A 72,089-nucleotide genomic window follows, 5' to 3' on the forward strand; every position below is an offset into this window, starting at 1 on the left:
GGGTTGAGGAGCTTTTGGATGGATCTCTAAGGCTTCTCGACATTTGTGGGACATCTAGGGATGTCTTGCTACAATCAAAGGAAAGAATCCAAGACATGCAATCAACACTACGCAGAAGGAGCAGTGGTGAATTGGATATTTCCAATGAAATTGTCAAATACTTGAACACCAGAAAGACTGCTAAGAAAACGATCATGAAGTGCTTAAAACATATCAAAGTAGCTGACAAGAATGCCCATTCCAATGCCATTGAGTGTATTTTGAAGGATGTAGAAGAGATAACAGTCATCATATTTAAGTCATTGTTGTCCCATATTGCTGGTGTAAAGTTGCAATCACAGAAAAATAGTTGGTCTGTAATTGCCCAATTACTTCACCATAGTGCTGATAAGGAAGGAGCATCAAGTAGCAGCATATTTGATACTGTTGATGCTACTTTGGTCTCACTAATCTGCCAGAAAAAGAAAAACAGTGCCAATGTGTCACAATTAGAAGAAGTCAGGAGACAGATGTCGAGATTGGAGTCTGAAATTCAAGATCTTGATGAAGTTCTAGAGTGCTTGTTTAAACGTCTATTGAAGACTAGATCAGCTCTTCTCAACATCTTTAGCAGCTAGAAAAATTTTGTAGAAAACTCCAATGCATAAATGAATAAATAGCAATTTTTCCCAACTCGTGTGTTCCTGTCTATATTCATGCACAAGTTCGTACATTTAAGAACCAACACTTAGGCAGACACTTGACTATAGGAAGAAACAACAGACATGATGAAGAAAGTACTCCTTGTTATGGTAGTTCATCTGTGTATGAACTTTTTGCAGTCACTATAATTATCCTGAGTACTGACAGAACCAAGCAGCAAAAGGGTCAGTCCACTTAGTCAGTCATTTGTCAACCTCTTGTTTTACCTACAGCATAAATCATTCTAGCAAAAGGGTTTTTTTCTATCATATAATATGTACAAGATTCTCTGAATATAAATTATTACTAATTTTTCCAAATTGATTTCAGTCTGAAAAGAGTTTTAATAGGTACCAATCAGCTGATCAAACACACGAGTGCAAGGTGTGGCTGGACAAAAGGTGAAAATTGAAATGAGTGAATGTGAAGATAGGTAACGAATTCTATGTTGTACACAGAGCCATCATCAGCCTGTCAAGAATTCAAGATTCCATTTGTCTACTAGCACTTCAGAGAACTCACTAGAAGCAAATGGCGTGATATGAGAATATTAGATGCCCTCCTACTGTGAAGCAACTGACTAGAACTTGGATAATGTATACAAGAATCTGTTGCCTATTGACGTTACAGAACAGCAGTAATTTCCCAAAGAAAAAATCACTCCAAACAAGAAAGTATTGATGATTATGGAAATTTTAACATCACTCGTGTGCATGTATATTATTATATATGTTATCGTAAAGCAAGAATTAGTTTTTCTGGTAAGTTATGGAAGACAATGAGTCACTGCACATTCATACATGGCACATATGTAGGATCATGTGGGAAATTTAATGCAGCACATAACATTAACATTAACATTAACATCAGGCTACTATAACATAATTGGTAATTAGCTGGGATGATGGGTAGAAAGAAGACATACCACAAACATAGCCGTAGAAATCTCCAATATAAAATTGCAACCATTTCAAGTCTCAATGAATACAAGATTCCTTCTGTTACCACTTCAATAAAAAATGATCAGGTAGAAGAGGAAACTCAACAAATCAAAAAGAGAATTACAAGTCTTCACCTACTTTATAAAAGGAACCAGGATGGAAGCTTCTCCTTTAGTTTCCAAAGCTTCTTATCATTCTCACTTGATCAATTTATCATCCAAACCTCACTGAACTACTGATCAGTTTGATGAGCAGCTAAGCAGATTGAGGTCTTCCGAAGGTGCCTCCACTTCTTCATCCTCATCAACAAGCAATAAGTTTAACATCCTTAAGGATATGTATAATTATCAATGAGATGCTTCATTTACCCATTAATCAATAGACCATAGCCCAAGGTTGTCATTCAAATGGCTTGAAGATATGTTCGATGGATCAGTAAAATTATAATATATATCTGTGGCACTGCCAAGGATGCATTGCTAAAGACAAGGGAAGCATACAAGAAATTGAGTCAGTTATAGGACGAAGATACAGTGGTGAATTGAGCATGGACAGTACAAAAGATGAAAACTTAAATTCCAGAAGAAAAGCCAGGAAGTCAGTTAAAACCTGCTTGAGCGCAATCACAAAAGTAATAATAATGATGAAACAAGTTCTGTGGTCAGAATGTTGAGAGATACCCAAGCAATAACCAGTGATATCTTCAGGTCCTTGCTGATCCAAATAGCTGGTCAAAGATGCAACCAAAAAAAAGCAGTTGGTCTCTGATGACAAAGTTAGTCCAGAAGAGGGGTGACAAAGAGAAAGTAACATCCAACAGTGCATTTGAATGATACCAGTTTGACCTCTCTCATGTCCTTACAGAAGAAAACCAGCATTAATATGATGCAGGTAGACAGCATGAGAAGCCAGATGGTGAAATTGGAGTCTGAGATTTAATATCTTGATAAATAAATCATTAGAAACCCTATCTAGGTATTTGGTAAAGACCGAGCAATTAATCCTTTTACCACTGCTCCACCAAATTACTCCTTTTACCTCTGAACCAACAAACCATAGACAATTATAACTCTGCAAGATGGGTTGATAACTTGATATTATGCCGGACATATTGCTAAGACTCCTTGATGCGTCCAGTGCAACCAGGGATGCATCGCTACAGACAAGGAATGTGTTCAAGGAATTGAATCAGTCTTGCATAGAATATGTGGCAACGAATTGACTATTACCTAAGAGGTGGCTCAATATATGAAATATAAGAAAACGGTTAAGAAATCAGTCCAGAAGTCCTTAAAAAATCTTAAGAGCCTACTAAGTGAATCTACCTCTGGACTTGAGAAAAGTCAAGGAGTTGCATGCATCGCCATTGCAGTAAAAGAAGTGGAAGAGGTAACATCCAGCATCCTTGAGTCATGCAATTATACATAGCTGGCACTAAGGCTCAAGCATAGGAAAGCAGATGGTCAGCAATTATACCACGTGGATTGTTGTTGCCTATAGCTGTATACCACCACTCTTTCTTTTTCTTTTCTTTTTTTACTTTTTTACTGCCTTTACTAACTCACATTAATAGATACTATTCCCTTTTGACTTTTCAACTCTTTTGACTTTTCAACTTCTAATATATTTTATCCTTTTTTCAAATCAAAGACCAAGTAAACACATTATAAATTATAATACTAGTTCTTTTCTATATAATTTTCTAAATATATTAGTATTGATTTTATTTTAGTATTGATTTTATTTTTATTAAAATAAAGTGTCGGAAATTTTTTCTGACACTTTCAATCATTGACGTGTCTAGAATATTGGTCAAGACACTCTATTGACCGTGTCGGAGTATCGGCCGAATTTTCGGAATAGGGTGTCGGATCCTCCGATCCCTACTTGGATACGACACCCGTATCCGTGTCGGAGTAACATAGCCCTGTGGATCCAAAATGTAACCCCCCAAGCCAACAGGGGTATATGAACTTCCAATGGCAGCGTCCGTATAGACCGTGAAAGTATGAGGACCATGGGTGTGTGTTGGGTTAAAGGATGACTGAATTTGAGTTTGGTTGTTAATGGAGGGTAAGGTATGATGAATGTGTGATGTATTTAGGTTATGGGCCTTGGTGAAAGCCCAAGCATTCTTCCTTGCTACGGAAATGAGACTTTCGGGGGAGGTGCTTTTGTTCTCAAAAATTCCTACATTCCTAGCTTTCCAGAGCTCAAAACATACTAAAGGAAACAGTATATTCCATGGAAGACCCTGAACTAGAATTGTGGAGCTGATGTTATCTTCTAACCAAGATTGGGTATTTCCAAACGACAAACATGGGTCCGGGTTAAGGTTATTCCATACTTCAGTAGGAAGAGTACAATCTCTCAGGATATGCAAGGTATCTTCTCTCTCTACAGAGCAACTAGGACATAAAGGAGAATGAGTAATTTTCCGAGTGAAAAGTAGGTTTTTATGCGGTAGACGGTCCCTCCACGCAAGCCAAAGAAAAAATCTCACCTTAGGGAGGGTCGGGGATTTCCAAATTTTAGAAAGTTTTGTGTGTGATGGAACCTTATTTTCCAAGCTAGGGCACAGGCTCTCATGATACGCTAGGGCTATAGAGAAGCCCTTGTGGGAGACAAATGTGGACACTGGCTTGTCATTTCTAGTAAGGTCAATCGGGGGCGAGATAGTCCTTATTCGGTCGTGGACTTCCTGAGGCAAAGGAATAGAAATATTCTCGAGATCCCACTCCTTCTCTCCCATGACATCACAAAGTCTAAGGTTGCCCTCATTTCTAGCTAAAGGTCCTGATATAAGTCTCCTTATAGGTCCCCCACCCATCCAGTTATCATCCCAAAAATTAATATTCTCCCCATTTCCAATCATCCATAAACTATTTCTCGCCAGTAGGTCCCAACCTTTCCCTATACTTTTCCATACCGGAGAACCATATTTGAACTTGGTGACATGGTGAGCATGGACATATTTGGAAAAGATGCATCGTTGAGCTAGACTATGTCCTCCATGGCACATTTTCCATCCAAGTTTCGCCATCGATGCAACATTAAAGGTGTGTTGGTGACGGATACCCAATCCCCCTTTCTCTTTGGGGAGGAAAGTGGTTTGCCTATCAACTAGGTGAAGTCTCTTTCTTTCATCCGTGTCCCCCCACAAGAAGTCATTACAAATTTTATCTATGGCATTGAGAGTGGCGTTTGGCAGATAGGTCGCCTGCATATAATACGCGGGGATTGTGGAGAGGGTAGACTGGATAAGGCAGAGTCTGCCTGCTTTAGATAAAAAATTTACCTTCCATTTAGCGAGCTTATTCATAACTTTATCAACCACAAACTGTACTTGGGCGCGGGTTGGTCTCTTATGGGATAACGGTAAACCTAGGTATAGGCCAAGGTCCAAGGATTGGGTAATGTTCAAGGTTTCCTGGAATAGGGTTCGATCATCCTCCTTAGTGTTATGCGAAAAGATTAGACGACTCTTATCTTCATTTATTTTTTGCCCCGAGATTTTGCAGAAGTCACTCAGAATCTCCCTAACTGTAAAAGCAGTTGATTCATCTACCCTTCCAAAAAGTAGTAGGTCATCTGCAAACATTAGGTGAGAGACAGGCACTTTCTTGCGACCGACCCAAAAAGGGGTCCACTTGTCCCCTATGCATGCCTCATTGATCTTGTGGGACAAGGATTCTAAGCATAAATTGAAAAGGTACGGGGACATAGGGTCTCCCTGACGAAGCCCTCTGGAGTGTTTGAAGCTCTCCCCTTTCCTCCCATTTACAAGAACGGAGGAGGAAGACTTAGTGATACAGTCCATTATTAGGGCAATGGAGGTCCTATCTATTCCATGGAGGTGTAAGCACTCTTTTATAAAACTCCATTCCAAACGGTCATAAGCTTTCTCTAAGTCAATTTTCAGTGCAAACCACCCTGTGTTCCCCTTCTTTTTGGACATTGAATGCAAGATTTCCGATGCTACAACAAGGTTAACATCGGGCCCTCGTCCCTTGGTAAAACTATTCTGATTCTGAGAGATGAGACTAGGCATATATGGTTTCAGGCGGTTCACTAGGACTTTTGTTAGGACCTTATACAGAGTATTGCACAGGCTTATTGGACGAAGGTGTCGGACTGTTTCGGGAGGGTATTGTTTAGGAACTGCCAGTTTAGTCACACAAGATAAGATTTAAGAATAAAAGCACCAATAGCTTTCAATACACTGTTGTGATGAATAATAAGACCATCAGTTCTGATGAAGACCACTCAAATGTGTTTTTACATAATTCCTTTGTCTTATTTTCCACAGCTAATCCTCCTGCAAAGATATCTTCTCCTTCTTTAAACATAATGTCCACTAGATTCTCAACGACACAAAGTTCTTGGATACAACAAAAAAAAAATTGAATGAATTGCATAAAGCAAAGTCGATAACATCAAGAGGCTTTGCTGACTCCTGGAATAAAAAAGGCATGAAAGACAACACACACACACACACACACACTATAACACATAAAGCCCCTATATGGCGATGCATACATGTAGAATGCATGTGAATATCGTGTAACTACTTTTCTTAATACTCATAGGTTTTGAGTTCCAGGCTTCATCAGCAGGTTCTACACTCTCAAGCAGTCTTGTTCACTCTCTAGTTTCTAGCTGAAAATACATCAGCATACAACTTGGGCAAATGGTAATCTATTTGGTATTACTCTAACATAAGACAGTAAGGGACCTAAAAGGAAGCCAGTATTATATGGCCATTGGTCATTAAATTGACAGCTAATGTCATATTAGTTTGAAGAAGAAATCCGAAGGATGATACTTTTATACTTGTACTTCAATCATTTTGCATCCCTAATAACAAGTGACACAATATAAAACAATGCTATTCTCGGTCTTCACCTACAAGTAGCTATATTAAGCCAGATAAATCTTCCTCTTATGTCTTTGAATTATACAAACCCTCTCAAAACAAACACTCACTTCTACTCTCATTAAATAGTGTTCACTCAAGAGTCACACATTTATTCAGGCTACCAGGTAGCAAATATCCCTCTAAGGGATAGATCAGTGTAATCTTGAGTTACCCAACCCGGCAAACAGCACAATTTTTGCTTGGTGATCTGTTCTTGTTATCATCATATATTAGCACATAAAGCCTAGAATCTTCTTGGTATCATCCTATGTCCATTTGAGAAACATTTTCTAAAAAGATGGAGGTTTACAAATTCAAAGGGAACCTTCCGAAATTTTGTCCATAACACAGAAGAAAATAGAGGAACTGACACCTCCCTGATTAACTCTAATTTTTTAGTATTTGATATGAATGAATACCTTAATATATAACCTTGTCTATTAAAACAACTGCAGGCAGAATTGATGCTGTAGACAAGGCTGACTTAATGTAAGAAGGAATTCATGCCTGACAAGCTACACTTTAATAAGTCAATATATAAATCTAACTAATGCCAAAAAAAAAACATAGAAAGGCAGAAAGCATGCACCTAGACTTTAAACTAATAGAAATCAAGATCAACTGACCTATTAATCTATTATGATGAACACAGCTAGTATATTTTATAAGGTTGCTGGGCATGTAATCCTTTGACGTTGTAAGATGCAGCTGGCATGTCCGCACGAAAAGTTTTTGTCTGTCAAGATTCAAGAACCAATAGCATTTTCATGATATTATGAAACTGTATTATAATATTTAAGATATTGCTTCGTATGTACTGGATAAGCAATAAAATATAGCAATACTGGATCATCTTAAATTTGTTGGCATCCACAGAAAGCAAAATCTAGTAAACTACTCTTAGCATTCTTGAATCATTAATTACTAATTCTTGATGCATTGGAACCATTCATAAACTGAACGCTCACCTTTTCGACAACATAAATAAGGATATCTGTATTAGTAAGACAATATGCCTCTGTAACAAAAAGATTCTGTAGATAGAAAAATTGTTGAAGCTATGATGTATAGCGCACACCACATGTGAGTGTCCCACATTGATTAAATAAGAGAGATGGGTTCACTTTATAATGCAAAGGGGTTACTCCCCTTATAGTCATATGGTTTTAAGGTGGAACCTCCTTTGTGTTGTGAAGTGGACTCTCTCTCCTTGTGATGGGTGCGGCCCAGACCCATATTTAACATGGTATCAGAGCCAGGCCCACGACTGGGATCGTTAATTACTCTGGGCCAATTGATTAAATAAGAGAGATGGGTTCACTTTACAACACAAAGGTTACTCTGGGCCAATTGAAAAAGGGAACTTACATGTGAGGGGGAGTGTTGAAGCTATGATGTATAGCGCACACCACATGTGAGTGTCCCACATTGATTAAATAAGAGAGATGGGTTCACTTTATAATGCAAAGGGGTTACTCCCCTTATAGCCATATGGTTTTAAGGTGGAACCTCCTTTGTGTTGTGAAGTGGACTCTCTCTCCTTGTGATGCATGGGTGCGGCCCAGGCCCATATTTAACAAAAATATTCATGGTGATGGTACAAAAAAACAATTGAACCCTTTTAGCAGAAAGCTAAGGATTATAGAAGTCTCTGACAACTGCAGCAAGAAGCCAAATTGTACTATCACAAAAAAAGTAAGATATGGAAGAAGAAAATTAATAGACCTTATCTCATTCATGCAAAAAAATTTGTATACAGGAAAAAGATATGTACTTGGGCACATAAGGTTGTTAGAGATATATTTTCCGATACTGATTATATCTCGTATCTCTAAGAGGTGCATATTTAGTGGTTGAGCATATTAAGAAGAATCACTCTGGATTTTATCAATAGCCTACACAAACACTCTATTGACCTTTCAAGATCTATGACTAATGACTCAAGATCTTCTAAATGTTCTCTCAACTTGTCAATTTCCGCATTGTTGATACATGCGACTGTCTTGTGCCTGATCAGCATGTGAAGGGCAGCATCAACAACTGCAAATCTATTTTTGTTCAAGCAATCGTCTTCTTCGGATGGCTCTTGTCTGGAAGGGACCAATTTGGAAATCAAAGACCATTTGCTTGCCTCTGATAATGTCCTTGAACCAGAAACATAGGAGAACAAGGACTTGAACACATCAACAGAGATTGATTGTGACTTTTCCAGAATATGTAGAAAGGAAATAACCTCCTGGTTTTCATTCATGGAATCTATGTTAAATTTCTTTCCTAAGCTATCTGCAGCCCTTAATAACTTTACGGTTACTTTCTTGATCATTTTCCTTGATTTGAAGTACGAACTAACCTCCCTGGCAACTTCGTGTTTGTCGAGCTTTCTACGCAGAACTGATAGAAGTCTTTGTGTTCCTTCACTTGTCTGCAACAATACATCCCTGATGTTCCCACATACATCTATCAACCATAGAGATCCGTCTAACAAGAATTCAACCAAGTTCTCATTCTGTTCTGTTGGAAAATCTTGCTGAATGCAAGTCATTTGATTACTAAGCAGATGTAAGAGGCTATCAAGTTTGTAACTAATTAATTGCTGCGAAGTCGAGGCACATTCAGAAGACTGTAGTCTGTACAGATGATCATTGGATTGTAATAGGAAAGGGGTTGGTTGGATTGGTGAGCTTTTCGAGCGAGAATGGTGGACAGTTTTAGTGTTAACAGCCATCTGGTTTCCTTTTGGCTAAAGAGATTTCTGGGGGTAAGTTCAAATGACCCTCAAAAGTTTGTCTAAATCTTCTCTACCTGATCTGATTATATATACTGGCTAATAAGGCATGTTTCTAAATAACCAAAAAGTCCAACTTGATTGGAAACTTCTAAATATCTCCTCAATGTTCATGTAATGCTTCCACCCACCAGCATGTCCAGCTCATATTAAGTCAATCATTTTGTAGTTCATGCATCATATTGATAAAATATAACTGCCGTAGTTTCTATCCATGCAGATAACAATGTCCAGCGCTACCAACTCTATCAGAAAATACCAGCAACGCCAACCTTTTTTGCTTTAAAAAATGTATTACTACATCTAAAAGCATCTTGCCTATAATGTATAGAATATATGCTGCATTAGACGATTTGGTGTGCTGAAGTTTCCAGTAAGTTTAGCGTCTTATAAACAATAGTATATAATCAATATGACTGCGTATATAAACGACTAAATCTAAGTGCCACGCAGAGAAAACCTTACAAAGACATGCATAAAGATTGTGTACACTGTACCTGTGCTGCTGTACGTACTGCATACTCTTGTTTTCTTATAGACCTGGGACAAGTAAAGTATATAAAAAAATTTAGTTCTGGATTTAATCTTTCAACAAACTGTGTGCCTGATTTCTTATAATGATGATTACCGAAGTCCTCCAACTCAGTTGTATTATTTTAGTATGGTGTCACAATTTAGGAGGAACAAGAAAGGCTGGATTGCAGGGGGGGAGAAGGGTCAATATTCTTCTGTTTCTCGAGATAACTACCTCTATCCACTAGATTGATCTAATAGATAATTAAATATTATTATTGTTGTTCAGTTGGACTCGCTATCAACTAAAATTTATTAGAGGTGGGTTATCCACTTAGGTTATGTTCGGTTCAACTTCTTTTAACTTATTTAAGATCTTATATTATAAAATAAGATAAGATAAGATAAGATGTTCTCTTAACTTCACTCATTTCAAAAAAAATAAGATAAGATAGAATAAGATCAGATTAGATAAGAGAGGACAAAATAAGTTGAATCAAACGGACCCTTCATGGATAGATCAAGTTTTTACCCACTGAAAGTATTGATAAAAAATTAATCATAATAATAGATAGAGCTTTATTGACAGATAAAAGGACATTTGCTTTTAAGACAATTCAGTAGCCCTCCATCCAAGTAAAACAAAAAGAAATGGTGCACCAAATTAGGCAAATAAGGCAATCACCAATCAGATAGAGTGAATTAGTCAATCATACCAATCAGAGACCAAAGGCATGCTCAATGCCTCCTTCCCATAAAGAGACTCAATGAGAAGTTCGATTGTGGGAAATCCAATCATTCCTCTTCAATCACAACACCCACAATATGACATACAAGCAGAATCCCAAAGATTTTCCTTCCTCTATGCCAACAAGATCTAACATACAAAACCTACAAAAATACCAAGATAAAAGCTTAATAAAACCACCAAAGATACATAGTTTGTTATATAAATCAAGCCCCTTAGTAACACAAATACTGACAGCTTGCCATCTTTACACTCTCATAATGCCAAGTGTAGAGTGACATCTAGCCATGATATTGAGAAACTGTGAACTACATTTCTCAAAACTGCCTCCATCTAAAATTCATGCAATCTTGGATGTAACTATCGGCACTTTTAAGAGGAAAGATCATCTTTTATAAACGAAAAATACTTTGACTTTCTCTATCATCAGAAGTCAGAACAGACATTTACAAGATTCTAGAAGTTAGTAAATCAACAATACGCCTTGTGTTGCCTCCTTTTAAGGCTAAATCCTCGTCTCTTGAGCAAGAAATTACCATCTCCTTCGAGCCTAAAATCTGTAGTTAACAAGTATTAAGATGGTTTAAAAATCCATGAGCCTAACAGTTTTGGAGCATGCCATATGGCAATATGGCATCAGTGATCAGACACGTTGAGCTGCCACAGTCCTCACATGATCCTAGTCCTCTTCGCATTTAGAGCTCGTAGCTAGCAGCGATTAGGCATCTAAAGCATTTCAGGCACACGATTGTGCATATAAGTGAGGTTGCTAGCACAAAATCACCTCCAAAGATCCTATACAGCTGATCTATACAAAAATTCATTGTATCAACAGGCAAATCAATTTTGATAGGATTGTGAGGCCACAAGAACTGTTTATGGGCAAGAGCAAAACCACATTCAGGGTCCACGAAATAGCTTTCCTTAAGTAAGAGTCTCCTCTTGGGCGTAAACATGTGGGCTAGAGCATGATATCATTGGTTATTATTTATGTTTCAAGCAACAACCCCAAGAATTCTAGCCAGATTCACTTAAAACTCAGAATTCAGAATGCACTTTTCGATTAAGCAATATAAGAAAATAAAATTATGGCATTGTCCTTTATAGCTTACTAAGAAATTAAGTTTTTAAAAAAAAAATAGTCTGGTTGGGGGTCAAAAGGTAAAGTATGGGGCTATAAGTTCAGATAATTTAGGTAATTACTACTCGGCTCATCTTACAACTTGAGATAATTTCAGGTAAGTTCAGAATTCAGATAATGGCCAACAAGTTCAGGTAAAGTTCACATAGGATTAGGGGTAAAAACGTGCAGGTCGAGATATGGCTTCCTGAGTAAACTAAACAAAGCCATTGTCATCGTACACTAAGCCAAACTCTTATCGAATGAACTACAACGCACAAGCTTACATTTGCAAGTAGAATGCACAACCTCATCTCATGAGTAACATGATCATAAATACTAGGGAGACAATATCCTAGCATTCATTGTCAAAAATTCATATCAATACAAGTATATACCAGTAGCAGCCAAAACAGGTGAAACTCGCTAACAAAAACTTAATACATAATTGCTTGGAACATGATGCTGAAGTAGAGCATAAATGTTACTGAAGTCTGGATATAACATGTACCACCATAAATGAATTTAATTCGATGAAAAATGCAATAACATATGCATACAGTCAGATCAGATTGGCAATATACCTAATATCCATATCTGGCTCAACATAACAACAGTGGACAAGTACTTTTATCAGCAAAAACAGACAAGATTTGCATTGACAATAATAATCAAATTAATCGAATCACTAAACTCGACAGATTTTCTTAAATTTTATCAATCACAACAATGTAAGTTGCGTTACAATCATAAATTCATCATACACAAATCATTACTTCTTCTATTAGAAGTTCTCTTAGACCAACAATCGAACACATGGTGAGTATTGTTATTGACTCTGACATTAACACATTACTTCGTAATGCTACTTTCTTGCTCTGGTTGAGAATTAGGGCAAAATTATCAGAGAATATCCTTGAAATACGTGATACGTCGAAAGAGTTGGTGGAATGAGGTTTATACTTACATCTTACTAACTCCATGAAAAAGGGAAGAATTATTCTAGGATTACCATCATACACTCCCGGCAATATTGCTCAATATGATATTCACTCTTGAAAGAAAATTTGTTTATAAAAAAAAAAATTGGTGGGGGATATCCGGTATTTTGTGGGGAACAAAAAAAATCATCGAAAGTCAAATTTTCAGCCTTTGACTTGGTAGAAACTCACTATCTTGCCAAAATTCCTAATCTTCCTTTGGCAAATTTGTCACAACCACGGCGGTGGACCAGTCCAAAACTGGACCATAATCAAAATCACAGACTTTTTCGGACTCGGATTGTCCGGCTTGGTCCCGATCCGGTTCAGTTTTAGGGTGAATTATGTGATTTTATTTTTTGCAATTTTTTCGTTTTTTTTTTTCCTTCTCCATATATAATCTTATTTCTTCCTCTTCACATTAATTCATGAACTATTTTAACCTCCTTTCATGTACTTTACTATTAATAATAATCTCATAATTGTAATATAACTTTGGGTGAAAATTTAATGAAACTTTTGTATAAAAATAATAATAAATATTTTTTCAAAGTAACCGATTTTTTCATTTCGGACCAAAAAAAACCAATTTCAGACTGGACCGAAAAATTGGATTCCAAAATTTTGAGGAACGGGAAACCGGACCGACAGCTACCGGCTCGGTTCCATTTCCAATTTTTTTGTCAATCCAGGTCCGAAGCTGCACACCCCTCGTCGCAACAGTCTGTGAGTAAGCAATACCCTCTGCAAAAGGCAAATAAATCATCCTTACCAACCTTTGTGATCTTTGCAATAATCAACCGCAAACTTTAGACTATCTTTTTCTAAATTGCCCTATTTATGGGATCTTAACTGTAACCTGTTTACAAGCTACTGTAACAACACTACCGAATTCAGAGCTCCTGGAGAGTATCAGAATAAAAATGCTACATCAAAGTATATATTTTTTATTTAGAGTCTTTTGAACAAAAAAAATCAATTTTTCTCAACCATGAAAGTTAGAACACCCACAATATTCTCCACATACCTCGGTTTGCTATCATGAACAGCGCACATGCTGACGTGCATTTTGAAATTGTTTTTTTTTATCAAAATTTTGGATCCCTCTTCTAGGGAGTCACGATAGGTTTGTTAGAGATTCTTTTGCCGCAACAAGAATTATTATTTGCAATCATTTTAATTTCCTCATCAGTGATCGCACTTTCAATCTTGGTTCATTGATCGTTGAAACCTTTGTTCTACCTCAATGTTTACTACTAGCCATCCAGTATAACATTAAATATATCTTCATCGAATATGATAACCTTGTGGTCATCAACACGATAGAGGTATTTGGGCTCCTCCATGACAAACATATCAAGCTTCTACAAGATAAGTTTGATAGTTGGCAACTCACCGTATCTTCCGAGAAGCAGATCAAGTGGCCGATTGAATTGCTAATATTGGTGATCTAGTTACTTCATCTTTTATAATCATTCCTTATCGGAGTTCCCATCGAGCGAAATTTCTCTTGGATTTTGCTAAATGACGCCCTAATTTTTCTACTAATGCCCTTTATTTTTGTATAAAAATACGAGAGTATTTACTTCTCTTTCCCCTCCATTCCCCATTCCCTCATTCATTCCCCTTCCATCCCCCTCCATTCCTCTGCACCTTTTTCATTACCTTTCATCTTTCACTTTCTCCCATTCCTTCCATCTTCTTCCGTTTCCTCCATTGAAGGACTACAAGATTTCAAAAAAAACTCGAGAAGCTCACAATTTCCAACAACTTCAATTTTTTTTAATATCTCGTTACATCGCGGGGAAATGCTAATGTAATTAAAAAATTCGAATAAAACTGATAGAATGTCTTGAACCTTGCGCTTCAAAAAACTTAGCATGGGGGTCCAAGGTGAAGCGCCCTGGTTTGGGAGCCCATGGTGGCCCCCGAAACTTACGATACATGGGGTTTAGTGTAATTATTTATATTGCAATTCCTATTTTGGCCAATTTTATTTAGCTTAATTAGAACATCTCATAGTAGAGTAAATTTTGCCAGAAATTGACTTGAAAATGTCAAAAAAGCGCTCAGGCGCCTAAAATAGGCGCCCGAACTTGTAGTCAGGCGCCTAGAATAGGCGCCAAACCATAGGTATAGGTAGGGCTGGCGATCAAGCCGAGTGGGGTCAATTTCAGGTTGACCTGGTTTTTATTTCGGGTCACTTGCCCAGAATCCAAACCCGTCCTGATTATAATTTAAGTTCAAAAACAATAACCAAAACCCGACCTTATCGATTTCGGGTTGAGCAGAAACCAACCCATAATGACCTCAAAATAAATTTAACTATACACGCTAAGTTATGAAATTTTGGGATAATAACTTGAAATGAAATTCGATGATCCAAAAAATAGGCTTGGTCCATTACAAATATAAATAACGAAGATAGGTTGTTTAAGTTATAAAAGGTTGGGTTAATTTCAGACCGACCTGACCTGAAAATAACCCGACTTCTAAATTAGGTTATTCGGGTTATTTTCAGGTTCAAAAGGTCAACTTAAACCTAACCCATTATATTTTCATGATGTTGGGTCGATCTATTTTTTATTTCAGGTCGAAAATCTCTACCCAAATCTGAAATTTTCAAGCCAGTTTTGGGTCGAGTTATCAGGTTGGGTAAAATTTTGCCAGCCCTAGGTATAGGCGCCCAACCACAGGTACAAGCACCTATACTTGTGGTTGGGCACCTATTTTAGGCGCTGGACGATAGGTTCGGACGCCTATTTTAGGCTTCTAGACGCTTTTTCGGCATCTTCAAGTTATTGTAGTCCAAAATTTTTGATTAAATGAATTATAAAAGTTCTTTAATATTAACAATGCAGTAATGTAGCTGGAAAAGTTTCACTTAATGTGACCGGAAAGGTTGCCGGAGAAGAGGCGGTGTGATGATGTCATTCACCCTTCTTCAATGTGTGATGAGAGAGAGTGACGGAAAAATTGGTCGGAGAAGTGGTCGGGGAAGTTTTTGGATAATGAGAGTGTGAGGAAGTATGAGAGGTGTTCGGATCTTTCCAGTAAGTTAAATAACTAGAGAGTCCAGTGCTTGAATAAGATGAGGACACATGGCAGTAAATAAAATGAAAGGCTTGGATTTTTTTGGCTCTAATTTGTACTTGTTTTGGCACAAACCTCAATTGTTTTTTACTTTGTTTTGGCGCACTTTTTCCCTCTCTCTTTCTCATGTTCCTACAATTAATTACATATTGTATATGCCTTTTTAGCATTCCACGACCAACTTTTAACTTCTTATTCTTTTTCGTCTACTGTTGCTTTCAAAGTAGGGAAGTATAAGCAAATCAAGAATAAATCAATCATCATGTATTCAAATTTATACATTACTTTACTTTTTTATATTCATCACCACTCTACAATAAAATTATTCAAAATACGTCTTTATGCATCACCAATTACATAATTTAATCAGTATAATCAAATTTCATAAGGCAGTGCTTCACTTGCTCTTCACCAACATTCTTTAATGGTCACCTATAAAAAGAAATTAACAGACTTATTAATATCATTATAAACAAACATAGAAAAAATTTAGTTTCAAACCTATAATAACTCCATATATATTAAAGTCTGATAGTAAGAATATCTCAAAGTGATTAATTTTGTTTACATCTCAGGCAATGAATGACTTATCATTACTACAAGAGGATTCACATCAATGAATAGGTAACATCGACGAGCAAGTACTAAGACATAGGCAGCAGAATACCGTCAATTTTATGCCAATATTAGGGATAATGTTTGAAACCGAAGAAATTGCATATGCCTTTTACAACGAATATGTTAGAAGAAATGGATTTGGTGTGCGCAGAGAATACATAGATGTGAGTAAAAAAGATAGAGTTTTGACTTCATGAATGTTTACATGCCATAAAGAGGGAGAACGTGGTATTGATAAGCAAGACTACTTAACAAAAGAAGCCAGGGCAGAGACAAGAACACAATATAAGGTACATATATATGCTTATCTCCCTTAATCGAAAAGTGGGTAAGCCAATGGATGCTAAGTTTTAATGTCAAAGGGAAGTGAGAAAACTACAGAAAAAACTATAAGAGAAGAAATTCAGAATGTAGAAGTAGCTCAGAATGCATAAAAGGCTCAAAATGCAGAAGATGTAATTGATTACCATGGGACAAAGGGCATAACGAAGAAACATTACCCCTATAAACATAAACGACGTCCAAAAACTTGGCTTGAGAAAGCTAAAAAGAGAAATAAAGTACCCGAAGAACAAAAATCATACACAAAAAGTAGAAAGTGCCAACAATCCAACACAGAAGATAACAAAGGCCAAAACCCCAAATCAAAAAATTTCTATCATTTATCAATTACATACTTCAAAAGTATCTATCACACTTCCTCTTTATTATCATGCTTGATATGTGTCTAATTACATTGTAGGAAGCACCGACATACTAACTCAACAACGTTGATGAGCCGAACAAGTTTGATGCCACAATGTGTTACACGTTTACAGAATTGCTTAACTTAGGTATTGGTTCATTTCATTAATAAATTTAGGTATTGATTCTTTAACATGTTTTTTACTATTTAGGTGCCATAGGATGAGGGTGCATTTGAACTAACACTAAGCTAGCAAGAACACGATGAAGTAAGTTCCACAGGTTTTTGATATGATCATAAATAATTTATTGTATGCTCAATTGCCCACATACACATTTTTTACAATTAATGTTTACCTCTGAAAGTGATAAGTAGTTATATAGAGAAAAAGAAGTTAAAATATCTTGTCCCTTCATTCTTTTAGTAGCCACGTGTTTTCATCTAATTCAAGCACTGGACTCTCCAGTTATTTAACTTATTGGAGAAGATCCGTACACATATGAGAGTGGAGAGTGAACGAAAGTGATGATGTATGAGAGTAGGAGAGTGAGAGAGAGTGAGGGAATAGGTATGAGTATAAACACGAACACGAAGTATGCATACAAGACGTTAGTAGGAAATAATAGGGCGAGATTTAACAATCAGTTACCAAGCAAGACTTGACTTAATGGTAAAGTTTTGGACTCATGACTCCAAGATCATGGAATCAAATACAATTAGGGGCTCTTTGAGGTGAGGTTTGCTTACTATCCTGAATCTAGACCTGGGCATGGGCCGGGTCGGGCCTGTTCACGAGCTCGGCTCGCCGGATTGAGGAAATGGCGGGTCGTGCTTGAATATTTCAAATTTTTTATGTTGTTTTTTTTTACAGTTTTAGGCTAAAAAACAAAAGAAAGTAGCGTTCGGTCCGCGGGTCGACCCACGCGGGCTCGTGCAGGTACGGGCCTGAAATAAAATTTCTTTACCATGACAGGCCCGCGGCCCACGTAACGGACAACAGGCCTCAATTGGGCTCGTGCCGAGCCGGGCCGCCCCGCGTGCTGGCCCGGCCCATGCCCACCTCTACCTGAATCCTCCATTCCCTTCCCTCGGAACAATTCAATTTTTTTTTTTACTCTTATTAAAAAATGACGTCTAAATATACTTTTTCGACAAAGTTAATTTTGTTTTTCGATAGGATTTTTTAATCTATATATATATATAAAACAAGGTTCATTTTGCTTACGTGTCAAGCCAGCATTATTCAATGTTCACTTTGCCTACGTGTCACGCTACTACTACATCTGCCACGTGTCATCGCCAAATTCGACACTCTATTATATAATTCACAAAATTCTGATGTCACATGGCGTGATAATTTCCTTCCAAAAAAAACTACCTTGAAATCAAACAATGATATTAGTGTGGGAAGTTTTAAACAACTGCCTAATTATAGCTAGCCACAAATATAATTAAATGTTTTTTATTTAAAATTCAAAATTCACCCACCAAGAATTGTTATTATAGTTGCGGAAAATAAAGGTAAAAAATGTTATTATATAAGATGTTCATGTAATCACACCCTAATATAAACTGATTGTCCAGAAAATTAAAATGTGCATTAATCCTAATTTCAATCTCAATTCTAAATTCCTAAATGACAGTATATACTATAAATTAAATTAATTTTCACTAACTGTTAAAACTTAGAATCTTGATTTTTTCAATATATTTCTCACTCACTAACTGTAATAAATTAGAATATTTTCTATAGATTGGCATATTCACTATTTCATTTCAACCTCATGTTATTGTTTCAAATAATTTGAATCTTGATTCTTCTCACTCACTGTTATCAATTTTAGGAATATTTTAGGAATCATATGACTCATTTTAGTATTATAATTATAAGATATATCTATATTGCTAAAAACTACATGCAAACATACAATCATGGAAATTTCATCATAATTAGTCGAATATCAACTTATTTTAAATAAACTTACCAAATATTTCCAACCTATTGACCCATTAGAAAATTTCTTCGAACTCCATTAATCCAACTCCTTCAAGATTTGGATTTTGCATGCGGTCTTTAAATCTCTTCACTTTGTAGATCGAATGATGTACACCTTGGTTGCATTAAGGGATTATAGTAACCATGCTTCAAATGCAAAAAACATAAAGATAATCAAAGGCTTAATTTCTTCACAAAACCCACATGCGTGAGTTTTATAATTGTTGTTGTTGCAAAAATCGATGACTTGAGAAGATAACAATTCAAGATGTTGGAGTATAATTTTGATCGATAATTTGTGGCTTTAAAGTATAAAAATGTAGCTACTTATAAATGAGAGATTGTAATTTGATTTGCTTGAAGTCTCTAGATTTTAGAAGATGAGTAGGCGTATTTTTTGGACTTAATTTTTGGAGGGTTTTGATGGAAAATCGAAGAGGAAGAAGAATGGCGGTTGGTAATGGATAATTGTTCATAAAGAAGTTTAATATACGGTACATAAATATAAGGAAGATGAAGAAAGAATCTATCTCATTTAAGTTCCCTGAATAATCTGAATACAAACCATAGTATAAGTTTGCTATAAAGTGTAACAACTTATAAAGTATTGTATATAAAGCTTGATATAAAGAGTTGAAAATAAAGTCTGATATCTTATTGTATAAGTTGATATTAAGGTTATATAAAAAAAATACAATTTTTAAACATATTACATGGTTTTATTTTTTATGTATACATAACTAATTATCAGGTTAAAAAATTGGTTTTTCTTTTTTATGCATAATGTACGTACTTGATATATGATGTATGCTTTTATATAGTTGAAGAATATTTTGTGGACTGTGCACATAACAATAAGAAAAAAAATTATATGTTAACTCATAAGAGCCCTTTATTGGATATATCTAACAGTACGACCAATCATAATTTCAGTACTAAAAATATACAAGAGTTATTGACTTGGTGCTCGAAATCTAGATCTCAATTTCATAAGGAGCGTCTTAATGAAAGATATAAAAATGAAATATATTGTCTATTTGATAAATTAACTCACATGTTTTTTTTTATAAATGATGAAAAACGTAATCACTCTTTACTTTGATTAAATAATATTTAATACATAGGCTTAATTATAATATTTCGGTAAATATTTATGAACTTTACAACATATTTTTGGCGAAACTATCATAAAATCTTAATTTATCATTCCCATGTAATTTGCAGGGGTCAAAAACCTATACTAAAAATTTTCGATCAAATTTATTAGTAGCATAAATTATGTCCACTCACACATGAGAACCATGGTATTAGGGGGGCTATACTTTGTTTTTGTGTGTAAAGAAATTGATATAGACATTTAAAATTGACTATAAGGAACAATGGCATAAAATTACGTGAGTTTAAAGTATCTATGAGACAAGTTTTACCGCTAAAAAGTTAGTTAAAGTTAAATAAATGACCCTCAGCAGATCCATTTTTTATAAGGCCCATTCTAATAAATAAGAACAATCATACTACTAATTATAGATAATTCACAAGTCATAATCTTCAGCACAAGGGTCGTAAGCCAGTTTTAAACTATTCTCATTACAAGTTTCTAAATTTTTAATCACAAGGCCATAATAAATATTTCAACCTAAAATTACGAGATACACCTCATTCACGAGTATGTTGGAATGTAAATATAGAAGTTTGAAATTGTTCTACAATACAATTCTAAAAATCGAAAAGAATATGGAAAAGAACAGGTCATATGGTGATTAAGAAATAAAAGGCAAATCAAGAAAAATATGCCATATTTGTATAATTTTTTGAGTGATTTTCTTTTAAATTAATTTTTTCACTTAGAAATTTAGAGATAACCCCATTCATTTGATGAAAATCATGCTATATAAACTTTGAGATTGTTTTTTAATACAATTTGGATAATCATATCATTAAAAAAATAAATTTGTAATAAGATAGTTTAATAAGAGAGAGAGTTGAGGGAAATGCAGAAAGCAAGGAGTTGAAAGTTGTTGCATGATTGAGTGACAGTAGTGCTCACATTGTGTTTTTATATGAGCCTTGTATAAAACGATAGGCAGAACAAAACTTCTTCATTCTTTTTTGTTTTAAGAAGTTTTTTTGCTAAGCAAGTAATTATATTAATTAGAGCAACAGTTACAACCTAAAACCAACTAAGAGAAAGAAACCTTTGCTAAGCAAAAAAAAAAAGTTGGTGGTCACATGTTTTATATGACATTAGCTACATCAATCACTGAACATACGGGTCAATCGTTAAATTTATTTTTAATACACGATATGATTATGAAAACTTGAAATCAACAGCTACTATTCAAATCATGATTTTAGGAGAAACATCCTAAAATCTTAAATTTATAAACAAAGTATTCCCCCACATTTTAATGTGTTTTTTTTGTTCATTTACGTAATTATAAATGTATATATCACGATTACAATATTTTTAAAGTTTAAAATATTATAACAAAGGATTTTTATATATATTAAATATAATTTTACTTTTATATTTTTTAATCTTAAATACATGGATTCTAATAATCACGGATTCAATATATTTCGAATAAAACAACTACTTAATATACAAAATGATGTTGTCGCACATTATACACGGCTCCAAACCATTTCTACATAAAACCTCCCGTGCATTTTTGCACGGGTGGAAAGCTAGTTAGAATAATACAAACTTTTGCAAAAGTTTGTATTATTGTAGTTAAAGAGTCCTTTTCGATATAGAAAAAAAAGAAACAGTTTGTAACCCTAACTTCCCATCTTCCAATCCGTAGAATTTGGTGCGATCACAAGGGAAATTCCATCGCTTTCTATGGAGTACAGATTTTATACCAGTTCTTTTCCTATCTAAATAGTTCAATTTATTTTTGATGTCGTATTTGCAGCATCAATTCAAGTTACGTTTTGGTGGAAAGAAATTGAAGGAAAACTTCAACTATTCCAAAAATTCGAAGGTTTGTTTAGGACTAGTTCTACTATATTATTTAAGTTTTAAGATTCTTTGTAGTTTAACATTAAATATTCGTTTAATAATTTTCAATTTTATTGACTAGTATGCAATGCTCGCTCAAATAAAAAATTTGGGTATTTTCGTAGTTGGAGGTAAATTCGTAGCTAGTGAATCCATATTTGCTTATATATTATAGTAATTTACATTTCGGGGTATAATAAGATGTTTTTGAGAACCATTTTAAATTTAAAATTGGTTCTCTTTAATTCCGCATTTCATGTAATAACCAATCATGCAGTTTATCTGTGTTATATGAAGTATATATTTGTTTAAGATATATCTGTTCAATTATGTGGATTAAGCTCATTGTAATAAGTACTAGTAATATACACTACAGTGATAGTTGGTGCTAAGATAATGGGGCTAACGCTGAATTGAGGAAAGTGAGGCGTCGGCGAGGAATAAGGATTCATACTCTCGCTTTTTTAATACAATCAAGTCATAGAAATGCTATGTTATGGCTTATTATTTAAGTAGTATTACTATTCTTTTAGCATGATCCTCTTGAACTGTTACAATTACAGTCTTAGACCCTGTAATTCAGCGGCTTTGATTCGTTTTGCTCTAGAGAGACCTGTTTTGGTTATTAAAAGTCTTCTAGCTATGAGACACACGTTATGGTTATGATTCAGTGTTTTAATGTTGTGGAAGAAACGAACAGTTACCATGGATGCAATGTGTTTTCTGATTGTAGAATGATCTGGTCTTGTTTTCCAATTAGTAAAGAGCTTAATCTGAGACAATTGAATTATCTTTTATAATAATTGCGACTGTTTCATGATCCCCTGATAGCTGATAGTCAGAATAGTCAGCATTTTTAAGTGAAACAAGAATTAGATGCAGATGTTCTATTTTTTAACTTTCATATTTGCGGATTGCAAATTTTCTGACTCTTGAGTTTGGTTTAAGACTTGAATGTACCAAGGAATTGGTGACACAGAGAGGCTATTCTGAGTGGCATTGTTGCCATACTTGTAGTTCAAAATCATTATAGCATGTTCTGCAATAGAAATTTTGACATTTTTTCTTATTTTGTAAGATATGGGGTTCAAGAGAGAACATATTCGTGTCAATTTGACAGACTCATTTATCTAATTTCTGCTGAAAAAGGTTGCCTTTTCCTGTTGTTAAATCTGGTCGACATCTGGAATGATTACTGGAGTTTAGCCATGGCAAGAAATCCTGTGGGCTCTCAGTTTTGAATCTTGTTCTTATATTTTTCACCAATACTTATGGCAACAAGTCATTTCCTTTCTGGTTTCATCCACCCTTTGGATGTGAAACTTTTATTATATTGCACATGTGATTTTCATTCAAACATGTTTGGCTTATACATTATCCCTTGATCGAGTTTAGATTATGTCAAGTATGCTTTTGCAGGACTACTCAACAGGAAGTGGACGTGCCGGAGTGGTTATCGGGCATGACTAGAAATCATGTGGGCTTTGCCCGCGCAGGTTCGAATCCTGCCGTCCACGTATCTGCTGGTCAGTTTTAATTTTTAATCTTCAGTACCCAAAATAGCAATCAGTTGAGATGGTGCTTGCTCTTTAAACATAGTTCATTTTGAAACAGATTTTGAGCACATTCACATAGCAACAGCATGTTCTGTAACTCCCGTATTTTAAGTTTGATCAATTGGTGTTTTGGGGCTTGAGTACCATAAATGAGAATTCATTTGGCAGGATAAAAACATATTGGCAAGTTAACTTGTAATCTCAAGTATTACCAAAATTCTATTATTGGCGATTCTTGAAAGAAATGTGCATTTATTGGCATTATGTCATCTTTGGTTTTACTTCCAGCCACACAAAATCAGACAAATAAGATAGAGGAAGAACTGTTCTCCTGCCAGTTTCCCCATCCAGGCATCTATTGTGATCAACTTTTTATATTGTAGCATTGGGTTGACTAGAATTCTAACATTCCTGAATTCTAATATGATATTACGTTTAAGTTGCAAGTAATTTATTATCTAACTCTGGACCGTATTATTCTTTCTATGAAGGTTTCTAACAGGAAGTGGACGTGCCGGAGTGGTTATCGGGCATGACTAGAAATCATGTGGGCTTTGCCCGCGCAGGTTCGAATCCTGCCGTCCACGTATCTGCTGGCCAGTTTTAATTTTATAATCTTCAGTACTCAAAAGTATGTAATCAGTTGAGATGGTGCTTGCTCTTTAAACATAGTTCATTTTGAAACAGATTTTGAGCACATTCACATAGCAACAGCATGTCATGTAACTCCCGTATTTTGAGTTTGATCAATTGGTGGTTTGGGGCTTGGGTACCATAAATTAGAATTCATTTGGCAGGATAAAAACATATTGGCAAGTTAACTTGTAATCTCAAGTGTTACTAAAATTCTATTATTGGCGATTCTTGAAAGAAATGTACATTAATAACATTCCTGAATTCTAATATGATATTATGTTTAAAGTGCAAGTAATTTATTATCTAACTCTGGACTGTATTATTCTTTCTATGAAGGTTTCTAACAGGAAGTGGACGTGCCGGAGTGGTTATCGGGCATGACTAGAAATCATGTGGGCTTTGCCCGCGCAGGTTCGAATCCTGCCGTCCACGTATCTGCTGGTTAGTTTCAATTTTGTTTCTTTCAGTACTCAAAAGTATGCAATCAGTTGAGATGGTGCTTGCTCTTTAAACATAGTTCATTTTTTGAAACAGATTTTGAGCACATTCACATAGCAACAGCATGTCATGTAACTCCCGTATTTTGAGTTTGATCAATTGGTGGTTTAGGGCTTGGGTACCTATGAGAATTCATTTGGCAGGATAAAAACATATTGGCAAGTTAACTTGTAATCTCAAGTGTAACCAAAATTCTATTTTTGGCGATTCTTGAAAGAAATGTGCATTTATTGGCATTATGTCATCTTTGGTTTTACTTCCAGCCACACAAAATCAGACAAATAAGATAGCGGAAGTACGGTTCTGCTTCCAGTTTCCCCATCTAGGCATCTAATGTGATCAACTTTCTATATTGTAGCATTGGGTTGACTAGAATTCTAACATTCCTGAATTCTAATATGATATTACGTTTAAGTTGTAAGTAATTTATTATCTAACTCTGGACTGTATTATTCTTTCTGTGAAGTTTTCTAACAGGAAGTGGACGTGCCGGAGTGGTTATCGGCATGACTAGAAATCATGTGGGCTTTGCCCGCGCAGGTTCGAATCCTGCCGTCCACGTATCTGCTGGTCAGTTTTAATTTTGTAATCTTCAGTACTCAAAAGTATGTAATCAGTTGAGATGGTGCTTGCTCTTTAAACATAGTTCATTTTGAAACAGATTTTGAGCACATTCACATAGCAACAGCATGTCATGTAACTCCCGTATTTTGACTTTGATCAATTGGTGGTTTGGGGCTTGGGTACCATAAATTAGAATTCATTTGGCAGGATAAAAAAATATTGGCAAGTTAACTTGTAATCTCAAGTATAACCAAAATTCTATTTTTGGCGATTCTTGAAAGAAATGTGCATTTATTGGCATTATGTCATCTTTGGTTTTACTTCCAGCCACACAAAATCAGACAAATAAGATAGCGGAAGTACGGTCCCGCTGCCAGTTTCCCCATCTAGGCATCTATTGTGATCAACTTTCTACATTGTAGCATTGGGTTGACTAGAATTCTAAGATTCCTGAATTCTAATATGATATTACGTTTAAGTTGTAAGTAATTTATTATCTAACTCTGGACTGTATTATTCTTTCTGTGAAGTTTTCTAACAGGAAGTGGACGTGCCGGAGTGGTTATCGGGCATGACTAGAAATCATGTGGGCTTTGCCCGCGCAGGTTCGAATCCTGCCGTCCACGTATCTGCTGGTCAGTTTTAATTTTGTAATCTTCAGTACTCAAAAGTATGCAATCAGTTGAGATGCTGCTTGCTATTTAAACATAGTTCATTTTGAAACAGATTTTGAGCACATTCACATAGCAACAGCATGTCATGTAACTCCCGTATTTTGAGATTGATCAATTGGTGGTTTGGGGCTTGGGTACCATAAATGAAAATTCATTTGGCAGGATAAAAACATATTGGCAAGTTAGCTTGTAATTTCAAGTGTTACTAAAATTCTATTATTGGCGATTCTTGAAAGAAAGTTGCATTAATAACATTCCTGAATTCTAATATGATATTATGTTTAAGGTGCAAGCAATTTTTTTATCTAACTCTGGACTGTATTATTCTTTCTATGAAGGTTTCTAACAGGAAGTGGACGTGCCGGAGTGGTTATCGGGCATGACTAGAAATCATGTGGGCTTTGCCCGCGCAGGTTCGAATCCTGCCGTCCACGTATCTGCTGGTCAGTTTCAATTTTGTATTCTTCAGTACTCAAAAGTATGCAATCAGTTGAGATGGTGCTTGCTCTTTAAACATAGTTCATTTTGAAACAGATTTTGAGCACATTCACATAGCAACAAGATGTCATGTAACTCCCGTATTTTGAGTTTGATCAATTTGTGGTTTAGGGCTTGGGTACCAATGAGAATTCATTTGGCAGGATAAAAACATATTGGCAAGTTAACTTGTAATCTCAAGTGTAACCAAAATTCTATTTTTGGCGATTCTTGAAAGAAATGTGCATTTATTGGCATTATGTCATCTTTGGTTTTACTTCCAGCCACACAAAATCAGACAAATAATGGCCCGTTCGTTATCGTTTTTTGTTTTCAGTTTTCTGTTTTTTTGAAAACTAAAAACCAAAAACAGGAAACCAGAAAAAGTGGCTTTCACTTTTTAGTTGTTAGTTTTCAAAATCATCATGTTCCCAATAAGTTTGACTAATTTTTTATTCATTATAGGACCTATATCATATTACTTTGAAAATCAAAAAACCAAAAAACAGAAAACCACAGTGATACCGAACGGGCCCTAAGATAGAAGAAGTACGGTTCTGCTGCCAGTTTCCCCATCTAAGGCATCTATTGTGATCAACTTTCTATATTGTAGCATTGGGTTGACTAGAATTCTAACATTCCTGAATTCTAATATGATATTACGTTTAAGTTGTAAGTAATTTATTGTCTAACTCTGGACTGTATTATTCTTTCTGTGAAGTTTTCTAACAGGAAGTGGACGTGCCGGAGTGGTTATCGGGCATGACTAGAAATCATGTGGGCTTTGCCCGCGCAGGTTCGAATCCTGCCGTCCACGTATCTGCTGGTCAGTTTTAATTTTGTAATCTTCAGTACTCAAAAGTATGTAATCAGTTGAGATGGTGCTTGCTCTTTAAACATAGTTCATTTTGAAACAGATTTTGAGCACATTCACATAGCAACAGCATGTCATGTAACTCCCGTATTTTGAGTTTGATCAATTGGTGGTTTGGGGCTTGGGTACCATAAATTAGAATTCATTTGGCAGGATAAAAAAATATTGGCAAGTTAACCTGTAATCTCAAGTATAACCAAAATTCTATTTTTTGGCGATTCTTGAAAGAAATGTGCATTTATTGGCATTATGTCATCTTTGGTTTTACTTCCAGCCACACAAAATCAGACAAATAAGATAGAGGAAGTACTGTTCTGCTGCCAGTTTCCCTATCCAGGCATCTATTGTGATCAACTTTCTATATTGTAGCATTGGGTTGACTAGAATTCTAACATTCCTGAATTCTAATATGATATTACGTTTAAGTTGTAAGTAATTTATTATCTAACTCTGGACTGTATTATTCTTTCTGTGAAGTTTTCTAACAGGAAGTGGACGTGCCGGAGTGGTTATCGGGCATGACTAGAAATCATGTGGGCTTTGCCCGCGCAGGTTCGAATCCTGCCGTCCACGTATCTGCTGGTTAGTTTCAATTTTGTTTTTTTCAGTACTCAAAAGTATGCAATCAGTTGAGATGGTGCTTGCTCTTTAAACAAAGTTCATTTTGTCACAGATTTGGAGAACATTGACATGGCAACAGCATGTCCAGTAAGGCTGTAACTCCCGTATTTTGAGCATGATCAATCGGTGGTTTGGGGCTTGGGTACCATAAATGAGAATCAATTTGGCAGGAGAACAACATATTGGCAAGTAAACTTGTAATCTGTAGTGTTGCCAAAATTCTAGTTTTTGGCAATTCTTGAAGCCAGCCAGAAATGTGCAGTTATTTGCATTATGTCGTCCTTGGTTTTACTTCCAGCCAGACTATCAGACGAATAAGATAGAGCCAGTTCTGTTCTGCTGCCTTTTCTCCATCCTGGCATCTACTATCGACTTTCTAAATTGTAGCATTGGGATTGACTAGAAATCAACATCCTGAATTCTAATATGATATTACATTTAAGTTGTGAGTAATTTATTATCTAACTCTGGACAGTATTCTTTCTATGAAGTTTTCTAAGAAATAGTGGACGTGCCGGAGTGGTTATCGGGCATGACTAGAAATCATGTGGGCTTTGCCCGCGCAGGTTCGAATCCTGCCGTCCACGTATCTGCTGGTCAATTTTAATTTTTTAATCTTCACTACTCAAAAGTATATAATCAGTTGAGATGGTGCTTGCTCTTTAACAAAGTTCATTTTGTCACAGATTTGGAGAACAGACATGGCAACTGCATGTCCTGTAACACCTGTATTTTGAGCTGGATCAAGTAGTGGTTTGTGGCTTGTGGCTTGGGTATCCATTAATGAGAATCATTTGGCAGGAGAATAACATATTGGCAAGTAAACTTGTAATCTGTAATGTTGCCAAAATTCTAGTTATGGCGATTGTTTAAACCGTCCTAGAAATGTGAATTTATTGACATTACGTTATTTGCTTTTACTTCCACCCAGACAAAATCAGACGAATAAGATAGAGGCAGTGCTGTTCTGCTGCCTTTTTTCCCCTATCCAGGCATCTACTGTCATCAACTTTCTAAATTGTAGCATTGGGTTGACTAGAAATCTTACATTCCTGAATCCTAATATGATATTACGTTTAAGTTGTGAGTAATTTATTATCTAACTCTGGACAGTATTGTTTCTATGAAGTTTTCTAACAGGAAGTGGACGTGCCGGAGTGGTTATCGGGCATGACTAGAAATCATGTGGGCTTTGCCCGCGCAGGTTCGAATCCTGCCGTCCACGTATCTGCTGGTCAGTTTTAATTTTTTTTCTTTACTGCTCAAAAGTATATATTCAGTTAGGATGGTGCTTGCTCTTTTACAAAGTTCATTTTGTCACAGATTTTGAGCACATTGACATGGCAAGAGCATGTCCTGTAGCTCCGTATTTTGTGCTGGATCAATTGCTGGTTTGTGGCTTCGGTACCATTAATGAGAATTCATTTGGCAGGAGAACAACGTATTGGCAAGTAAACTTGTAATCTGTAGCGTTACCAAAATTCTAGTTATTGGCAATTCTTGAAACCTAACCTGAAATGTGCATTTATTGGCATTATGTCATCCTTGCTTTTACTTCCAGCCAGAGATAATCAGATGAATGTGATAGAGACAGTACTGTTCTGTTGTCGTTTTTTCCCCATCCAGGTATCTACTATCAAGAACTTCCTATGTTTTAGCATTGAGTTTACTAGAAGTCTGAAATCTCTGTATTTTAATTATTACATTTGGGTTCTGAGTAATTTATTATCTGTGGACAGTAGTATTCTGCCTGTGAGGTTTTCTAACAGGAAGTGGACGTGCCGGAGTGGTTATCGGGCATGACTAGAAATCATGTGGGCTTTGCCCGCGCAGGTTCGAATCCTGCCGTCCACGTTTTTAAATTTTCAACACTTCCTGTGCATCATTATTTCTCTTTGCATAATTGATAGTGTAGTACACCAAATCTAATTTAGGGAATTTGTATGTGTAATGTGTGGCACACTATTATGTTTCTAAGATGCTCCCTTTGTTCTTTTTACATGTTTTACTTTGACTATTAATATCTCTTATTATCTATTAGTAAAAGATACAAAAAATTGATATTTTGAAAATTTATGTTTGAGACAAATTCAATAATATCCTTTTTGAACATAGTTATATTCCAACCCGGAATAGCTCCAAAGGCTTCCACTTCTTACCTTTGACGCTAGGATATGCTCATAAATTATCTCTTACGACCCTAAGATGCATCCCTTGAGAAGTTGAGAATTGAGATAGTCTTCTTGGGTTCCGAAAAGGTCCCAGAAGTGTGTATTGTATAGCTTCAAAGCTAGTGAATATGAACTTCTTCAGACCCTGATATCTTTTCCTCATCAAGGAGCTTCCCCAGGGTTCTAGGATATCTTGGGATGACTCTCGGGTGGTTGGGAGCCTCTGCATTGACTTCATTTAAGATCTCTACCATCCAACCAGAATTACCTCCAGAGGCCACCCCGCACCACCTTATGATTCCAGGATGCTATCAAATGGTCTCCCTTGACCCCAAGATGCATCTCATGAAGTCTGATGCTCGGGCTCCTAAAACGTACCAAAATAATAGTCTTTGGGATTACTTCAGGTCTCAGGACTATTCCAAAGCCAATGATGTTTTTTTTATCCAAGACATTTTCAAATTTCAAGGGCCTAGCGACGACTTGGTAATTGGGACGATTCAGGGTGGTTGGGACCGTCTACGTTTACTTTTAATGCCATTGTATAGCTTTAATTTGATTTCAAACTGGCACCAAAGGCTGCCATATATCGGTCCTTAGAAATGAAAATGATTTCAAATGGTCTCATATACGATGCATCCCGTGAGTTATGTACTTATGTTGCTTGGGTCCTACTCATATCCGGAAGCATGAATTATAGCCTTCAAAGTCGGCTTAAAATATCTGAAAGCATGACTGCATGACTTCTCCAGACTTGGAGAGGTTTTTTTAACCAGAGCTATCTCGAGGGCCTCGAGATTCCTTAGGATGACTCTCAGCTTGCTTGCGACCCTTTAAAATGTTTTCTACAACTTATTTTATTTATTTCCAGTTCAATCCCGAATGAGCTCCATAAGCCACTATTCTATGGAACTGCACTAGATGTTCGTAAACAAGTTTTCAATGTTTTAGATCTGGAGAACACTGCCAGAATGACATTGCCAATTTTAGTCCTAGTTAATATGTTGGTTTTGAGGGCTTGAATTGTGCAAGTGAGATATGCATGCTGTAGAATAGCAACATACTGGAAACTAGTACAGTGATGGATGTTCAGACCAAACTTTGTGTTCCAATATGTTGAGTTGCATTGCTGAAAAAGAACCAGAATACATTTAATTTATTTGGCATCTTATGTTTGATGGAATATGGTGCTTTACTTTGTCCTCTTTCAAATAAAGGTCCACCCTTTTCTGGGATTTTCTCTGGACTGACGAACTCTAAGAGACGCCAGATAGAATACTTATTTGCATAAATTTGCATCTATAGCAAGCTATTCAATATATAATGAAAAGTTGAGTCTTTGACCCCCTTGCTTGGGTCATTAACTCATTATCAGGTTATGGATTTCATTTTGTTCATTTGAATTTCTAATTATGAATTATGATTATGGCAATATGACAGGAAGTGGACGTGCTAGAGTGGTTATCGGGCATGACTAGAAACCTTGTGGGCTTTGCTCTTGGAGGTTTGATCCTGCTGTTTACGTTTCTGTTGCTTGGTCCAATATTTTTACTTGAATGGATGGAGTTTGTCAAGATTATGGAGGAGCTACACTTTTTGATGAAAGGACCACTCATGCACCTTTTCTTGTTTGTTACCTATTTGGTTTCATCTTCTTGATTCCTTCCTAGCAGTATCCATCATAAAATAATGAACTTAAAATTCACTACTGTGTAAAATTCTGTCATTATTTATTTCTGGCTGAGGTTGTCGCTGTGATAGAGCTGTAGGTGGAGTGAAAAAGCACAAATGTCATTTAACATTTAAAAAAGGAAAATTGCAAATAGCTTGGATTAATAACTTGTTTGATAATATCATTGTTCACGTACCTTCTTACTAAACCATGAACAACCTAAGGGTTTTTGCTTTCTTTCACCAGATAAGTGAAGTTACCATGAGTCGAACTCCAAGAGACCTGAGAATCATGATTCTATATCTTTTTAATTTCTAGTACACAAGACATAAGAATAAGATTCTTACTTTTCTATGCAATCACTGATGATTGATGAATAACATTATCATTATATTAGCAGCAGGCAGCATCATCCAAAAATCATGTTGCAGTAAGAGGACCTATCTCTATGTAGCTGTTTGGTGATGGAACCATTAGTGCATCTCTCTCTCTCCATTACTATTTTGTTCATAAATTTTGTGTATCAGGCCTTTGGCAGGCAGACATAAGAACACTCTTGCTTAAGTGCGCAATGAATTGGGATATAAGAGGATCTTTAAAGGACTGTAAACTTCAAATGGGTAAAATTATCAAGCGAGGCTGGGTCACAATGAAGTTTTGGATTAGTTGCAACATACCTTATCTACCACGTGGTTTCTGAAGTGCTAGTTTGAGTTCTGTCGTGTACGTTGCTGCTTGTTTGAAGTTGTAATCTGAAGTGCACGAGGTCTGTTAGATTGATTACAGCCTTACAGGGGAGCTGTTTCTGATATACAAGCAGAAGAGTTAACTTACTTTCTTGCTCTCTGTTTGGTTTAATCTTGTTGACTTACATGCACTAAAATAAGGCAATTTTCTGCAATCATATCATGATTTAATCACAATGTAGAGTTGAAGGGTATCAGCTGAAGTCCTGGAGACTTGCTGACGGGGTTGTTTGTATTGATGACTGTACCTCCAGCATTACTTGAATGATATGCACTCTTCCATATGAAGTGGACGTGCCGGAGTGGTTATCGGGCATGACTAGAAATCATGTGGGCTTTGCCCGCGCAGGTTCGAATCCTGCCGTCCACGTTGTTTTAGCTGTTGTAAGTTCCGATATATTTTGATACTGATAGAAATCTGACTTTTTAAATGAAGAGATATGCTTCATGTTAAGCATATTTAGTATATGAATTTTTCCTCTTGCTTTGACCAGAAGCCCGTTTGCTGTTAAATAATACATGAAAGCTGATATAATTGTCAGTCTACCTTCTGTCATTTTCTCTTGTCCTCAATTAAGACTGAAAAACTTTGTAGTTTTGTACTACAGTACTAGTTTCGATTGGAGAAAGAAGAAACAAAAGATAAAAAGTACGTAGGAACGAATTGATGCATGTGCAACGGATTCTGAATATATGCGTACACAATAAGATAATACAACATCCTGATAAACTATATGGTTGTTTATTCAGTTATACATATTTGTATTGCTTGGCTGAGGAATAAGGATGTCGTGCGTAGTGGTGCAAGAGTGGGAGACAGATGAAGCACATTATAGAAGATAACTAGATTCCTCACAATTTCTGTAAATTATCAGCATCAACTATCAGGGTTCCCTTTCTTTCTCTGAATAGAAACATTTCTATTGTTCCTCTTATAGTCGAATGCACCCAATCGCTAGTTGGTGGACCGAGTATCTAATCCCAGTATCCCACAACCTGGTTCAATCCGACCCACCCTAACCCAACCTGAGGATGGCTTTAAAATCTTCTCAAATTGCTCTCGTACTAAAAAAATTGATCAACTTAAAAAAAGACTGTTGGTTTCAAAGATGAATTATTTTGAAAAGTATTACAGCAAAATTGGTCATTCCATTACTAAGTGAAACCTTAACTTAAATTTCTTTGTGTTGGACTGTATTTGACAGAAGTTACAGAACTTGTGCAGATAATGATATAGGGCTTTTGTATAAAATGACTTGTATGTAGGATTACTTTGGAAACTGCATCCTACAAACACGAACTTGCAGCAAGACAGGCTTAAGCTTATTATCTTGGAGAATGATGAGAAGTTCTATAAAAGCATCACTTTTTTGGTAACTTGTGTTTCACTTGTGCATTAACTTGGACAAAAGTTTACATAGCTGTAGAACTCCGCGTAGAAAATTGAGAATGAACATCTGATGTTTAAAATACTGGTTTCTGGTTCATTGGCTTGTACTATGTATGTATGGGGGTTGACTAAGTTCCATACCGGTCTATCCAGACCGACAAGTATCGCCATGGTCAAACACGCCTACTACAGAATCGTTGACTTCGTCATACCGGTTCCATTGAGATGCCTTGACGGCATCCTTCTCCAGGCCTTTCATCAAGGGCCTGGGCTTGATCCAACTTCCATCTACAATTGCCTACGGGCCTAAAGATAGAAGTTCAGCATAGGATAAAAGAATATTACAAAAGGGATATCCCTATGAATATTCCAATAGAAGCAGAGTCCTACTTGGATACGGGCTTTGACGGGCCCCTTATAAATACTCCGTTGATCTGAGTCATGAGGTACGTTGACTAACACAATCATACTCCACTTGAGAGCTACCGGTTTACCCATTACTGATCGGAGGCCGGAGGGGCGTTCCTCGGATCAACCCCCGAGGCTAGTTTACGTTTTCTCTCTTGCAGGAACTAGAACCGGCTCATTAATCAAGGACTTACCGGTACGATGTAGTTGACTATCCTCTGATGATTGATCATGTAACTGCTTCTTAGCATGCTCTGCAGGAAGTGAACGTGCCGGAGTGGTTATCGGGCATGACTAGAAATCATGTGGGCTCTGCCCGCGCAGGTTCGAATCCTGCCGTTCACGCCTACATTTGCAAATACTTTTTTGTTTTGGTGCCTTTGGGTTTTAGTGTTAGGTAGACTCGGATACTCGTGTCGGACATACATTTCCAGCTGTTAAACTAATTGTTATTTACTAATATCTATGTCGGAGTGTCGAGAACCTGATACATACGGAGTTTGGACGGAAGGAAGAAATAGAGTAAGCTAAGACTTAATAAGTAAAGCTATGAAAATTGAAGAAGGAATCAGGCTATGTTCAGTTCACCTTATTTTTGCTTATTTCAGATCTAATCAGATCAGATCAGATCAGAAAAAATAAGTTCAGATCAGTTCAGATCATGCTTATATTTAAAAATCACTATATCTTTCATTACATATTAGTAAAAATTATAATAATTGAATATTAATAAAGTACTCAATGAGACGAATCAAACAAGACCCCACATGACTATATTTTTTCTTATATTTTGAGAAAAATCTAAAAGATAAGATCTTGTTATCAGATCAGTTCAGATCAGATCAGATCAGAAAAAATAAGTTCAGATCAGATCAGATAAGTTCAGATCAGAAAATTTCAGGTGAACTAAACATAGTCTCAGTCTATCAGTGAATAGGGATAATATTACCAAATACCAATCCTGGTTTTTTTTTTTTTGTTATTTAAAAGCTGAGAAAGAAGGTAAAGGGTATAACTATTCTTCAATTTGCATCAGATATATGCACCAGTAGGCTGTGAAGTTTTTTTTACTGGATCAAAAGTAACGCTAGCAATTTCAATATTATACAATGATGCGGATCTATGAAATTATTCAACAGAAGTGGACGTGCCGGAGTGGTTATCGGGCATGACTAGAAATCATGTGGGCTTTGCCCGCGCAGGTTCGAATCCTGCCGTCCACGATCTTTTTGTTTTTCTTGTAGATTTAGTTTCAGTGCAAGAAATTTGTCAAAAGGGTCGGCATTTTCAAAGTAATTGTATGATGGAAAAATAAAGTTGGTATAAAACTATAAATAACATACATTGATATTTTTACATATCTATTCTTTTTTTAGAAAAAATATAGACTTATAATAGGATACAACCATATACCTTAAATCACTATACTTCTTCTTGGGTTATAATAATGAACTACTAGTCTTTTATTCATGCGATCCGTGCATCGATTGTTTGGGACGATTCCTAATTAATTTCATCATAATATAATTATAGAAATATGATTTATAATTATTGCTATACAAACTATTGTAATCTATAAAGTTTTTAAAAATTGACATAAACATTTAGATGTAAAGTTTTGTAGTCAAATTAAATTTGTAATTTTTTTTATTGAGTAACCATTTTTCTCATTATGTTAAGTTACTTTGTTAATCTTATTTAGTTTATTATTGGAATTTTTGACCCATCTTTAACTTAGGAAATGATATAATTGTACAAAATTTGAATATCCAATTAAGTATATATATTTAGTTAAGGATAAATTTCATTAGGGACACCATAGCTCCCCTTGGCTTGTATAATAGAGATATATAAGCTCCACGATGTTTTTGTTTTTCTTTTAGATTTAGTTATTGAAATTTGTCAGATGGTTGGCATTTTCAAAGTAATTGTATGATGGAAAATGAAAGAAAGTTGGTACAAAACTATAAATAACATACATTGATATTTTTACATATCTATTTTCTTTTTAGAAAAAATATCGACTTATAATAGTATACAACCATACACCTTAAATCACTATACTTTTTCTTGGATTATAATAATGAGCTATATAAAAGGTCAAAAGAACATGATTCCATGTCCAACCTTAAAGCAATGTCAATGCTCACCAAACCCATCACCAAAATCAGAAAATTTGGATTGAACAAAAAAAAACTTGGATCCCATTGGTGACATAAAACCCATCACCAAATGACAAAATACGTCATTGTTCACATGGTGAACAAACTCATCACTGTGTAATTGAAGAAAAAGGGGTATTGTACTATTGTTATACACAGCCAGCCAGTGGCAAGCTACCACGTGGCTGCTGCTATGTGTTTTTGGGAAATTTCGTAGAAATTTCCATGGAATTTCCCAGAAAATCCCTATTCCAAAAAAAAAATACCAAAATTCATATTTTTTCCCCTCTATAAAATGATATCCATATTGATATATTTCAGAACAAAAAAAACACTTATAGGAGAGAGAAATAATAATTTTTCTGTATTTAATACGCGATAATAAAATTACATTATCGTAGGTAATTATTATTTTACCCATCATGCGATAATAATAATTATTTTTTTGTAATTAATTATTATTTTACTAATTACTCAATAATGATAATTAATTTTGGGTAATTAATTATTATAAATTTAAGTAATCATAAGATGATTCATATTTATTTTTAATATGTAAATCTATACTAATATATTAAAAGGCGTGCGCAAACCAGGAACGGTGCCACGTGGCGCTCTCCCTAGGGAGTTTTAGTTCATGTAATCCATGTACAATAAAAAAAATTAGAAATTACATGGTATAGGTTTTGATCCGTGACCTCAAGTTCATGTACTAAAGTTTTAACCACTAGACCAAGTTGTAATTAGTGATATCATATCAAAGTACAATATTAATTAATGAAATTTTTCTTACCCGGAGCATAGCCCGGGCCTAATAACTAGTTATATTATTAATTGAAGTAGGAAAGAGAAATAGGAGAGAGAAAGTTGAGGTGGGGTAGTGAAAAGTAGGAGAGATAAAGTGGAATTTGATGATTTTTTTGTTCATGAGTGGAGTGGATGTGATACATTTGTTCATGAAATGATCAAAACATGAGTAAGTAGGGAAATTTGGTGATCAAACTCATCACCATTGACATTGCTCTTAGTATCACCCGCACATAACTTTATATTACCACCTAAACTTGCTAACGGTCGCACTTTTTAAAAGTTGTTCAGCCTATTTGCAAAGACTTTTGAAGCTTCTCATATCCCCTGATTTTCCTAGTTGTCATTTGATGTTTCTTTTTGCTTCTATAGAATAATTTGTAGTGAAAAGATAATGAGCTTATTAATTTGACTCCGTTTTTGGAGAGATGGTCTCACGTTGATGTTAACATGAGACCGCTAATGTCATGCTGACATCACGCGCGTATATCAAACCAATAGTAGAATTAGTTAAGCGCTTGCACCTATTAGTTATATATGCTAGCCTTAAATTGCTTCCTGGTGAAATAGTTAAGCGTTGAAGTATATTAGTTAAATGCTGAAGTATATTAGTTAAATGCTGAAGTATATTAGTTAAACGCTAAAGTATATTAGTTAAGCGTTGATGTATATATTAGTATGTTATATCATTAAAATCATAATATAATACATTTTATTGGCTACAATTTCGATATCACGCGTAAATAATTCTCTCTTTCTTGAATAACTATCGAATTTTTTGCATTAGTTATGCCAACCTCAAATAACCAATGCAAAAACAATATTTACTAATGCATACAATAAATAAAACTAATGACCTTAAAATGATAACTATTGACCACCTATACTATCAACCCTCAAATTAAAGTACACTTGTTAACCAAATATCAAAACTATAACCATAAAATCATGCATCACTGTTACTCATGAAATTAATAAATAATTACTCATAAGTTATAATTATAATCTCAGTTATTTTCTAGACTAAAACTATTAGCCATAAAAACGGAACTTAAAAACAAAAGGTCATAACTACTGTAAAAAACAATAATAACTAATACCCAAATATCATAACTATTTATCAGAAAACAATAACTAATAGCCAAAAGCACAACTATCAACCATAAAACCACAATTATTAACCATAATTAATAACTTATAACCTAAAAATCATAACTATATAATCAAATTTCATAACTATTAAGCAAAAGCTAATTATGAATCAGAAAACCATAATATTAACTATTATTAAAATTCCGTAACTAATTGGAAAATTATAACTATAACTTGAAAATGACAAAATCTTCCCCTTTGAGAAATATGTAACTAATTATTAAAATTCCTTAACTAAATTCAATCCCCTTTGAGAAATGTTTAACACCCAATTTCTTCTCTCACCAGTCCCCATCTCTTTTGCTATCGTCCACCACCTATAATACCGGAAGAACAGTCCCACCCACCAATAGGAACGTCCACATGATCAGCTATAACAACGCGAACCCCGCATCAAATCACCAATATTTCAAAAACCACATATCTTAGCCACCTACGATTCTGGAATCAACTACAAATGCTATCTACCAAGTTACCAACGCCCCACCACCAATTCACCATTGCAAACCATAGCCATGTTCCCCCTCAAATCAGGTGTCGTTGAGAAGACGTGCAACATTTTGACGTCCAACATTTTGTAACCACATGATCATCATCTCAAACGCCATTGCATTCTCAATTTTCTCACTCACACAAACAAAAAATCATGGCGATTTCTGTAAACGCATCACTTCAGCTTCTTCTTCTTTTTGCGGAGATTTTGGTCTCTTCTCTCCACTTCACTCTTTTGCTCTTTTCCTGTGTCTGGTTTAGTTCTTTATTCTAACACCATAATTTTTTCCGTCTCTTATTTTCTTCTTCAAATTTTGATGTCATGCTAATTTATTCTGCAGTAGAATTAATGATTCATGAAATTATTACGCAATTTTGATGATTTTTCGAGAAAACAGTCGGTTCTTTTCGCAAGTTCTATTTCGTCTTCAATCTTCTCTTTCCTCCGATTCCGCCATTGTTGGTTTCAAGTGACTCCGTTTCTTCTATATCTCTCTCTCAAGTTTCTTCAATGGCGGCCTCGATGAAACGAATAATTGACGAAATTCTAGAAATACTAATCGTTGTTATTGTTGTTATTCAACAGAGACTGTTAGAGAGAGAAAGCTTCCATAATTTGAGAGGGTGGCGGAGGACTTGAAGGCGGAGGCTGGGGATTGGAGGAAAAAGGGACTCGTCTCACGTTAGTGTTAACGTGAGACGGTCTTTTATAAGACTTTGCGTATTAATTAGCTTTTGATGACATATTTAGTATATCAAATCAAGCATGAATCTCTATTATGGATGGCATCGGGTCAGATTTGGACCGGATTATGCATAATTCGACTCCCACCCTACAAGAAGTCGAATTTTAAAATCTTAGACCGACTTCGAAAATCCGACTCTGACTCTGACTTAAAATACGGACATTCGACTCCGAACCCGACCCGACTTAAAATCCGAACACCCGACTCAGAATCTGATCCAAGTTATTTTTTGCCCATTTTTTTATAATAGAATATTTCTATAATACAATAATCTAATCACTACAATTTATTCTAATAATCATATGGAAATCTTATATAGTACAAATAATCTAAATATTGTTATTATTTTTAACAATCATTTCTTCAATGGGAAAATCATATATAATATAATTGGTTGAAAGTCGAAGTTAGTTTATACATAAATAATACATTAACATAAATAAGAAAAAAAGATTGATAGACTCAAAGTCGGAGTCGGATTCAGATGTCGTATTATTTTATGAGATCCGACTCCGACCCTCCTCCGACTCGGAGTCGGACTTTTTAAACGGAGTCAGATTACTTTTTTGTCAGAATCGACTCTGATTTTTTCCTTCGGATCGGAGCGGACTAGGGTCGGATCCGGACTGCATTGCCATCCCTAATCTCTATTCTATAAAGGAATTAGGGGAGACATCAAAATATTAAAAGCCCCATTATATCCTTGATAAATTAAACAAATTACAGCTAAAAATAGAAAAAAAAAACCAAAGATAAACTGATTGTAAATTTAACCAAAAAAAATTTAACAAAAATCGTCCTTCATCAATCACCATTTTCTACCGTATTCTCTCTCATTCTCTTTTCTCTTTTTCTTTTCTCTTTACTTTGTGGCAAGTTGCAGTTCAGGGTAAGGTATTTTTTTCCCATGAGTTTCTCAATAATTGTGTTAGTATATATGTATAATAGGAAAGCATTATTCTCTGTAATACTTTCTTGTATAGCTTTTATTATTTCCAATATTCTAGCCTTAGAATATGTCAATGATAGGTTGTATATATGGCACACAAATTATCAATCAAAGCGAAGGATCATTTCCTACATGGTATCAGATTTGGTTATCCTTCCTGTCTAACCCTAGCCGTCGCCCATCACCTCTCCTCCCTCCTCTCTGCCCTACCTTCTTGCTTCTCCAATGGCCGAAAAGCCTGCTTTCCACTCGGCTCTCGCCGTAAGCAACGTCAAGGCCCTCATTCCTATTACCTTGGACCTTGAAACCGCTAAATATCATGAATGGGCTACGCTATTTAAGGTTCAGGCACGCGTTCATGGCGTTCTTGAACATATTATCCCTCCCACCGAAAACCCAGCTCTTGAAGCCTACACGGCTGCGAAGGTGGCTGACCTTCCTCTTTGGACGCGTCTCGACGCGGTAGTTCTCCAGTGGATCTATGCTACAGTCTCTTCTGACATTCTCTCCTCCATTCTTGTTATTGATGATATTGCTGAACTTGCGTGGACTCGGGTTGCCCAAATGTTTCAGGATAACAAAAACTCCCGGGCTGCATATCTTGAAACCGAATTTACCACCACTAAACTGGCCGATTTCTCCTCCGTCGTTGCTTACTATACACGGCTTCAGTCCCTTGCCACTCAGCTTGCAAATGTTGGATCACCGGTTTCCGATCAACGGTTAGTGATGCGTCTTCTTGCTGGCCTTCCATCTACTTACTCCACTTTTGTCACTAACATTCACCAACGAGATGTTTTACCCTCGTTTTCGGATGCTTGTTCACGTCTTAAACTTGAGGAAACCACTGCCAAAGATCGTGCTCGAGAATCGAGTGTCACGGCTCTTATTGCTGATGATGATTCATCTTCTTCCCACGGAGGTACCTCTCGTCCTTCTTCTCGTGATTCACGTTCTCAAAAATCCAAAAATGTTGCTCGTGGCAGGTCGAACTACAATACTCGCGGAAAAACCAACCGCGGTGGTGGCCACCACCCACACCACCAGTCTGCGGTGGCCGCTCCTTTGGCTCCACCGTGGTCCTACGCCGCCTGGCAAGGGTGGCAGCAGCCTCCTTGGGCCACTCCTCCATGTCACTATCCTACTGCATCATGGCAGCGTCCCCCGCGAACTAATGGCCAAGGCATTCTTGGGTCAAGCCCACGTCCCACAGCCCATGCATACACCATGCAGGCCACGCCACCTTACTCCATGCAGTCACCACCCTCTACCGGTTATGCTCCTACTGACATTGATGCTGCTCTTCATACTCTTACTCTCCAAAATCCTGATGACAACTGGTATATGGATACGGGTGCCACCTCTCATATGACTGCAAATTCAGGTACTCTTACTTCTTATTTTAATTCGAGCAAAAATAATGGTATTGTAGTTGGTAATGGCAATGTACTTCCAATTCGTGGTATTGGTCATACTTCCCTAGCCCCTTATAATTCCTCCCTTACTCTCAAAAATGTCCTCCATGCCCCTAAACTCATTAAAAACCTCATTTCAGTTCGCAAATTTACTACTGATAATCTTGTGTCTGTTGAGTTTGATCCATTTGGGTTTTCTGTGAAGGACCTTCGGACGGGGAGCTCCCTCCTGCGCTGTGAGAGTACTGGGGACTTATATCCTCTCACGTCCTTGTCTACCACTACCACACCATCTACATTTTTTGCTGCATCTCCTGCTGTGTGGCACTCTCGTTTAGGGCATCCGGGCCACAACATTTTTCATACTCTTCGTAGTCATCATATGATTGATTGTAATAAGGCTCATCATGATTTTTGTACTTCTTGTCCCTTGGGGAAACATATTAAACTGCCATTTTGTGATTCCATGACATCTACTACTATGCCTTTTGATATTGTTCACAGTGATATTTGGACCTCTCCTGTTTTGAGTTCTACTGGACATCGTTACTATGTTTTCTTTCTTGATGATTTTACTAAGTATTTATGGACTTTTCCCATTGCTACTAAATCCCAAGTTTACTCTATTTTTCTCTCCTTTCATGCCTTAATCAAAACTCAATTTCAACGAGACATAAAAAATATTCAATGTGATAATGGGCGGGAATATGATAATGGACCCTTTCATGAGTTTTGCAAAACCAATGGGATTCAATTTCGCTTTTCATGTCCCCACACTTCTCCTCAAAATGGTAAAGCTGAACGCAAAATCCAGTCCATTAATAACATTGTTCGTACGTTACTTGCTCATTCCTCCATGCCCCCTTCGTTTTGGCATCATGCTTTACAAATGGCTACATACCTCCTAAATGTCCTTCCTACCAAGGTTCTTAAGTACAAATCTCCTACTCACATTCTTTTTCAAAGAGCCCCCACTTTCTCTCATCTTCGAATATTTGGATGCTTATGCTATCCACTTTTTCCATCCCCTACTATTCATAAACTTCAAGCCCGGTCAACTCCTTGCGTTTTCTTGGGCTATCCGTCCAATCATAGAGGGTACAAATGCTATGATCTCTCAAGTAAGAAAATCATCATCTCTCGTCATGTCATTTTTGATGAAAATACTTTTCCATTCTCTAACCTCCATCAACCAACTCCTAACTCCTATGATTTTCTTCAACATGGCCTCTCTCCCTATATTCTGCACTACTTGCATTCTACGCCACACACACAAGCCCAACCTCCTCCTTCTCCTCAGCAGGACACGGACCGGCCCAGCTCTCCCTCTCCTTCACCCGTGTCCTCGGCCCAGTCCTCCCCTACGCCAAACACACGCCTACCCACATCTCCCGTGTTGGACGCCCCCCCCTCGCCTCCTAACAGCCCAGGCCCACATGTCTCCCCTCCTCCTCAGAACCGGGTTACAACCCGCAGCCACCACGGTATTTATAAGCCCAAACGTGTGTTTAATCTCAACACCACTTCCACCTCTATTTCTCCCCTTCCTAAAAATCCTATCCATGCCCTCCAAGACCCGAATTGGAAACTTGCCATGACCAATGAATTTGATGCTCTAATTAAAAATAAGACGTGGGAGTTAGTTCCTCGTCCTGAAAATGTGAATCTTATTCGTTCTATGTGGATTTTTCGTCATAAAAAGAATTCTGATGGCTCTTTTGAAAGGTATAAAGCCCGTCTTGTAGGTGATGGCAGGTCTCAACAGGTTGGAGTTGACTGTGACGAGACTTTTAGCCCGGTTGTCAAGCCGGCTACCATTCGGACAGTTCTTAGTATTGCTCTCTCTCGTTCTTGGCCCATTCATCAGCTGGATGTCAAGAACGCTTTTCTACATGGCAATCTTCAGGAGACAGTCTATATGCATCAACCACTGGGTTTTAGGGATCCTCATCATCCTGATTATGTTTGCCTCTTGAAGAAGTCTTTATATGGGCTTAAACAAGCCCCACGGGCCTGGTATCAGCGGTTTGCCGACTATGTTCACACTATTGGTTTTTCTCATAGCCAGTGTGATCACTCTTTATTTATCTACTGTCGTGGCTCTGATGTTGCTTACATCCTGCTCTATGTTGATGATATCATTCTCACAGCTTCTACTGATGCTCTTCGTCTCTCTATCATGTCTCTTCTCAGTGCAGAGTTCGCTATGAAGGATCTTGGTCCTTTAAGCTATTTTTTGGGAGTGGCTGTTACTCGTACCTCTTCTGGTATGTTTCTATCACAGAAAAACTATGCTCTCGATATTATTGAGCGTGCAGGCATGGCTTCCTGCAAGCCCAGTCCCACTCCTGTTGACACCAAGTCCAAGCTTGGGGTTTCTGCTGGTGCTCCTTACTCTGATCCTACCCATTATCGCCAGCTTGCAGGTGCTTTACAATATCTCACCTTCACTCGTCCTGACATCTCCTATGCAGTTCAACAGGTGTGTTTGCATATGCATGATCCAAAGGTTGATCATATGACTTCTCTCAAGCGTATCATACGCTACATTCAGGGTACTCTTGACTATGGTCTTCATCTGTATCGGTCCTCGCTTGCCACTCTTCTCTCTTATACAGATGCAGATTGGGGTGGGTGTCCCGACACTCGCCGCTCCACCTCCGGCTACTGCATTTTTCTTGGTGATAACTTGCTATCTTGGTCCTCTAAGCGCCAACCCACCTTATCTAAATCAAGTGCTGAAGCTGAATACAGGGGTGTGGCAAATGTTGTTTCTGAGTCCTGTTGGCTCCGAAATCTTTTATTGGAGCTTCGTTGTCCTCTTCACAAGGCTACTCTGGTATACTGTGATAATGTTAGTGCCATCTATCTCTCTGGTAATCCTGTTCAACATCAGCGCACTAAACATATTGAGTTGGACATCCACTTTGTACGCGAAAAGGTATCCCGCGGCGAAGTCCGCATTCTTCATGTACCATCCCGTTATCAGATTGCTGATATTTTCACCAAAGGTCTTCCGCGCGTTCTCTTTAATGATTTCCGGGACAGTCTTAGCGTACGCCAACCTCCCGCTTAGACTGCGGGGGTGTGTTAGTATATATGTATAATAGGAAAGCATTATTCTCTGTAATACTTTCTTGTATAGCTTTTATTATTTCCAATATTCTAGCCTTAGAATATGTCAATGATAGGTTGTATATATGGCACACAAATTATCAATCAAAGCGAAGGATCATTTCCTACAAATTGGATGTCTTAGTTATCTGTTAGATTTGTTTAATTTGTAGTTGAGGCAAAAGGATAGTGCGCATATATGGATTTGTTGGCAAAAAATTGCCAAGGTTTTATTGATTACACAGTGAAAGCAAATGAAATGAGTGAAATTATACTATTTTAGATGTTTGTTTATTGTTACGTTATTGTATTATTAATATGTTTTTTTAATGAAAGTTTGTGAGTAATCTCTTATACAATATTATTTTAGATTATTAAATGTAATTACACAATGTTTTAACTTTTTATATATCTATGCACGCATCGCGTGCATACAAGACTAGTAAGAATTAAGGAAATTGCTTTTGATGAGTCGACATAGTTGCAAGCGTTAACATACGATGTTAGATGTTAGTATCTGAATATTCGATCTGAATCTATATTACTATTTTGTCTTGATGATTTTATTCGTCCACCAGATCACATTTAAAATACTCGATCTGAATCTATACCGTGCGTCCGTGCCTAATATGACATATCTTGTTTGAGATACTATACCATGTAAATTTTTTTTTATAACTATTTTCTGTTATTCGATTGGACCAGCCTAGGAAAAAATAAGTATTAGTGTTATTTAATCGCAAGTATGCGGCATGGTAACATAAGATGTAAAAATCAGGATATAGTTACCAGTTAAACTATTCATTATAGTCTACCGAAAGTCTTCGCTAATGGCTAAATTCTTAGTAGTTTAGCTCTCATTAGCTTTATTCAATTTTGTGGTGGACAGTCCAGGAGTGATTATCGGGCAAGACACGAGACAAAGATCTTGTGGGCTCTGTTCATGCAACGAATCGTGCCATTTATCGGCAACTTTCCTTCACCAAAATTGGATTTGGAAACTAAGACCAGTTAAAAATAACCCTATTGCTCCTGTTTTACCTAGAGGTGTTTATTTCGTATATTTGAAAATTTTGGATCAGGAAAAATGCAATGCAAAAAATTTCAGATCCGATCGGATCAGATATTTGAAAAATAAAAATGCAATTTTCAAAGGAAAATTTCATATAATAAGTTTCGGATATGAGAATTGATCAAAAAAGCCCAGTCCGCCAGCCCGACCGAATTTAGGCGGGTTTAGGCAGAATTTTGTGGCCCGGGATGGGACCCGGTCTGATTTTTATTGGCTTTGGGACAGACTTTGGGCAAGCCAAAAATGACTTTCTAGTCTATATTTTGGCCTGAAAAGTCCGTCATTTTTGGCCCGACCCATGATCACCTCTAGGATATCCGGCTTTGTAAACGGATATTTCGGATCAGATATCTGAAATATCTGAAAAATTTCCATGTTTATGATATTTTTGAATTTCCAAAAATTAAAATTTTCGATTTGCACCCAGTTCAAAAAGTTTCGGATATCCGAAAAATCGGATATTAATAAACACCAATAGTTTTACCCATACTCAATAATATGCTGCCTAAAAAAAAGAATTTTTTTTAAAAAAAACTTATTGTTTACGAAAATAGTCCCGATAGACTGATTACCGATTTAACAGACTAATTTTTTTTTTTTTTTTCAATCTCTTTGCTGGTTAGCCCTTCTTTTCCCGAGCTCCCTCCTTCTCTATTGTTGTGACTCTAAGTCAATGTTATTTTGATGATGATAAACACAGGAGGAATTTGTTGTGACTCTAAGTCAATGTTATTTTGATGATAATTAACACATGTTATCTTGAAGATGATCAACGATTTGTGTCATAACTTGTATGAGTGTAACAGTGATCTAAGAAAGCCATGAGGACTGGAGGTTCGTGAAAGATTGAAGATCTTGAAGATATGGAAGCTTAGATTTTGTTATACTCATAATTATGTAATGTAAAGTATTGGAACCTTGTGCTAAACTTTGTGCTAAAATTAGAAATGTGAGATCAGAATGGTTATTTATTTTCTTAGAGTTAAGAAAATAGGTAAGCATATTAATTTCATATATCTATATAAAAAGGGAATCTTAGTTTCGAAATTAAGATATTAAAGAAAACTTTTTTAAAAAGGATTTTATAAAAAACGGATTTAAAAAAGATTTTATAAAAAACTGATTCAGAAAAAGGATTTTGTAAAAATCGATTTAAAGGAAAACATTTAATAAAAGAATTTTGAAAACAAAAGGAGTGTGAGTAAGGATAATAAATAAAAAAATTTGGTCATCAAAGTTTTAGATAAACATTGAATTGAGAAAAACTTATCAGCTAAAGATAAAGATGAATAAGATAAAGATTGTTTTCTTAAAAGAAAAGGTTTTATCCCTTAATCTTAGGAGTAGGGGTGAAAGTTCGGTGTGCGGTTTGGATTAGCGCCTTTCAATTTTTCAATCCAAACCAATTAGGGTTTGAATCCGATCTAATCCAATCCAAAATTTCATACTCTAGATTGGATTCGATCCGAAAATCCGATTTTTTTAAAACTCTTGTTCTTCGATGAAATCAATTAAGCACAATAGCAGCCTAATAGATTTACGAAATAAGGAATTAAGTGCAGTTAGTGTTTTAGGGAAAGGATTGAAGTGTTATGTGTATTGGGCTATGGAGTAAGTTTTTTTATAATAAAAAATTAGTTAAGCACTTAAACCCAATCTAGATAGGCATATTACTGTTCGATTATATTGGATTTTTCGATCCAATTACCCTCAATCCAATCCGATCCGAAAATCCAATTTTTCAAAAAATCTCAATCCGAATCCAATCCGAACACAGTTTGAATCCGATCCGAATTACTAATTCGGATTGGATTTGATTGGATTTTGGATTTTATCCGAATAACTTTCACCCTTACTTAGGAGTGAAAGATCATAATCATCAATTAGAGAAGGATTTTCATACAAAATAGATTAATACTCCCTCCGTCCCATAATATAGTGCTCACTTCTCATTTTTCATAAGAATTAAGGAAAATGGAAGGAGTTTTAGAATTTCACAAAAACATTTATTAAGTAAATGTTTTTGGGTACTTTTGTCTTGGAACTAGTTTTTTTCTTCTTTTTCCTTTAAAATAAAGTGAAAGAACAATAAATATTTCTTGGAATGGTGTAAAACAATAAATAGGGGAACATATTTTAAAAGAAATGTAGGGGTATTTTGGAAATTTTTATGTAGAAATGAAGGATAATTTAGTCCAAACAAATTGATAAAAAGGAAAATAGGCACAACATTTTGGGACACCCAAAAAGGACTGCAAGCACTATATTATGGGACGGAGGGAGTATAAGGGATAGAAACTCAGCTTCATAACTCACGTTTTTATATTTAATATCGGAGATTTTGAAAGATGAAAACTGATTCCCGAAACACAGAGAGTGGCACATAGTTCCAGTCAGACTAGGTTTCTAAACAGCGATTGTAACGAATTCTCTATTTGCTTGAATAAGAAGCACACTTTTGAGAAGTCATTATTCTTTCTGTAATTTCACTATTTTAGAGAGTTGCAACACTTAGAGTTAAGTGTTGGGAAACACTACTAGGATTAGTAGTAGGGGAATCTTATTATATTAAAAGTTTGATATTTTAGGATTCAAATAATAAAAGAGTTTGGTTTGTGTGGACGTAGATATCAAAGATGAGATTGAACATGTTATATCTGGTGTAATGGTGTTTGATCATTGATTTCATATTGTGTTACGTTTTTGTTTTCGCAAAAATACAAATCGGAAAATTATGAGCGAATAACACCGTGCTAGGCATAGTGCTATAACAGAGTTTTTGCGAAAAGCGATTAAATTTAGCCACTCAATTCAAACTCCTCTCTTGAGTGTCACATTGTACTCCCACATCTATCCTCCCCCCCTCCTCGGCTCCTCCCCCGCGAACTCTGCTCGTCCACCACCCCTGAAACCCCCCTCCCCTGCCACCCCCGAAACTCCCCTCCTTGCATACCCCCTGAAACTATTCGTTGTTGCTGCACTTGTGTCGCTGTTAACTATCTCCTCTGTATTTTGCTTTGTTGTCGTGTCTACTGCGCTACCCTTATCGGCGCTGCTGCCGGTGCTGCACCATTGTTGCAACCATGGTTGGTCGTGCAGAGTTTTGTTCTCTCTCCACCTGAGCTTGTTGTTGTAACAGTTGTTTGTCGCCTAGCGGTGTCGTTGCACCATTTCCTAAATCCACTATGGTCACAGTTTTATGGAGATGGATTGTTTGTGGCCTAGAGGAAATTAAGGAGCCTGATGTTTTTGTTATTTGACTAATTTCCCTCAATTTTGAATTTCTTTGAGAATTAAAGAAAACATAGTTGAATTTATGTTATTTATGATAATAATTGTAATTATTATTTTGCATCAGATTGAAACATTATCTAGAGGAACTGATTGTTGTTCGAGAATTTAAAAAGTTCTCGTGGAAGCAGGAGAAATCTTGAAAGGGAGAAATGTTATTCGAAGGTGCAAAATGATGATGACTATGATGGTGATGATGATGATAGTGAGGGGAAGGGAGAGAATGACCATTTTTGGCTCAAAAAAGCCAGGGCTTTTTTTAGGGAGAGAGAGAATTCCGTCAATGGGGCTGCTGTTTGGGTGGTTTTACCCGTTGCAGCAGGTCATTAACCAGCCGAGACCATTTTTGTAAATAATACCCAAAGTTGGGACCATTGTATAATAATCAAAACTTTGGGACTGAATATGGCAAATCGCCCATAATTAGGATTGTTCATGTCAATTTCCTTTAAGAAATCGCATCAATAAATTAAAATATTATCTAAAAAACATTTGAATATATTTATGTGGTTCTTTCAAGAAAACGCAACAATAGATTAAGTTATTGTTGGGTCACATACCTGCAGTAATAAATTGCACCCTTATTTGCGGCGCTGCAAAATCTGCAGCAATATCCCTTTAAAAAAATTGTAACAATATTATAATATTTTACGAGTATAACATATATCTCATTATCCTATTTAAAATACTCGATCTAAATCTATATTGTGCCTAATATGACATATCTTGCTTGAGATCCTATACAATACAATTTTTTTTATACCTATTTTCTTTCAATTAGATTTGACCAGCCTGGAAAAAATCTCTTACTACCCGTTTGGTAGTTGGTCATAAATGGTGGTAACGGGAATGAATTTGTATATAAATTTGTGAAAAATATCATTGTTCGTTTCCATGGTAATGCTAATTTATCCTAAAGTGTCCACTTTCCTTCTTGAATTTTCATTCACATCCAATACCACCTCATAGGTGGTAATGAAAATTCCCTCCCCTTTGAGACAAAAACACAAGTTTAGGGGTGAGATTGCTTGCCCATGGAGAAAAATTGTCTCCCCACGGAGATTTTAAGGGTGCTTCCCTAATGAAATTCCACTTAAAATTCATTTCCATTAATTAACGACTACCAAATTGACCGTTAGTGTTATTTATTAATGCCCATTATTGCAGGTCGTAAAAACAACATTACCTCAGGCAATAGCTTTAAAACTTTTGTTTTTCATGGGTTGAGGAGGTTAAAAGCCTGAATGTATGGGCTTCTTTAGCTATCAAAGAGAGTAGCCTTATTTATACTACAATGGATTAGTGGCTAAGTCAATAATATTCATATTTGAGGTCTCAGTTCAAGACTCATAATGACCATGAACATAACATGATTTTATACTCATTGAAAGATGAAGAGACGTAGAGGATAATACATATACTATTCTTGACAACTTTACTCATTTGCTAAATCACGCCCTAGAATTTCCTGGTAACGCCCTGTATTTGTATAAAATACTGTATTTTTGTATTTTTTATTTTCTTCTCTTTCCTCACTTCCCCTTCTTCTTCCACACTACCATCACCTTCATGCCCCCTCCACCACCACCACCACCACCAACACCTATCTGAACTATGCATTTAAAAATCATCATACGATCAATAAATTCATCAAAAATTAGAAATGTCTCAGAATGAAGGCAGTAGTGAGATTGTAATCATCGAATTTCATACAATTACACACATCTTATTCTCTTATTCCATCTGCATAACTATTACCTCCGCCGCCACACCACTGGACCACCACCGACACAACACCACCACCGTAGCTCCACACCACCTTCTCCTCTGTTTTATTCCTTTTCTGAAATTTTTTTTTTTTAAAAAAATAGGTAGGCGTCCACCATGGACGCTCCACCACCAGTGGAGGCGTCCATGGCAGGCGCTCCACCACATGGTGAGGCGCCTGCCATGGACGCCTCCACCGGTGGTGGAGCGTCCACGGTAGACTCCTACCAATTTTTTTAAAAAAAAAAAATTTCAGAAAAAAATGGGGCGCCCACCAAAGACGCCCCACCACCGGTGGAGGCGTCCTTGGCAGGCGCTCCACCATGTGGTGGAGCGCCTGCCAAGGACGCCTCCACCGATGGTGGGGCGTCCTTGGTGGGCGCCCCATTTTTTTTAAAAAAAAAAATTAAAATGAAGATGTACAGATGAGTATCATGGTAGTTTGTTTGTGGTTTACCCCACCCTTGAAGTGAAAGAAGATCTATAATCATCAACATCATCGTATGAGGTTGTAGACTTAGGTTTGCTTTGTTGTTAAATCATCAAACAAAATTTTTGAGGAGAAAAAAACAAACAGAAAAACTGTATGTTTGGAGAAGAACAAAATTTTAAGAAGAAAGAGAAAAAGTGTGATATCTGAATTTTGGTCACAAAAAGCAAGGAATGTAATGTTAGTTCGGGAATGGTGGTGGTAGTGTGTCGGGACACTATGGTGGTTGTGGTGGTGGTGGTGTGGTGGAAACTTTTGAAATTGGAGAAGGTGGGGTTGGGGAAGTGAGTCAAAGGGGAGGAGAGAGAAAAGAAATATAAGGGTATAAATACGGTATAAAAATACCGTATTTAGGGCGTTAGTAGGAAATTTTAGGGCGTTGTTTAGCAAAGCCCCAACTTTACGTATGCTCAAAAGCATTAAAAAAAGAACAACTTCTTAGGAAAATACGTGGTACATAATTATACCATATTCTTTGTTCACAAAGACTCTACTTTAGCAAAAAAACAACAATCTCATCCCTCCACAATTTTCACATACTTTTCGAAATTAAAGAGAGAGGATTCAAGATACTCCCTCCGTCCCATAATATAGTGCCTATTTCATTTTTGGTGGTCAAACTTTAAAATTTTTGACCGAATATTCTCATTTGTATATATAAAAATATATATTCATGTAGGATCTTGTTAGATTCGTCTCAATGTGTAGTTTCATAATATCAACTTTTTATATTTTTTATTAATAAAGAATTGAAGATATTAAAGGTCAAAGTTACGTTTTGGAGACCGTGAAAAAAGAAACAAGCACTATATTATGGGACGGAGGGAGTAGTAGGGAAAAACAGCCAAATAGAGAACTCACTTACTAATTGTATCATACATACAGAAAACAAAGGCTCAACTAACAAAGCCAAAGTTGGGCCAAATTAGTTACATCTAGCAAACTAATTAAGTAAACAAGATTATAAATCATAGAATTTGGGAAATTAATGTTGGGCTAGAGAAGTTCAACAAATTCTCAAGCCATGGGCTGCATGTTAATGAGTTTATTGGGTCTTGGGCCCAGTACTCCAAGCCCGATTTCGGAAGTTGAAGTTCTAAACTCTCTTTACCAAAGGGTAGTTGAATTGGGCTTGAAGTAACAGCAGCAGCAATTTTGCAATTAGTTTCCACAAAATTAGGCTCTTCTTTCTTCAAATTAGTAATCATATGATTAGTAGACATAGGTGGAAACAAATCTTGTAATAGTTGACCATTAGTAATTGGAGCACCACCAATTTGAAGAGAATGATTATCATTTGATGAGGATAATGGAGATGTGGGATAAGATGTAAATCCAATTGCTGACTTTTCTTCTTCCATGGCTGCTCTTTGTTCAAGTTCTTTTAATGACGTTGCCTTCCTATATATCTTGCACAATACTATGTCCTGCATGGACATTTCCAACCATAAGATTATATTATAAGATAAATCACATAGTTCTCAATCGAGTAAAAACTATAACACGATACTTAGGGCAGGTTCGTTATCGTTTTTTGTTTTCAGTTTTCAATTTTTTTGAAAACTAAAGACCAAAAACAGAAAACCAGAAAAAGTGGTTTTCACTTTTTAGTTGTCAGTTTTCAAAATCATCATGTTTTCAATAAATTTAATTAAATTTTTATTCATTATAGGACATATATCATATGACTTTGAAATTCAAAAAATCAAAAAACAGGAAACCACAGTAATACCGAACAAGCCTTAATAAAATGAAACTGATTTTTGCTAACAGAATTTGAATTGATTTAATAAAATTAACATAAATGTATGTAGAATTTATTTAAAAGGTTCAGAAAAGCATATTTAACACACATAAATTTTCATGTGTTGATAAATGGAAGTTAAATTTATGATCTTGGTGGGACCTAATGCTCCAATTGACTAATGTGTTGTGTAAAAAAGTCCTTCCACTTTTGATATTAATGGAGAAGTAACAATCTCATGATTATAAAGTAACTCTAATTATTTCATAGGTCTATTGTTGATTAATTAGTATAATTTTGCAAAGTTAGGTTAATAACGACTAATATCAACTAACTTAACGGATATATTGCTAATTAAATTAGGAAATGAGAAACACTAAATAATAATCATTGATATATTAGTCACCAAAGAAAATGCTCCTTAAGTTCATAACATAACCAATTGTTGCATTAATATAATATAATTATGATCAACTAAAAATTTGATAACTAAACCCGATTACCCGAACATGGTAATATTAATTTTTTTATACTTCCAACATAGTATAAGTTAGTTGATAAAAAAGATTGGATAATTGATTGGTATACCTTATTATTTAGAACATAATTATCAGGTAGGCGGTATTCATTCATAATCCAATCAGTCTTGCTACCTCTTGGTGCTCTACCTTCATAGAACACAAGAGTCTTCCTTAACCCCATAACCCGTTTAGGCTCCGATAAGCTTACAATCTTTCGATCCGAACCCGTCGCCTTCCAAAACCCGTGTTCCGTGGTTCTATTGGGTCTTCCTCCATTGCTATGCTTCCTGTCTCTTGGCACAAAGAAGTACCATTCTCTTTCTCCTATTGTTGCTAACCCTGTTTGTCATTTTATATTTTCATAAACTTAGCAAACATAACATGCATACAACTAAAAATATAATAATAAAACTACAACTTATTAATTATGTTCTTTATTTTTACAATCCTAGCTAAACATTCTTTTTATTAATTACTATATTCATATATATGTTTTTCACAAGATATTTTCATACAAGCAAATTAAACATATATGAATGAATTATGATGAGTAAATAAATAAAAGGACATTTGACAAATTACCTGGCAAATCCCAAGGATCATGACGATAAATATTAAGAAACCCAATAATATCATGAGGCATTTTTCTGCCATGAACCATGTTCTTAAGGTAAAAATCAAGTAATTCTTCTTCTGTAGGATGAAATCGAAACCCGGGTAATTCAAAACTTGGGGAAGAGTTATTCATTTTTGCAATGGCTATTTTTTTTACTACTACAAAATAAGTTGTATGAAAAATCTTAGGTTAATGCAATTTTAGAATGAAATGTTACGTGTATATATATAAGGAATGATATAGCATATAATAGAAAAAGATTTGTAGGGTGAAGAGATGATGTTAATGTTTGATAAGAAGGGAACCATAGAAAATACTACATTATACATGCACGAAAAGTCTAGGAAAGAGTGGACTCGAGTGAGGTCAATTGAAGAGAATGGGTTGGACCCACACGGAGTCGACTGACCCACTGAAAGTAATAGCCTCCCCTTAGTCCTCATCTCTATACTTGGATATATTTAGCTATGAAACAAACTATTTTCTTGACAAGTCTTGGTGCTTGACTCACTTTTTGATTTTTTAAGAGTACTGATGTGTTTGCACTATGAACATGAGTCATCATAGAGATATAGATTTTATTTCTTTGAAACTTTCAACTCAAATTAATTAACATTGATAATTTCCATTATATAAATATTATCATTCTTAAATTAATCTTAATTATTATGGATTGATCTAAATTAGGATATGTAGATACATGGAGATCAAGATAAATTTGATATGATTGAAAATTGGCTTGGGCAACCCTATAAGAAAGAGGAGAGTTCGAATCACATACAAGCTCAAAGGAAGTTTCATACTAAAATCAATTGGCAATGGTAAGAGTAGCTCTTCTAGTTCATATTGTGGTATTTTATTTCTCTCATCTTTCTCCAATATGGGACAACTCACATATGCACAACATATATGGGGTTCAACACAACTAGCTCTCCAACACTCTCTATCATCTATTCTTTATTCAATTTTTCACTATTTGGTGGTCCTTATATCAATAAAGGAACCTCATTTCATATTATGATCAAAGTTATATAAATAAAGTTATTCATTTTTTTTTATAATTAAATATAATTATAAAAAAAATAATTTTTTTCATAATTTATGTAATGTAGATTTTTTTTTTTAAAAAGAAATATTAATTTTGAATGCTAATATTTAATTTCATAAATTACAAAAAGTAGTAGATTTTGTTTATGAAATTTATTTAATATTAGGCTCATTTTATAGACAAAGAAAAATTATAGTTGTTGTGAGTTGTGACTTGTGGTAGTAATTATTACCATCTTTTTAATCATATATAATATTAAAGCAAGAAAAAATTAGCCTATGTGGCAGCCTCATATAAATTCTACTCTCACAATTCACCCCACATTTATAGAGCAATTAAATAGATGTCACGTGTCACATCCCATCAAAATTATTATGTTTGATTCTTTTATTATTAGTTTCCCAAATTTTGAAAATCAGTCATTGAATGCTTTAGGAAACCTCCAATTCCCTTAAGTTGAAGATATATCCGTGATTTTGGACTATAAAAGAAAGATTCCTCACTGGAAGGAAATCTCCACTTAAGGAAATCTTCCAAGGGTTTTCCTTTCCTGTCAAATATTCCATTCAACTACTCTTTTTGAAGTTGAAAAATATTTGCAGGATGGTTTTAAATTTGATACTGAAATTGTTTAAGGAAATTTAGTTACACATAATTGAATGACTGTATTATAAATCCGTGCAAGAATATACACACAATTCAAAGCCACGTGTCAATCCTATTAAAATGATTTCTTTGATTTTTTTAAAATTATTTAAGGAAATTTAGTTACACATTATTGAATAACTGTATTATAAATCCGTACAAGAATATACACATGCATGCAAAGATCTACTCTTTTTCTCTCTTTTTTTTTCTTTGAGATACATGCTTGTGCTGAAGGATATTCAGCAATTTTTCTAGATCATTTTATGAGAATTTTTTTTTTGTCCAATAGTTACCGGTTTTATATCCACTAATTAGGAAATTATGATTGTTTTATAATTGCTATAATTTAGGCAAAGAAAGGACTAATACCAACTCTATAACTATAAGTATTCACAAATAATATGTTAAACGGCTTAAACCCATTAAATATTACATACCCACAATTTCAAAATATCTCACCAAATTGAGAATCCTCAAACAGAGAAAATTATGATAAAAAAAAAGGTGAATAATCAAAGGTCGGAGAAAAATCAAACCAAAAGCAAAATAAATGAGTCGGCCATGGACATGAGTATTCAGTGAGTTAAATTATAACTAATAGTAATGATAATAATTTAGGAATTGAACTGAAAATAGGTTGGGGAGAACAGTCTTTTAAAGTGAGAGAAGTAAGACAAGAGACAATATATGAAACAAGAAATGAAATTAGGTAAAAAAAAAGTGAAAACCAACATATAAGGGTGGGTTCACTTCAACTTATTTTGACAAAACTATGACAATATAAGTTCGAAAAAATTTAGATGATTAGGTGATCCAACGGGTTGCCAACCCTATAATTATTGAAATTTCCTTGGCCAAGAGTACATTCAGACATTAATTTTATGATTGTTCTCTCTCAAATTTATTGTATCTATATTAATATTATTATTTTATTGTGCCTAAGAGGGTTAACCTTAGGATTACTCAAAAATTTTCCACGCTCTTACATTCAAATGAAACAAAAAATATAAATACTTCCACTTATGAACTTACACTTGATATTAATATCATTTTTAAAGAAAATGTACACTTTGAATTTGGCTCATTCTATATATATAAAAATTCTAAAATAAAGGATTAGCAGAGAGAGTGCAACATGGCCCATGTGCTTAAATTATAAAATGTAGCTTTCTTTAATGAGTTTCGAGACACTAATTGAGAAGGTGAATCAACAAAATGAGTTAGTTATATCAAAAGAGGGATTTATAAGTATTCAATTTTAGTTGGTCTATAAGAGAGTAAAACTACTGTTGTTGAAAGAGCAGAAGTTATCGAATTAGAAAAGTTGTTAATTTGCCTGTGCATTTTGTTTTGACAGCTTCTTTTTTCTTTGATGTAAAAGATAATATTGAAATGTAAATCATATGGAGTACTTATAAAACACACATACATTACACAAGTACTACTGTGTATTTATATTTGTTTACTATACAAAATTATCATTTTCTAAATTATTCTTAATATTAAAATTGTGGTGGCTTAATATATTCTAAAATTATTTTTAGGAAGAAACTAATGAGTAAGGATTATTTCATGTAGCAACGGAGAATAAGGTATTTAGGCAAAAAAGTAAAGTGGGAAACCCTGTATGATACTCATTATGTCAAATGGAACGGGGAATAAGGTATGATACAATATATCATCGAAATTGTGGTAATTTCAGGTAGTAACGGGGAATAAGGTATTTATACCCCATATGGTACTTATTCCGTCAGTTGGAATAAAATTTCTTATGATGTTTCAAAAAATACACACAATTCGGAATAAGGTATGATACAATATATCATCGAAATTATGGTATTTCAGGTAGCAACGAGGAATAAGGTATTTATACCCCATATGGTACTTATTCCGTCAGTTGGAACAAAATTTCGTATGATGTTTCAAAAAAGACAGTTTTTTCGGCCATGTGTTAGAAGTCAAGGACAATCCCTATCACATGGTAAGTTTGTATTTCCCGAGGCCAGTTCTTAGTCATGGCTAATTTTATGTAGTCATTTCTCAGTCACGAGTAAAAATTGCCTAATAGTACTAATTTATGAGAAATAACATGGGAAGTCTAACACTTTAAGGCCATTTCGAGTACGTAAAAAATGAAGACTGTAATGTGGAGAGGGTTTCTAAGACAATTGACCCCTAAGTGGTTACTAGGATAAGACCAAGTTCGTGCAAATTTTCTCCCTTTTTGAATCAGTTGAGATCATTAATTTACCTTTGTCTTCTCAATCCTTAGATTATGGCTTTGTGGGGCTACACCAAAATTGGTATATTTTATTAAATCATGTCATCACTAATTTTTCAAAGGGTTCCCATACATAAGTTATTATTAGCAGTTCAATTGTATCGAAAGTGTGGAGAAAATATGAAATTTCAAAGTTCCTCTTAAGGTGTTGTTGGCTTTGCTTATGACTATGTTATACAACCTCCATTCTATTTCTACTGCAACAATTGAGTTTTCACGTTTGCCAATGCACTATTTTAACTATTAATATCTTTTATTACTTTTTAGTAAAATTATACAAAATTGATATTCTAAAAGTATATATCGAGACGAATCTAACAAGACCCAACATGATAATATTTTTCTTTACATAAAAATCATAATATATAGTGAAAGGTTATGATGGTGAATGGATAGTGTAAAAAATCTCATTTTGCAATATTATAGAAATAGAACATAGGAAGTAACTTCTTAATAAATTTCGTTTTGCACTAAAAAGAAGTCTTCCAAAACAGACGAGTATCATGTATATGTTAAACAACTTTATAATTAATATAAAGGTGTATATCTCTTAAACACAAAGTTTTTTATCAAGTTAACGTAAGAATCGTTTACACGTTTTCATTGTAGCTGATATATAAACATTGTTATTATACTAAATAGTTCCCGTGCATTATGCACGGGCCTAAAACCTAGTTTTTTTACAAAAAGATCATTAAGTGGTTGCAAGAAAAAAGAAGAAAATTTTAATAATTGCAATAATATGTGGGTCCCACACATTGGAGAGTCATCTCTCGTTTAACCCAAATGTATCTCCTCCAAGATACACTTTCCAAAGTGTTTCCATGGAGATACATTCAGACGTCCAAGAGCTCAATTGTTTGGTAAGAGGTGTCACTCTATTTTCTCTCTCCTTGGCGACATAGTTGGAGAATCCCATTGTACATACTCTCAAGTCCACCTTATTGAAGGTACATACACTTACAACTTGTTTGGTTCATACATGTTTGGTTTAAATTTTCTCTTTACTCCCAGAACCACTTTTGGGATGAGTAAAAAACTTATATGGACTTGGTTCACAATAAGTTAGTGTGGACCTAATGCTAATGCATGTGAATTATGAAAAAAAGGCCATTATATAAAAAAAAATAGGTATAAAAGATAAGTAGATATAGATTGTAAATTTTGACTATGTGGAAAAAAGGTTACTATGTCACAAAATGAAAATTTTATTATGATAAACTAATGTAAGAAAGAGTGACTATATTTAAAAATATGGTCATTATGGTAGATAGTAACTATATAGTGTAATTTAAAATTTTAAAAGGTTACTGTATGGAAAAGAAAGGGTCACCATGTTAAATAAGTGGATTTGGTCCACAATAATATTATCGTGGACCAGGTCCACGCAAAACTAACTCTTGCGAGGAAAGGAAAGTGAAAATTTATTAAGGAGACTTTCCTTTTGATTTCTTCCATTTCCTTTCATTTAAATTTATTGTTTGGACGAAACACTGGAAACTAAAAACTTTACTTCTACTTTCTTTTTTTCCCCTTACAAATCTTTTCTACCAAACAAGTTGTAGGGCATGTACGGTAGTAGCTTTTGAGGTAGCTATTAGTGTTTGGACTAAGTCAAAACTCTAATAATGGTGAAAGGTTGCGCTTGGTGAAGCATTGTTTGGATTTGCTTTTGGAATTTGAACTAGTGTTTTGGAAAAACTATAAATATTAGCTTTCGAGGTGAGGTAGCTTTTGAAGATTGAACTAATGTTTAGGCCCAGGCGATGCCTCGAGGTTTTTCTATGCTACAAATTAGTAGTAGTTAAATAAGTCATCTCATACTCATTTAAAAAGTTATGTCATTCATATGGATTTTGAAAGTTCTCTTTTCATACATCATCATTAATTTTGATTAAATAAGAAATAATAGTATAGTGGAGTGATGGTTGTATATCTCTTTCTTTCATACTTGAGGTTGTGGGTTCGAATGTTCACGTATGTTTCTTTTTGTTTTTTTACTATATGAGAAAGACGCGGATAAAATGTTACTAAATAAGAGATGGTGACACACGGCACATATACTTTCCAAGGCACGCTTCTCAATATTTAATACAGACTTATGATCAAATTTTGCTTAAAGTATTCTGTAAATATAAGGGTAGTACTATAGTGGTGAACATTGCTCTTCAAATGGTATCATGCATACATAATTAATTTTAATGAACATGCAAATTTATTTATTTTAAGGATGCAAGGGATATGTTTAATAACATTAACAAATTGCAACACATATTTGTAATTTTGTGGAAATATGGATCACTAAGAGATGTTAGATCAAATGGTGATTCTTTGAAAATCCTTACATAAGGTCAGGGGATCTACCACTAGTGGAAAAATAAAGAAGGGTTGCGCTGAAAAAGGCCTGTAGGGTTGCGCTTTTTGACAGCAGCCCTTTCAGTAGCAGCCCTTCACTTTTTAAGTAGGGCTGCGCTATAAAAGCGCAGCCCTTAAGCTAGAAGGGCTGCGCTAGTTAGGAAAAAGCGCAGCCCTTCTAGCTTAGAAGGGCTGCGCTAGTTAGGAAAAAGCGCAGCCCTTCTGAGCTAGAAGGGCTGCGCTTTTTCCTAACTAGCGCAGCCCTTCCTACCAAAAAAAAATATAAAATTTTTTTTTTTTTGACATTTTTTACTTATAATCTCACATTTTCTGAAATTAAACAGAAGAGAAGAGAAACGAAAATGAAAATACTAAACCCAAAACAAAAAAAAGAATGAAACGAAAATGAAAAAAAGGAACATTAATCAAAACAAGATGAAAATACAAGAACATTAATCAAAACAAAGAGAAGTATACAAGAACATTAATCAAAACAAAGAGAAGTATACAAGAACATTAATCAAAATAAACAAAGAGAAGTATACAAGAACATTAATCAAAACAAAGAGAAGTATACAAGAACATTAGTCAAAACATATAAACAAAGAGAAGTATACAAGAACATTATAGATCTGAAAATATAAGAACTACCTCCAAACATTAACCTAATAATGTTTAAATACATAAAACAAAACCCTAATACATAATTTTAGAGAAAAAAAATTTCGAAAAAACTTAAAATGGCTATTTGGAGGCTTAAACGAACTCGGATGGCTTAAAAAGCCTAAACATCACAGCATAGCAGTGGGTTTGACTCGTTGGCCCGTTCCGCTTCCGAAAAGGTATTACAATAGGCAATCGGACTCCGTCGGCATGTTTAGGGCAAATCATTTCAGGGTTTTTAATTTGTCGCAAATGTTTATGGGAGTTTTTGAGAGAGAAGAGAGGATGAGAGAGAAGAAGGAAAGGAATAATGAGGGACGTGAGAGAGGAGAGAGAATGAGGGATAATATATCTGAATCCCCGCTCAATATTTCAAAGCCCGCGGTTTCGAAATTTCAAAATTTTTCAGGAAGGGCTGCGCTAGTTTTAAAAAAGCGCAGCCCTACCTCGAGAACGGTTGCGCCTTTTAAAAAGCACAACCCTTCACCATGGGAAGGGCTGCGCTTTTTTGAAAAAGCGCAACCCTTCTTATTTGTAGGGCTGCGCTTTTCCAAAAAGGCGCAGCCCTTCAACCATAGGGCTGCGCTTTTATCAAAAGCGCAGCCCTTCTGTTTTTTTCCCCTAGTGTACCCCAGGTTTCAGCATATTTATTTTTTAAATAATGACCACTTGACTTTGTTGCTTAACAGACACGTGGCAAAATATATTTGTATAGATGTAATTTATTTTTGTTATTTATTTAAACTAACAACTAGTTATACCAAAAATTGATTATCATGAACGTTTTTTTCATAGTCAAACTAACAATTAATATCTGACCACTGACAGCTAGTTGAAGTAGTACAACTGCTAACAGCTAATTATACAATTAATAACTATCGCAATAATTACTTTTGCCTAACAAGTCCTTGAGTGTTTATACGAGGGTTAAAGACTAGGTAGGAAAATTAATAATTAAGTGTACCGGCGTTGTTTAGTTTACCCTTATATAGTTGTATTAAATTGATACCGAAGAATTCATTCCATTCCATTACGAATATCAGCATATGGAAGATATTTTCTAGGCAATACTCTATGGAGTAATGTGTAAATGTATTTTTTTTCCTTGGTGCTTCGGTAATATAAACACTATTACTATTTCAAAGTAATCAAGTCAATTTCAAGCTTCAACCACAAAAATTCTTAGCGGTCCAAAATCTAGATAAAAAACGGTGGATTATTACCTCATGTGTCAATGTGTTTACCAAGTCTTAATTTGACGTCGTTTTCGTCTATTGTCTAATTCTGGTAAATAGATAAACATATGCAAATGGGACGGACTGCAATTGTTCATAGCCATGATGGCTCTTCCGATTTTGTGGAAAAAAAATGTACTATCATCATGTTCCAGCACCTTCCTTTCTATTCCATCGTTTCAAAATATAAAACATTCACCTTTTATAAAAATTTACTTTGACCATAAATATCTCTCATAATATGATAAATAAAAATTATACCGTTAGATTCGTCTTGAAAAATACTATAATAACATAAATTAAGAGTAATTACCGGTCAAAGTTCGACATTGAACATAGTGCGTGCCTTATATTTTGAAACAGAGCGAGTAATTATTTTTCTTTATAGATTCAATTTTAACGTTTAATTAAAATCTTAAAAAAATTCGTCAATTTATATTTTTTATAGTTTCACATGAATGTGAATCTTGTGTGTATGTGGTACATAAATTCACAGGTGCATTGAGTCTAGACCTGGGCATGGGCGGGGCACTGTTCACGGGCTCGCCCCGCGGGCTTGGAAAAATGACGGGCCGGGCCGAGCCCGAGCCTATGAGTGGCGGGCTGCGCTTGAAATTTTCAAATTTTGTCCACGGGGCCGCGGGCTTGACCCGTGCTTAATGTTGTTTTTTTTATTTTTGACAGTTTTAGGCTAAAAAACAAAGGAAAAGAGCCTTCGGCCCGCGAACCGGCCCACGCGGGCTCGTGCCAGTGCGGGTCTGAAATAAAATTTCTTGACCGTGACAGACCCGCGGCTCACGTAGCAGACAACGGGCCGGACCGAGCCTCGAGCGGTATTAGGTCGGGCCGGCTCGCGTGCTGTCCCGGCCCATGCCCACCTCGAATTGAGTCTACCAAAAAGAAATTGACGTGAATGTGTCACTTCAAATTTAAATCTATTAGCCCATAACTTATTTTACTCAATAAGATATCTTTCCATTGTCTCTAGACTTCATGAATTAAAAGCAGAAAAGTGAAGAAACTAGATTGCGGTTAACCTTTCTATTTACATCCTTACCACCAAAAAATCATGTGAATTGCACCTACCACTTGATCTTTTCATGATGAAAAAGTTGTACATTATGCAACATATTAGCCTTTACATCCTCTTTTTCAGAAGTTACATAGAAACGTTGAGGTAATCATTCTCTAAAGAGAAAGTCTTAATGGATTGATTGGTAGACAGTAATCTTTGTGTAATTTTGTAAGGAAAAATCATATCAATAGTTGGAACTTGATCCTTGGAGTTGGTTGGTCTAGAATTCCATACCAACAGCATCTCGGATGGCGTGTTTGGGGTGAGGGAGAAGATGACAAGTGGCAAAAAATTGGGCCCAATTTTTTTTTTTTTTAAAAAGGAAATGCTGGAGTTGATGATGCGTGAGATGATGAAGATGGCATGAGATGATGCCACGCTTTAGTTTCATAAAGGAAATGTTGGAGATGGCGCCACGCGGAAAGTAGCAGCAGGGATTGCAGCTGGTTTGCTGCCAACAAATCAGGTGCTGCCACGTAAGCGTGGTTTGAGCAGCAAACCAATTTATTTCTTCAACGGTAATTTTTTAACGTTACAAATTTTGTAACGTTAATAAAAAAACTAGGTTAAAATAAAAAAAATTACAATAACGGCTATAAAATATTTTTATCTATAAATTGAGCCCAAATTACACTATATTTTACCACACCTCTTTCTAATATATTTTTTTCTAATTACTTTCTCCTACCTACTCCTCTTCTAGCAAATATTTTTATCTATAAACTAAGTTAATATTATGGATTCAAATAATCCTAATTACTCCCAAAATAATCCAAACCACCCACAAAATTTCCAAAATAATTTCCAAATTGATCCAAGTGTGCTACAAAATCCGGAATTTCAAAAAATGTTTATGTTTGTCCAAAGTCAATCGAATTACCAAAATTCTCAACAAGCTACACAACAATCTCCACAAAGTTCTAATCATCTATCCCAAGAACAAGTTCAACAATCTTTTCCTATATCTCAACATATTTCACAACAACATGAACAACCTAACGCTAATTTAATTTAACGTAAGCTAATTAGCTAATTAGCTTGTAACGTAATTTAATTTAACGTAAGCTAATTAGCTCGTAATTAATTTAACATAATCTAATTAGGTTTTATTAATTTGAATCATCTATTTCATGTAAAAATAAAAAATAAACATTGAATATGGTGGGGTTTGGTAAAAGTAGGAGAGAGAGTGTATGGTGGGGTTTGGAAAAAGTAAGAGAGAGAAATAGAAAAACGAAGTAAGGCTATGTTTAGTTCACCTGAAATTTTCTGATCTGAACTTATCTGATCTGAACTTATTTTTTCTGATCTGAACTTATTTTTTCTGATCTGATCTGAACTGATGTGATTACAAGATCTTATCTTTTAGATTTTTCTCAATATTTAAGAAAAAATATAGTCATGTGGGGTCTTGTTTGATTCATCTCAATGAGTACTTTATTAATATTCAATTATTATAATTTTTACTAATATGGAATGAAAGATATAATGATTTTTAAATATAAGCATGATTTGAACTGATCTGATCTGAACTTATTTTTTCTGATCTGATCTGATCTGATCTGATCTGATTAGATCTGAAATAAGCAAAAATAAGGTGAACTGAACATAGCCTAAGACCAACCAAGCCATTGTGACAAAAACAAGATGAGTTGGTTGGAGTTTTAATGGGATGTGAAGTGTAAGAAGGAGGAAAGGAGAGAGAAAAAAAACTCAAAGACCAATTAAGACCAACCCACCCCATTGTAGATGCTCTTACCGTAAATATTGACAAGAGAATTTATCAGTTTAAACAAAAATATATTATCATTACTATCATTTAAATGTTTCTATTATATAATAAGAAAAGTGAGAAGGAATCTAGACCCTTCAATGCTAATAATCTAATGGCTTTAATTTCATTTGTGTAGACCAATCAAAATCAATTCTTTAAACTAGCAAAAAAGAGCAGCAAGTCGCTGCACTTCTTGTTCATCGTGTTCTTTACTTGTGATCCTCCACAACCTTACTTCCCTATTATCCCTGCCAAAACCTCCCATTTTCATACCTTTATACCTCCAACACCAACAATAATTGCGACAACAACAACCCAAATGCTCCACAATCCCCTCTTTCTCTCCTCCTGTTCTTCTTGGCACTGGCGTCATCATAAGACTCACAAATACCCTTTCAAAAAAAAAAACAACCCTGCTCACCCCTCATTAGTGGCGGAACTATTGTTGGTCTCGATTGGTCACGTGACCAACCATTAATTTAGGGAATTTTTTGAAAAAACTCACAACTGAACCCAACACATTTTTCCTTCTCTCCTTGAGTGACAAGTGAGTCCAGAACACCGCAACCCTAACTCTTTCTCTCTCGCTGACGACACGGCCCACATGCGGCAGGCTCGTCGCCGGCAACCTCGCCTTCGCTGATCGCCTTCAGCCTTGCTGATGTCCTGTGATGTTATGATTTTATACCAAAGATCCATAATAATATTCTGATTTGGCTATTTATACCAAACCTAAAAAAAATAGGAAAAATATTATAAAAATAGCCTGAAAATCATTAAAATAAGTGTGTCGGGTCAACCGCCCGATCGGGCTAAGCACGCTTAATGGAATCGGGCTCAACAACCTTGTCTTAGCGCAAAATGAGCATCGCTTGATGCAATCGGGCCGCATAGTTTTCTTCATTAGTGCACATAGCAACACACACATGCACGCCTGGTGGAATCGGGCAGACCCGCTCTATCGGGCATGAACAACGAATTACGAGCGGGCGAAGGCCACCTGATCAGGCCTACAACAAAACAGCTTGTTGTCACTCGAGGGCGCCCGATCAAGCTTGGGACGCCTGATGTGATCGGGCCTGAACATTTTTCTTTGTTCTTGGCTCCAAGCGCCAAGTCTTCAACTCTTATTTTGCTCAAGGTCTCGAAAATGTCCTCGATCAGGACCTTAGAACTCAGCATCAAACCTCTGCAATCCAGTGTAGCTGTCACATAATAGTAGAAAATAGAAAAATAATTCCCTAAAACCTACAATTCAACATAAAAAGAAAACCACAACTAGATGGAGAAAATTAGCACAAAATGGCTCCTAAGAGCACCCTTGACATTCTTTTTTGCTTATAAGTAGGGGGAACTATATATAGCTCTTGTTTTTCATAGTTTTCTTTAGAGAGTAATTCAAGAACCTAGTTTGTTACTTTTCGCTTTGGATTCAAGATCAAACCTTTGGATTATTTGCAAGTTCAATATAGTTCTTCGGTTTGGTAATCTTCTCTATTGCTTTCTCTATTATTGATTAGATTCATCTCTTAGTTAATTGCAATTATTCATAGTATGAATTCTTATATTGATTTTGTTATTGTTTACATATACATGAGTGAATAGTTTTGATTTATAGGATTGTGGGGAGCTATGTATGCAATGAGGGATTGATAGGTTAGTATAATTGTCTTTTATTTCAATTGTTTCCTATTGTTGAATCGTTCATGCTAGAGTTATAAATTAGGCTTGATTTGTATTTCTACTATTGCACTACGTACTGAATCTACTTCCAGAGGAGATATTTCACATAGGCTTCCAATCATTATGCAGAGTGATACTTGACCATGCGAGAGCAGCTAGGTGATCTTTGAGGGAGGTAATGTTTGAGAGAAATTACACGTGCCCTAGATAAATTGACTTAAGGTAGTTGTCATCCGTCTCTGATTTCCCGAATTATATGCATAGTGATCCACAATCCTAGTTCTTTATTAATTGATCCATTTCCTCGTATTTAATTCTGTTATTTGCTTAGTTAAGTAAAACAACTCTTTTCAATTAATTTAGTTAGTATAATATTAGAATTCAAATACAATAGTATAACTTTCTCCCTGTGATCATGACTTTCCTGACTAGTAGTTAGTGAACTTTAGGTTATTTTTTATTAGGTGATATGACTTTCGCCTGTCATCCTCGTCCCAGTTGTCGTTCTTGCCGAAGAAGTCAAACAAAAACATGAACCCTAAGTGTTCAATTACTTAAGATTCATACTCGTCGGTAGGGGTGTAAGTTATTTGGTTAAAAACCGAAAACCAAACCAAACCAAACCGAATTAGTAATTTGGTTTGGTTTTTTTTGAAATTTGGTTGGTTTGGATTCAAAAAAATTATTTTTTCGGTTTTTCGGTTTGGATTGGTTTTGGTTTTGGAAAACCGAAAAAACCAAAAAAACCGAATTATTGTCACTTAAGATAACGAATTTTGTCTATTATTTTTTTGTTTTTTCTTTTTTTTGAATATTAATTACGAAAATACAAAAATTGTCACTTGAAATACAATTTATCAAAAAATTTGGTTTAAATTAGGTTTGATTTTATCTTGGTTTGATTTAATTTCATTTTGGTTTGGTTTGGATTTTGGAATATGAAAAAAAATTGGTTGTTTTGGTTTAGATTTGAAAGTAAAAAAATCCGGTTTGGTTTGGTTTGGTTGGTTTTGATTTCATATTTTGGTTTGGTTTGGTTTGGATTGAGTCGAATTTCGGTTTGGATTTGGTTTGGAAATTTCAAAACCGAATTTATTTTGGTTTGGTTTGGTTTTGACCTTAAACCAAACCAAAAACCGAACTTACACCCCTACTCGTCGGCCTTCATTATGCCCTTCAATCTTCCATTTCTCTATGCGCACGACGGTGCGATTCAAAGTTCAAACTCTAGCAAGACTCTGGCAGCCTTCACTATGCTCTTTAATCTTCAATTGCTATGAATTTTGGTAGCCTCCAACCTCCAGGTACTCTGAGTTCTTCAATTTTTATGTCTTTGTTATTAATTTTTCATTAATTTCGATTTATTTGTTGCTGCTGAAAATTGAAATCATGATTTAATTCTTTCATTTGGAATGTATTTAGTGCTGAAATCATTATTTTGAATGATGTATGATTGTGCTTGATTTTATTGTGATTTAGGAATTATGTTAGGATGACAAATTGATAATAGATTTAATTTTGTGATTTAGTTCTTTTTGATCCAAAACCTCCTATTGGTTCTCCTCTTTCTCACAGCTAATTAAAGTTAAGGTTTTTGTTTTGCATAATTTTGTTGAAATTTTCTTAAATCTTGATTTTGGTGAAGGAATCGAAGACCTCGTCATGGAAAAGTCGGTTTTGCAACAACCAATTGAAGGTGTTGGGAGCTAATCAATTAGATACATAATGGTACATCTATGAAATCTTTGCCTCTAGAAAGTGCTTTTGTCATTGCCTTTTGAATTTTTTGGGTTTTTGTTTGAGTTAGTGTAGAAAAAAACACTACTTAAGTGCTTGTTTGGTTGAATGTAAGAAGTATGAATTTCATGGAAGTTTATTTTCCCATGTAATTGTATTTTATAGGATTTTCTAAATGTTGTTTGGTGATTCATGGAAAATGAAAATTTTCATGGGAATTTTCACTTACCTAGGTCCCCCTAGATAAGTAATTTCCTCCATTTTGTGGGAAGTGGAACTTCCTATGAATTTCTACTTCTCATGAATTTGTCAACCAAACAACATCAAGAAATTCCAATTTCTAGGAATTCTAACTTCTCATGTTGAACAATATCAACCAAACAAGCACTTATGGGATTGATTTAGATGGGCTTTGATCATTTTTCTTTTTAAAATGATGTGATCTTGTTGGGTTTGTAATGTGATGCTTGCTCAGTATTTCAATCAATCATCTTAAAGACTACAATTAGAGATAGAGGGTTTGGGTGTTGCTAAATTCACTAAGTCTTTGACAAACGAACATAATTTAGTGTTCTTTTTAGTCACTAAATGAGAAAGGATCCGATCATTACTAATGGACTATCGATAGATTGAAGATCTTAGATCTAAGGAATGTTGATACAATTCCTCTCCATTAGATATGATCTTCTAAACACCCTAATCACTGTGTACGTAAATTCATGGATATTTAGACTAAAAAAAAGTTCTTTGAAATTCCGCTAATATTGTCTAAATTCCTTCAATGTGTTCTTGCATTATAGATGATTATGAATTAGTCATTTGCTGACGAGTCACGCATGTTATTAAGCACTTGAAGATTGCATATTGTTTGTATTTAACTTTGTCCTCATTTGGAAAACTATTTGAACACGATATTAGTTTTGGTGCTAGTTATTTAGCCCAATACAATGAATTTCAGGTTCTAAAAGCAGCAAAAAAGAAGCGTTTACTTACCAAATTTGTATTGTATGCATGAAGTACTTTAAATCATTTGACTAGAAGTCACGGATACTGAAATACACCAAACAATTGTCCATGTAAACTTGACTGCTAAATTAATTATGCATTGAACAACATTTCTTTAAACAAGGGTACATATCAGGGTCAGATAAGAATTGATGATTGTACCAAAAGAGTAGGGTTGGAATCAAGGAAGCCCTATGTATGTGGTCTTAAGTTCATCACATTGAATCAAAATTTCCAGGAATCTTCTTGAGGAACATTTCATCAAGGGGAGAATTATTATGTCTATGATATACTCCTAACTCCTATATTAAATACACCACAACTTTAGAAGTGTAAGGTAAACTTCTGAATGTTAACAATGTAATTGTTTGGAACCCAAGCGAAATATATGTTGTGCAACTGACCCAAAATTATGTTGTATGTAAGGGGTCGAATTATTCTTATGTGGCAGTAAAATGCATGCATCAAGAGTAGACCTGGTAAAGTTGGTCCTGATCCGAAAATCCGGTCCGAAATATCCGATCCGTGGTCCGATCTGGGTCCGAACGAGACGGTCCGAACCTTGATCCGAATCCGAAACGGTCCCGATCCGGTCCGGAATCCCGATCCGAAATAATCTTGATCCCAAACTCATCCGAAATCCGAATGATCCGATATAATCTTACCCGATCCGAAACCGATCCGACCAGAAGGTAAACCGATCCGAAATTATTGGTTTCGATTAAGCTTTGATCTGAAATACCCGAAACTTACCCGTTTTTTTATATAAAAAAATATCATTGCCATAAGTATTCCATTCATTCCACCATAGTCCGATTCCAATTCGAAATAATAGTCCGAACGATGACCCAATCCGGAACGATCCGATCCGGCCCGATCCTGGTCCGAATGTAACTTGATCCGAAAACGGCCCGATCTGAATTGGTCCGATCCGATTCCGATCCGAAATAATAGTCCGAACAATGACCCAATCCGAAACGGTCCGATCCGGTCCGATCCCAGTCCGAATGTAACTTGATCCGAAAACGGTCCGATCTGAATTGGTCCGGTCCGAATCCGATCCGATTGGTCCGATTGCCAGGTCTAATCAAGAGTCAAATGTGTTAGTTTGCTTGAATGAGTGGCAGCATTTAATTGGGCGTATGGAAGAGCAAGCGGATCACTACTACATAATTGACTTTAAGTAACACCTTTCGGTAACACTTGTTAAAGTGCAACTTTCTTGACTATTAAGGTAATTGTAACACTTTACTAATATGTAACACGTAATGTAACACTTTGAAACATGTAAACATTTTAAAGCAACACTTTTTGAATGAGTAACACTTTAAAGTAACACTTTCGAAATTAGTAACATTCTGCAAAATAGGATCTAAGCCAATGAGGAGCAAGGAGGAAAACGACTATACTTTGACGTTATTATTATAATTTAGTTTTGATAGTCCAGTAGCTCACACTTTGTAAATCATTACTTTCTGCTCTCTCAACTCTCTCTCCAGCTAATACTTGTACTCTCTCACAAACTCGAGCAACTTAGTGAATTGGCAGGATAACAATCCTCCCGTGGTTTTTCCCTCTTTTTCAAAGGGTTTTTCATGTAAAACTTGTTATGCTCTCTCTTATAATTTTTGCAACTTTACTATGTGCAATTTATTTCCATTCGCAAGTTAATTATCAACCCTCTCTCTAAGCAAATTAGCCTTAGTGTGAAATTTACCCTAAACATTGTACATCTGATTGTACCTAAATAAAGGTACTATAGCCATTATTGGGGTCTGGGGTGCTATACTTGCAGATGCACTAAGGACGCTTGGGTCCCAAGGTATGATTTCCTATCTCCCACATGGATGACCAAGGTTCAAATCTTGGTGGAAATAA

The 72,089-nt window shown here is 35.4% G+C and overlaps 3 protein-coding genes, 1 long non-coding RNA gene and 14 other non-coding genes across 19 annotated transcripts in view; 16 read left to right on the forward strand and 2 right to left on the reverse strand.

Annotated features, from left to right (window-relative positions):
* Positions 1-666, forward strand: part of LOC104904171 (uncharacterized) — a 1,300-nt gene extending 634 nt beyond the window's left edge. The window contains exon 1 of the mRNA XM_010692366.3: positions 1-666. This exon is cut by the window's left edge and continues 634 nt beyond it. Coding sequence (XP_010690668.1) covers positions 1-617 — 617 coding nt within the window. The 3' untranslated portion in view covers positions 618-666.
* A 5,558-nt stretch (positions 667-6,224) lies between these two features.
* LOC104904173 (uncharacterized) lies at positions 6,225-13,165 on the reverse strand. Of its 2 annotated transcripts, XR_007269996.2 has the most exons (4): positions 12,674-13,165; positions 10,555-10,729; positions 9,823-9,865; positions 6,225-7,276 (listed from the first exon to the last, which is right to left on the reverse strand). XR_007269996.2 is itself a non-coding variant. In XM_010692367.3 (3 exons), exon 3 carries the CDS (start codon positions 9,263-9,265, stop codon positions 8,387-8,389), a length of 879 nt encoding a protein of 292 aa, XP_010690669.1. In that variant the 5' UTR covers positions 9,266-9,865; positions 10,555-10,729; positions 12,674-13,165; the 3' UTR covers positions 8,244-8,386. The 2 variants fall into 2 exon arrangements, 1 of the variants encoding a protein (XP_010690669.1); XM_010692367.3 differs by lacking the exon at positions 6,225-7,276 and having other exon boundaries at positions 8,244-9,865.
* Positions 13,166-21,830: 8,665 nt separating this feature from the next.
* On the forward strand, positions 21,831-31,921 carry LOC104903838 (uncharacterized). The gene is made up of 12 exons (XR_008967658.1): positions 21,831-23,608; positions 24,130-24,715; positions 25,239-25,342; positions 25,867-25,971; positions 26,349-26,453; positions 27,209-27,313; positions 27,839-27,943; positions 28,035-28,548; positions 28,669-29,433; positions 29,548-29,608; positions 29,722-29,815; positions 31,594-31,921. It is a non-coding gene; the product is annotated as an uncharacterized LOC104903838 (long non-coding RNA).
* TRNAS-AGA (transfer RNA serine (anticodon AGA)) lies at positions 23,518-23,599 on the forward strand. The gene has a single exon. It is a non-coding gene; the product is annotated as a tRNA-Ser (tRNA).
* TRNAS-AGA (transfer RNA serine (anticodon AGA)) lies at positions 24,144-24,225 on the forward strand. Its single transcript has one exon. It is a non-coding gene; the product is annotated as a tRNA-Ser (tRNA).
* Positions 24,625-24,706, forward strand: TRNAS-AGA (transfer RNA serine (anticodon AGA)). The gene has a single exon. It is a non-coding gene; the product is annotated as a tRNA-Ser (tRNA).
* TRNAS-AGA (transfer RNA serine (anticodon AGA)) lies at positions 25,253-25,333 on the forward strand. Its single transcript has one exon. It is a non-coding gene; the product is annotated as a tRNA-Ser (tRNA).
* Positions 25,881-25,962, forward strand: TRNAS-AGA (transfer RNA serine (anticodon AGA)). The gene has a single exon. It is a non-coding gene; the product is annotated as a tRNA-Ser (tRNA).
* Positions 26,363-26,444, forward strand: TRNAS-AGA (transfer RNA serine (anticodon AGA)). Its single transcript has one exon. It is a non-coding gene; the product is annotated as a tRNA-Ser (tRNA).
* TRNAS-AGA (transfer RNA serine (anticodon AGA)) lies at positions 27,223-27,304 on the forward strand. Its single transcript has one exon. It is a non-coding gene; the product is annotated as a tRNA-Ser (tRNA).
* TRNAS-AGA (transfer RNA serine (anticodon AGA)) lies at positions 27,853-27,934 on the forward strand. Its single transcript has one exon. It is a non-coding gene; the product is annotated as a tRNA-Ser (tRNA).
* On the forward strand, positions 28,488-28,569 carry TRNAS-AGA (transfer RNA serine (anticodon AGA)). Its single transcript has one exon. It is a non-coding gene; the product is annotated as a tRNA-Ser (tRNA).
* On the forward strand, positions 29,126-29,207 carry TRNAS-AGA (transfer RNA serine (anticodon AGA)). Its single transcript has one exon. It is a non-coding gene; the product is annotated as a tRNA-Ser (tRNA).
* Positions 29,755-29,836, forward strand: TRNAS-AGA (transfer RNA serine (anticodon AGA)). Its single transcript has one exon. It is a non-coding gene; the product is annotated as a tRNA-Ser (tRNA).
* Positions 31,922-32,859: 938 nt separating the features above from the next.
* TRNAS-AGA (transfer RNA serine (anticodon AGA)) lies at positions 32,860-32,941 on the forward strand. Its single transcript has one exon. It is a non-coding gene; the product is annotated as a tRNA-Ser (tRNA).
* Positions 32,942-34,632: 1,691 nt separating this feature from the next.
* TRNAS-AGA (transfer RNA serine (anticodon AGA)) lies at positions 34,633-34,714 on the forward strand. The gene has a single exon. It is a non-coding gene; the product is annotated as a tRNA-Ser (tRNA).
* Positions 34,715-35,510: 796 nt separating this feature from the next.
* Positions 35,511-35,592, forward strand: TRNAS-AGA (transfer RNA serine (anticodon AGA)). Its single transcript has one exon. It is a non-coding gene; the product is annotated as a tRNA-Ser (tRNA).
* Positions 35,593-52,675: 17,083 nt separating this feature from the next.
* LOC104903839 (NAC domain-containing protein 6) lies at positions 52,676-54,916 on the reverse strand. Its single transcript, XM_010691964.4, has 3 exons — positions 54,674-54,916; positions 54,159-54,430; positions 52,676-53,253 (listed from the first exon to the last, which is right to left on the reverse strand). Exons 1-3 carry the CDS (start codon positions 54,837-54,839, stop codon positions 52,795-52,797), a joined length of 897 nt encoding a protein of 298 aa, XP_010690266.1. The 5' UTR covers positions 54,840-54,916; the 3' UTR covers positions 52,676-52,794.
* Between the last annotated feature and the right edge of the window lie 17,173 nt (positions 54,917-72,089).

Source organism: Beta vulgaris, chromosome 9 (genome assembly GCF_026745355.1).
Source record: "Beta vulgaris subsp. vulgaris cultivar EL10 chromosome 9, EL10.2, whole genome shotgun sequence".
Classification (NCBI taxonomy): domain Eukaryota; kingdom Viridiplantae; phylum Streptophyta; class Magnoliopsida; order Caryophyllales; family Amaranthaceae; genus Beta; species Beta vulgaris.

What these genes read in the sequence shown, in the direction of transcription:
- LOC104903839 (XM_010691964.4), bottom strand. Translation starts at nt 54,839, where the DNA reads ATGAATAACTCTTCCCCAAGTTTTGAATTACCCGGGTTTCGATTTCAT. An exon ending in TGATCCTTGGGATTTGCCAG is followed by an intron (nt 54,431 to 54,673) that starts GTAATTTGTCAA and finishes AATGACAAACAG; the next exon opens with GGTTAGCAACAATAGGAGAA. An exon ending in ATTATGTTCTAAATAATAAG is followed by an intron (nt 53,254 to 54,158) that starts GTATACCAATCA and finishes ATGTCCATGCAG; the next exon opens with GACATAGTATTGTGCAAGAT.
- LOC104904173 (XM_010692367.3), bottom strand. Translation starts at nt 9,265, where the DNA reads ATGGCTGTTAACACTAAAACTGTCCACCATTCTCGCTCGAAAAGCTCA.